General features: G+C 31.0%; 9 protein-coding genes across 11 annotated transcripts; 5 read left to right on the forward strand and 4 right to left on the reverse strand.

Annotated features, from left to right (window-relative positions):
• Window positions 1–846: 846 nt before the first annotated feature.
• LOC106414648 (pectinesterase inhibitor 4-like) lies at window positions 847–8,956 on the reverse strand. The gene has a single exon (XM_048754427.1). It carries the CDS (start codon window positions 3,695–3,697, stop codon window positions 3,020–3,022), a length of 678 nt encoding a protein of 225 aa, XP_048610384.1. The 5' UTR covers window positions 3,698–8,956; the 3' UTR covers window positions 847–3,019.
• A 3,435-nt stretch (window positions 8,957–12,391) lies between these two features.
• LOC106413139 (probable pectinesterase/pectinesterase inhibitor 59) lies at window positions 12,392–14,464 on the forward strand. The gene is made up of 2 exons (XM_013853969.3): window positions 12,392–13,388; window positions 13,713–14,464. Exons 1-2 carry the CDS (start codon window positions 12,455–12,457, stop codon window positions 14,408–14,410), a joined length of 1,632 nt encoding a protein of 543 aa, XP_013709423.2. The 5' UTR covers window positions 12,392–12,454; the 3' UTR covers window positions 14,411–14,464.
• A 167-nt stretch (window positions 14,465–14,631) lies between these two features.
• On the reverse strand, window positions 14,632–17,992 carry LOC106414350 (monocopper oxidase-like protein SKS2). Its single transcript, XM_013855019.3, has 9 exons — window positions 17,425–17,992; window positions 16,894–17,003; window positions 16,532–16,802; window positions 16,304–16,439; window positions 15,867–16,233; window positions 15,414–15,782; window positions 15,246–15,324; window positions 14,952–15,151; window positions 14,632–14,860 (listed from the first exon to the last, which is right to left on the reverse strand). Exons 1-9 carry the CDS (start codon window positions 17,578–17,580, stop codon window positions 14,755–14,757), a joined length of 1,794 nt encoding a protein of 597 aa, XP_013710473.2. The 5' UTR covers window positions 17,581–17,992; the 3' UTR covers window positions 14,632–14,754.
• Window positions 17,993–20,450: 2,458 nt separating this feature from the next.
• Window positions 20,451–25,535, reverse strand: LOC125585416 (4-substituted benzoates-glutamate ligase GH3.12). The gene is made up of 4 exons (XM_048754431.1): window positions 23,472–25,535; window positions 23,262–23,363; window positions 22,394–23,175; window positions 20,451–22,310 (listed from the first exon to the last, which is right to left on the reverse strand). Exons 1-4 carry the CDS (start codon window positions 23,756–23,758, stop codon window positions 21,748–21,750), a joined length of 1,734 nt encoding a protein of 577 aa, XP_048610388.1. The 5' UTR covers window positions 23,759–25,535; the 3' UTR covers window positions 20,451–21,747.
• A 2,497-nt stretch (window positions 25,536–28,032) lies between these two features.
• Window positions 28,033–31,898, reverse strand: LOC106415615 (trehalose-phosphate phosphatase A). 2 transcript variants are annotated; one of them, XM_048754433.1, is made up of 12 exons: window positions 31,573–31,898; window positions 30,138–30,526; window positions 29,917–30,060; window positions 29,748–29,819; window positions 29,551–29,676; window positions 29,414–29,470; window positions 29,205–29,306; window positions 29,044–29,121; window positions 28,878–28,947; window positions 28,728–28,798; window positions 28,541–28,636; window positions 28,033–28,457 (listed from the first exon to the last, which is right to left on the reverse strand). In XM_048754433.1, the coding sequence occupies exons 2-12, from the start codon at window positions 30,411–30,413 to the stop codon at window positions 28,407–28,409; spliced, it is 1,143 nt and encodes a 380-aa protein (XP_048610390.1). In that variant the 5' UTR covers window positions 30,414–30,526; window positions 31,573–31,898; the 3' UTR covers window positions 28,033–28,406. The 2 variants fall into 2 exon arrangements, with proteins under 2 accessions (XP_048610390.1, XP_013711823.2); XM_013856369.3 differs by having other exon boundaries at window positions 29,917–30,057; window positions 31,573–31,892.
• A 13,900-nt stretch (window positions 31,899–45,798) lies between these two features.
• LOC106415527 (conserved oligomeric Golgi complex subunit 7) lies at window positions 45,799–51,200 on the forward strand. 2 transcript variants are annotated; one of them, XR_002658189.2, is made up of 11 exons: window positions 45,799–46,226; window positions 46,319–46,408; window positions 46,693–46,812; window positions 46,892–46,993; window positions 47,067–47,350; window positions 47,498–47,643; window positions 48,027–48,225; window positions 48,355–49,009; window positions 49,095–49,430; window positions 49,507–49,839; window positions 50,461–51,200. XR_002658189.2 is itself a non-coding variant. In XM_022701590.2 (10 exons), exons 1-10 carry the CDS (start codon window positions 45,945–45,947, stop codon window positions 49,783–49,785), a joined length of 2,493 nt encoding a protein of 830 aa, XP_022557311.1. In that variant the 5' UTR covers window positions 45,799–45,944; the 3' UTR covers window positions 49,786–50,046. The 2 variants fall into 2 exon arrangements, 1 of the variants encoding a protein (XP_022557311.1); XM_022701590.2 differs by lacking the exon at window positions 50,461–51,200 and having other exon boundaries at window positions 49,507–50,046.
• Window positions 51,201–51,625: 425 nt separating this feature from the next.
• On the forward strand, window positions 51,626–53,634 carry LOC106414768 (cell number regulator 6-like). The gene is made up of 5 exons (XM_013855354.3): window positions 51,626–52,233; window positions 52,309–52,423; window positions 52,680–52,794; window positions 52,898–53,166; window positions 53,247–53,634. Exons 2-5 carry the CDS (start codon window positions 52,316–52,318, stop codon window positions 53,469–53,471), a joined length of 717 nt encoding a protein of 238 aa, XP_013710808.2. The 5' UTR covers window positions 51,626–52,233; window positions 52,309–52,315; the 3' UTR covers window positions 53,472–53,634.
• A 160-nt stretch (window positions 53,635–53,794) lies between these two features.
• LOC106413138 lies at window positions 53,795–56,394 on the forward strand. Its single transcript, XM_048754452.1, has one exon. It carries the CDS (start codon window positions 53,920–53,922, stop codon window positions 54,241–54,243), a length of 324 nt encoding a protein of 107 aa, XP_048610409.1. The 5' UTR covers window positions 53,795–53,919; the 3' UTR covers window positions 54,244–56,394.
• Window positions 56,395–58,422: 2,028 nt separating this feature from the next.
• On the forward strand, window positions 58,423–61,640 carry LOC106411916 (protein DYAD). The gene is made up of 8 exons (XM_013852777.3): window positions 58,423–58,547; window positions 58,632–58,668; window positions 58,949–59,119; window positions 59,204–59,889; window positions 59,962–60,345; window positions 60,422–60,539; window positions 60,610–60,693; window positions 60,946–61,640. The coding sequence occupies exons 2-8, from the start codon at window positions 58,663–58,665 to the stop codon at window positions 61,321–61,323; spliced, it is 1,827 nt and encodes a 608-aa protein (XP_013708231.2). The 5' UTR covers window positions 58,423–58,547; window positions 58,632–58,662; the 3' UTR covers window positions 61,324–61,640.
• The last annotated feature ends 8,807 nt before the right edge of the window (window positions 61,641–70,447 follow it).

Raw genomic sequence — 70,447 nt, forward strand, 5'->3', positions numbered from 1 at the left:
AAAGAAAAAGATGAAGATAGTAATTTAATATCCATGAGAATTCCAAAAAACTCCACCAAATATGACTTCGAGTTTATAGCTCTAGCGAGCTCTTGTGAGTATGTTCCGTTGAGGAGGGAGATCTATATATACCTAGTAGGGGTGGGCACTTTACCCGATATCCGAAGTGGCACTCGAACCCGATTCGAAAAACCCAAACCGAAATCCGAACCGAAGTAGCAAAATACCCGAACGGATATTGAATAAGAAGAGATTGGATACCCGAACCCGAACGGGTAATACCCGAACCCGAATGGATATCCGAAGATAACCGAACATATGTATAATTAACCTTATATTTCTATTTTACATCTCTTATTTTATATAAAATATTTATATTGATAGTACACATACTTTAAGTTCATATGATGTACATACAATTACGGAAAAAAATGATTTGCTACTCACTTAAAAAATGCATGTCAAGTGTTTTATTTCAAAAATTAACAAAAAGTTACATCTAAAATTTTAAAAAAAATAACTAAATTAATGTCTTTTTAGTTTTAAAATGTTATGTCCAAATCTATTAACCCTTCAATCTATTATAAATAAAAACTTAGTTAACTGAAAGTTATATTTTTAAATACAAGAAATTTGAGAAATAAAAATTTTAATTTTTTTTTTCAAAATCTAAATATCCGAACCCGATCCGAAATAACCGAATCCGAACTAAAAATACCCGAACCCGACCCGAAATACAGAAATACCCGAACGGGTTCTACACCTCTTTACCGAAATACCCGAAAATCCGAAATATCCGATCCGAACCCGAACGGGTACCCGAACGCCCACCCCTAATACCTACCAAGTGCTTTCTTGCACTATGCACATAAATAAAAATATTAAAATTTAAATTATATTTAAAAAATAAAAATGTATTAATTTTTAGATTTTATTATTTTCTAACAATATTTTAATTTTAAAATTTAATTTAATTATATGTAAAAAATAAAATAAAATAAATATTTTTATTATAATTTTTATTTAATATATATATATAACGGCGCTCCTAGCCGTCCTACACGTAAGAAAAGTAAGATACGTGTAGGAAAGATGACAAAATCTGAATATCGAGAATTTAATTCGAGTTCGTCCTACACGTAAATCGAAATCCTTCGAGCATAACAATAACATCCTATAAGAAAGGAGAGAAAATCTCCAAAAAGGCCCCAAAAAAAACCAAGGCTGGAAAATATCTACTATGGGGCATCTACAATGGGGCATCCCCTCCACGATTCTCTCGTCTTGCCTCCAGGTCAAACATTCCTTCTCACATGATAGGAAGAAAAGGTTCTCATGCTAATTCTGGGAGATATTTGACAACCATATTAAAACTCTATGCCTATTATAGCACTATATGAGTTATCTACTGGCTCAGGCACGACCTCCCGTTCATAGGCAGGAAGACATCTTGCTAATGAAAGCATATCGAGACTTCTATTATCTGATCTGACTACACGCTCTTTAGATCAGATAATTCTACGGCTACGCAACCATAAGACCATGTGCCACTAAGGCTCTGAGCCAAAATACATATATATCGTAAATCTCATTGCAATGCAAATCCAGGTTCACGAATCCACTGAGATCACATGATCACGTATGGCTCCATGCCAGAACGGCACAAAAGATGATATTTTTCCCAAATCCTCGCAATGAGGCACCCACTACTGGGTCTTCACACGTCCATGCTAGGATGACCCTGGAAAATCTTCAAGAAACGATATCGGGACTCATACTACAACTTAAACTTATAACTATATGTTACTAATCAGAGCCATTTTTTTTTAACTCAAAACTGAATATTTATAACTAAAGATGATATTCACTACAAGAAAACATGTTTGTTTCCAATGAGAGAGAGAGAGAGAGAGAGGGAGAGAGAGAGAGAGAGAGAGAGAGAGAGAGAGAGAGAGAGAGAGAGAGAGACCTGTCACTGTCAGTTTTGCATAGTGAAAGAAAATTTTAATTTTATCAATTAAAAACTTAATTTCCGACGAATTAAAACCGTCATAAATTTGCCTGTCGTCGAAAAATTAAGAGGTAATACTTTGCATCTCAAAAGTTATAGTTTCATCAAAAAATTGACGAATTACCGACGATGAAAATTATTATAAATATAGATGGATTATCTTCCAATATTTGTTAAAAGAAAATTGACAAATTTTTTATGACAAAAGTCATTACCAATATTGATAAAATGTTGTCGAATTAGCGCTAAAAATTTCTGATTAATTTTCAATGATAAAATGATTATTAATACCGATGGACTGTCATCAGAACAGATTTCCCATTGACGGACTTTAATACCACTGTCAAGGGAATATCGTCGAATTTCCATTGAAAATTTTTGACGAAATTCTAACAAATACCATTTTTATTGGAATTTATGAAAAATCGGTCAGAAATTCTGTTGGAGTCCAACAATCCGATTAAAAGGGAGACACTAAAAACATGAAGGAAAAGATATATCAAGTATTAGGGCTAATTTTTTTTTTTTGTATTAGGGTTAATTAACTTCATAAAATAGTATTAGACTATTAGGTTTAATATGTTGAATAATTAAATTGTGGATGCAATAGCATGCTCATCTTTTTTTTTTACTTTTAATCACCGGATATCCATTTAAAACCTGCAGTGGATGTCCAATTGTAAACGTGGCTTGTTCTCTATGTTCAAATGCTGTTTAGGAAGGGTATTGAGCTGCTCGTCCGATCCGTACATGTTGTGGATATGTATATTTTTAAAAAATATATTGTGGGGGAATTTCTTTCGTAAATTTCTTTCGTAATATTTTTAAAAAGCTATGTATACATATAGTTTGGCACAATCAAATCAACTCTAACATCTTACAATTTTATATGGTAAATACAAGAAATTTATCGCATCCATTTTCGCGTGAAGAAAACAGAAGCAACATGCACATGGAAAGGGTCTTAATAATTCATTAACAATAATCTTAATATATTCCAGTTATACGCTAGTAACTTAAATTAGTAATAAGCGCCAAAGTATTACTAGTCGTTGTTGCAAGTTCCTGGACAACCTTCGTCACCGTCTTCTTAGTTTCTTTATTTACTTTCACCTCTTCGAATCCGTCCGTACAAGTCCCTTCATCTGTCAACGCCGAGCTCACCCAAGTCCTAACGTTCGTTATATGCTCAGCTATAGAGTCACCGGCTCGTAGAGTCTTCATCTCTGTAATCGCTTGCTTGAGCTCAACAATTGTGTCCTCCATCTCCTCAAGGCAGTCCTTGAGGATCAGCGTTTCCGGTACCATTCTACTCTTTCGCCCGGCCGCGTATTTCTGGGACTTTTTAAGAAGCTTAGCGACGACAGAAGTCGCTTCTTTTGCGGATTTCACGTTGAGTTTAAGCGCTGTAGTACATAGCTTGATCGGGTCGGATTTGATGGCCGTGGAGTATGTGGATAAAGACTTGTAGCATTTGTCAGGGTATGTTGTCGAATTGCATGCCGTTTTCACGAACATTTTGTGGTTTTGGGAGTAGGATGATGGAGTGGCTGCTGTCGTTTGGATGTTTGTTGACGTGAGGAAAACGAAGACGAGCGTTAGAGAATAGAGGAACTGCGACATGTTACCTTTCGTCTTTCGAGTGTGGACAAATTTATATGGACGAATTGTGCAGCTATGTTGCATCTCGTGTCTTCTATATATACAACAGAAGACAGGCACCTTAGGTTTTTATATTGAAGGAAGGAACTGAATATATCTTCTTTTTAAGGCGTAAAGATATGGTTAGCTTGACTATATCGTTATACGTATCATGTATGTACATTACTGTTGGTTTCTTAATATAACAACAAAATTGTATTATGTATCCATTTATGTGTATACACAAGTCTGAACGTAACTTAATTTCGTGAAAGATGGTCAAGAGATCGTATATTAATATATCATGGTCAACTCTCAACCTTTTGAATTACGTAGTCCCAATACCTGTCGATTAATGGTTCTTTTGATTTTTCTTTTCGTAAAACGGTAAAGATGATTCCGTATGATCATGTTTTTTCTTCTCTAGTTATGGTTATTATAATTGGTGTAAGTAGTTTGTACTCAACCGGTCAGTTGTAATATATATCCGCAACGGCATTCATTGATTATATTTGACTGAACCATTTTGAGTATGCTAGAGGGTAACGATCTCATTAACTTCTCTCATTATCACCTAATTGTTAATTAAGTTTTAATAGAGAAGATATCAAAAATTTATTAATTTGAAAGCCTATATATATATTTTACTTAAACAATGTTTCAATTAGCACTCACAACCTTGAATGATGACAACATCCAATTTTTTTACATCTATAAATCTACAGCAACATTTGTTGCCAATTGGTCCCATCATCATTATGATTGTTCTATTTGTTCAATGAAATTGTTTTGGGAAAAAGAAAAAAAATACAGATAGAAATAATTGTAGGATGTCTTAAATTGTCTGCAAAATAAACTTACTCCAGAAGATCATTAGAAGCTTACTCCGGTATTTATGCCTAAGAAAATGTGAGGTACGTACGTGGCACGTTACTTGATGAACATGGATTAGATCTCCTCTTTCGGAGGAAAATTAACTCGGTTCCAATCGATCCTCTTAATTATTCAAAGAATTGATCATTTGCATATTGGGCTGCAGAGCCGTGCTTAGAAGCTTTTGAAAAAGGCATTCGTCTAGGGCCCCCAAATTTTTTAGAAATTTTAGGGCTCTAAATTATAAAAAAAAAATTTTTTACATAGTAGTTAACATATTCTATTAGTTAGATTTTTATTTTTATTTGAATTTAAATTGGACTTCTGTTTAAAGTAACTAGGTTGGTAATCATTTTTGCTACATTTTAAATAAAACAATAAAGATTCTACTTCTAAAAAACTGTAAATATTTGATCACATTGGTCTTTTCTTTTATATGCTATGAGTTAGATTTATTTTACATATTTATGAGAATTTGATAAAGAAAATATAATATTTTCAATATATAGTTTATTATAGTTAATTTAAATGCTAAGATTTACATTTTTGACAGCTACCAACATTTCAATCAAAAATTTATATCTTTGTATTTATATTACAAATTCATACTTTTTGTTCATGATTTAAAAATTTTATTTTATAAAATTTTGGTGAAAAAAATTTAAAAAACGTTTATGTAATAATTCAAAAATTTTGAGTGTTATATATATATATATATTATTAAAAATATATCATGTAAAATATATTTTTGAACTCGCCTCGGGTCTCCGAAAACCTTCGCACGGCACTGTTGGGCTGGTAAGCATAACCTACACATTATCTTTGTATTAGTTGGTATTTTACAAATAGTTTAACTATTCTTGGAAGCTATAATAGCCATATTGTAATATCACGAGTCTTTGATAAACCTACTTGGGACAGTGAATTTTAAGATCAATCTTTCTCATTTGACAATATCTAACAATATTGAAATATGAAAAACGGATACAGGATAACAAAAAGAATGAAACATTATACTTAAATATAAACACAATCCACTGTTATTCGAATATTCGAATATGATTATATATTCTATTTTAAAATCTAGGTGTTATTCAATGAATGATTTAAATTCACTTTTTTAAATTTAGTGTTATTCAACATTTACGGATTTTAAATTTTTTTTGTATTTTAGATTGATTTCAAATAATTTCTTACAGAGTCTCATAAATAAATGACTCTACAGTAAAATTTAGAATCCATCAATTTAACTATCTTAAAATTTTAAAATTTTATAGATTACAAAACATTAATAATTGATTTTAAATCACTAATTGAATTAGGGGTGGTTATCGATCGAATATCCGAGTTTTTGGAGGTATTCGTGATCTCCATTTCGTGAATAATTAATTAACCGATTTGATTTGAATTTAGCCACACAGGTATACGGTGTCCCATGTATTCAGAATTTTTTTAGTTTTTAAATTAGATACCCGATTTGATCCATACGAGTAAAATTAAACTAAAAATTAAATAAAAAAAACAAATAATATAAAATGATTATTAGTATTACAAAAAATAAAAATAATTATTTACCTTTTTAAATTCTAATAACTAATATCATAAATTTAATAAATAAAAATATTTAAAAACTTATATAAAATATAATATTTATATAATTTATATATTTTTTTAAAAATATAAGTATATATATTGCATATAACAGATCATATCAAATATTCGTCCGTAACAACATTAGTATTTATAATTTGTTTCATTTCTTGAAGATATTTCATATTAGTATTTGATTTGCTTCGTAACTCTACGGATATCGGATTTTTATTTTGAATTGAAATGGATAACGAATCCAATAAAAATTTACAGATATTTTGTCTAGCCCTAGTTTAAATACAGCAACATGGATTTGTAATGTGATCTGAAATTCAAGAATGAGAAAATAATTTTGAAAAGAAAGAATATGTGACAGCTCTAACTATCAGAAAATGTAAAATAATATTCTATCATTTAATTAATCAATTATAGACTGTCACATCGCATAGTAACGGAAGAACATGTAATATAGTACGGCTTCCACATAGGATTATCGATAGTATGAATATGTGGGAACTGGTAAGAGAACATTAACATGGGTCTTTTGGTGTTCTTGGCTGGAAAAAATCATGACCATGAGTTTCATACAAGACTCGGGAATTATTTTACGATGATTATTTAATGGTAAGACGTTGACATGGACCATTGACTTTTATGATGATTTTTACCAGATCTTCCGTTATCCATTTTAAATATTCAAAGGATGTTGTGCCTAAGAGGCTGCTCGGATAACAGCACAAGAGATTTCTCAACAGATTGTTCGATCGCAAGGCCTAGCAAACACCACTCAGCTGGTTCATGGCACGAGGGAGCAGAGCCGGACCTAAAATTTAAGGAGCTTTATTATAAATTTTATGATTGAAATTATTATCTAAAAATTAATATTTTATGATATAACATTTATTTATATCTAAAGCATAATAATCAAAATTTTGATAAGAATTTTTATCAATTAATTATGGTTTGCCTTAACCAATAGATACATATTATTGCCAATTTAACCATGTAATTAAACATCAGCACATCTTTCTTTCAAAATGGGAGCATTAGTAAAAAAAAAAGGTTCATGTAAAAACAAGGTGAGCAAATCGGTAGAAAATGCTCACGACCATACTGGAATTCTTTAGGCCAAATTTTTTTTTAAGAATTAAAGGCCCCATTCAAATGTTTCAACATACTGTTCTCAAGTCCGGTTTTGCCAGGGAGTACAAATTGGCTTTCAGTTGACTCCGTAAATTTTCTGGAAAGGTTATGAATGAAGAGGATCTGACGTAGAGGTTCTGATGGATAAGGCTACTACTCAGGAAGCATGCCTAGCTGAGGAGTATATGCTCAGCAAGGTAAAATAACCTAAGTCTGGAAAGAATTATGAGCCAATTATGAGAAATTTGGATCAGTCAGGCCCCCTAAGTTGCATATATTGCCATCATTCCCATTTCAGAGAGTGCGTCAAGTTTCACTCTCGTGGGCGATCAGACCATATTGTGAGGAATTGTCGGATCAAGCCAGTGGATGCGTCTAATGTAAGACATATTGCATAACCAGCAGCGCCAACAACACCAGCACTAGCATCTACGAACTATTTCAGTTGTGGCAACCTAAGTCATATATTCAGGGATTCTCTAACGAGGATTTTCCTTTTCAATTAAGAAATAATATTAGCATATACTAGTATACTATTACTACATCTTTGGTATGTAGATATTTTTTCGTGATGAACCGTTGTGTCTCATAATTGAATTAAAAATGATATTTCGTCATAAAATAAGGAAGAAAGCATGAGGATGGATGTACAAGAAATGTGGTAATAACGTGATAGTGTGTGCATGGATAATCAAGGGCTCACATGGATCAGTTTTTATAAAACAAAGAGGACGAACATGCTATCTTTCTCGACAAGTTAAGTGTTCACAATAATTAAATTATATAATTAGTCGAACTGCATATGTCAAAAAAAATAATAGTCGAACTGCATATGTCAAAAACAAATTAGTCAAACTGCATAGAGTAAAATTATATATAGTGAAGCACTAGTTTATGTTTAATAGATAAAATTAAACCATATTTAATTAGTTGTGTCTTGCGTGACAAATGATAAGAATTTGCAGCGTATTAAATTTTACAAATGTCGCCATCCGATGCAATTCAACTCGAAATTATATGTGAATAATAAAGTTAGAAAAAATTGTATGTGAATAGTGTCTGCAAATTATGAGACAAATCATTTTTTTTTTGTGGAGTAGACAGAAAAGAAAAATATTTCTTTCTCATCAATAATTAAAAAAAAAAGATTTACGAATTGTTCATCACATAAATCTAGGCATATGTAACTCATATACATGTAAATCATGAATTGATGTGGCCACATCTCATCTCGAGTTTTTTTCCGGGGTGTCTGTAGCCACATCTTTATATCATTTTAGTTGTAACTCATATACAACTCAAACACTAACTCAAAAAAATTAAAAGTAAATCATGAATGGTAACATTTTTGAATTATACCCCTAACTCAAACTTAAACAATTAGTCTATATTTTCAGTACCTCTTTATGTATTTGACATTTAAGAGCATGATTAACCTTGATCTTTTAGTGGGGTTTTTAACTTATGATTTAATTTTTTTTTTGTTTTTTTGTTTTTTTTACACTTTTCCGGTTAAGAGGCGGGTTTTTAGAGCATGTTTAATGGATATTTTTAGGGTGAGATTTTTATCGGAATATAAAAACTCGTCTTTTAACTTTTAACTAAAAAAAGGTAAGAACCGTTTCTTAAATTATCTTTTTAACTGAAAAAGCTAATATCTCTCCTTTTACCATCGAAAATATAACACACGATTGAAAACACTGGACTTTCATCGAGGATTAATAACTAGCCACGATTACTAAAAAGAAAAAAGAGAATATTCTGGTAGTTATTAATTAGCATATCCTGAAAGTTCCTCCTAAAATAATATCTCTCCTATTACAGCTAACAGTGATAGAAGCGTTCAAGCAATGGCAAAACAGCCGTCGAACAAAACAGTATAGACGCTAAACAAAATCTGATTCATGACTTCCAAAAAAAAGTTGTTTGCTTGTTTTGCTTTAATGTTAACTAGATTCTGACCCGCCCTTATTAAAGGGCGGGTATATTTTTTGTTTTAAATTTTTTGAAAAAATAATTTTTATATTTGTGTTTTTTAAATTATATTTGCGTTTATATTAATTTAATTTAATTTAATATAATTTTGGTAACTATATTAAATATGTCACGTTTCATAATTATATACTTATGTCATATACATTTCAGAAATTATTTTTAAACTTTATTTCTAAAGGTTGCAACATATATATTTTCTTAATATTTACCTAATATAATTAGTTAAGAATATTTGTACCCGAAAAATCCAATTCGGAATTGACCCGAAAATCAAAATCTCATACTCTATTATACATGATTTATATATTCGAACGGTTCTTTAAGTGTTACATCCGAAAACCAATATCAAACTCAACCCGCACCGAAAATCAAACAATTTTTTTCTGAAAAATGTTTGAAAATTTTAATTTTTAGTAGTTATTCTAATATATATATATATATATATATATATATATGTAAATGGGTTAATATGAACTTCATTAACTTTAAGTAAAATCACATTTAATAAATATTTTAATCAAATAACCTATTTATAACCTTTTAAATTAAATGAATTGATATGAATATTTCTTTCTATTATAAATCCAATTAAACCCCATTAAACCCTATTTTTAGCATCACTTGCTTTGTTGATTTGAATAAATTAATATTAAACACATAATTTCTCTTCACTGATTACTAAAAATTATATTAAATTAAATTACTATTAAACACATACATGATTACAAAAAACACAAATATAATTTTTTTAAAGATTAAATCAAAAATATATCCTCCCTTGTTAAAAATCAACTTAAAACCCGTTAAAAACCATTTTAACATCATGTGCTTTGTTAATTGATAAACTTAATGTTTGTGTAAATCATTTAGAATTTAAAATAATTAATATATGGTTGAATAAATCCTAATTTCATGGGCTGAGATGTAAGTTATGTGGTTGTAGTGTGATAATGATTTTTTTATGAAATATATCAAAGTTGATTAAGTCCAAGATTATACTGTAATAGTTTGTGAAAATAGTATTACTTTAAAAGTAATATTAGGGGTGACAATAAAAAGTGAAACTACTATAAGTATTTTATTTTGTATTTCTTAACAAATATTAAGTGACTACAATAATAATCACATTTTATACTTCTTTGCCAATACTATTAGGAGTAATTAACATATCTTTTTAGAAGATATGTCAATAATGTAAATGTATACATAAATCTATTTTATAAAGTAACGTGTTATATTAGTCAAATAAAAAGTTGAATTTCTCTCAAAACATGGTTGAAATTACTCAATACCATAAATAATTAATTTGGGTGAAATACTGACAAAAAGCCAATGTAACTGATTACATGCTAATATCATAGTGACATTCGTGTATATAGTGTAATAGATTTTAATTATAATTTTACTATAATAAAGTAACATAGATTACCAATCACAATTTGGTATAAACCCAAAAGGAAAGAATTGTTATTATATATATAATTGTCGGAAGTGGTGCCGAAAATATTGGAGTGGAGGTTATAAAATAGGCATCGATTAATAAAAGATAATTATAGTTGTACAGTTTGTTTAATTTGGTTTATATTTGTTGGACTAAACATATATCAATAGGACATGTTCCTGTTTTAATAGTATTGACTAGATTCTGACCCACCCTTTAAAAGGGCGTGTATATTTTTTATTTAAAATTACATAATTTATCAATTTATTATTTGAGATTTTGTACGTATATTCTTATTTCACATTTTATAATTTATCATTTTATATTTCTTATTCATTTTATAAGAATTAAATTTGTTCAATTGATGAGATATAAGATTTACTCGGTATATTTTAGACTAAATCAATAATATATATTTGGAGGGGTTTTCATAGTTTTTACCAATGTTTTTGTATTTGATCTAGATCCGCGGTCGAACCGGTAAATTCGGTGACCCATATATATTATGGTTCAGATTTAGTTAAAATTCAATATTTAAAAACCAGATAAATCCGTAAAAATCATAAAGTCTGTTACTAACTCGCAATCGACACTGGTTGACCAGATAAAAATCCATATAAATCTGATTATATTTGTTTTAAAATGATTCAACTTTTGATATATTTTTAATGGTACATAATTTAAATAAAATATATGATTTGTAATTTTTTTAATTTTGATAATGCTTTTACTATATCGTTTAATTTTAATGAAGAAAATGGTGATCAAAACTAAAAATTATATATTGTTTTTTTCTTGGAAAAATTATTATATATATTTTCTCATTTAACTGTATCCATTTATAATTCTGATCTTTGTTTTGTTTTATAAACATATTTGTGGTTTAGCTCCATGTCCCCATCATTTTTTTGTATACGTATGTAAGTCTTTAGTAAATCAAATATAAATAGTACATTATTATTATATTTTTATTGGGGCCTCGAGATTGTTTTTAACAATTGTAACTCATAAAATGTAGTATTTATATTTATTAGCAAAAGAAAGAATGAAGTTTCGTAGTGATACGTAGTTATAAAATATGGACTACGTATATATATATTTTTTTGTAAGCTAAACTACGTATATTGATGTTTCGTAGTCATAAAAAAACCCAATAATATTATGGTTGAAGACGCCGTAATATTAACTTTCACGTGAGTGAGTATGATTTCATATTCAATTTGTAATCAAATATGAACATGTCCATGTTGACCTATTGTTACAAAAAGAACCAGTTATAATGTTATATTATGGTTGATGTTACTATTGAGCACGTAAACGCATAGTTATCAATGTCATATTGGGTTTAACACATTTAAAAAATGCGGGTAGCTTTATAGTTATCAATGTGTGTTATGGGGGTATTAACCGTGATAAAAATATAGTTATGGATACGTTATTAGTTATCCCGCATCTTTACCAAATTTCTGTTTTTGTTTGATTAAATAAAATATATGGGTGCAGTTATAAAAAAGTAGCAGCCGATAATTAGGGAAGATAAGTGGTGGTTACATCCACAATATATATGCAGTTACATTAAAAAGCATGTATCATTAAAATTTTAAATTGGACTCAACTAATATCAATTGGGCATGTTCCTGCTTTAATAGTATTGATACCACCACGATATATAATATATATAGGTTAAGAGTCATGTGCCCACTCTCGTGTCCCTAACAATATACTTCGAAGTTAGAATCCTCACACTATCAAAAGAAAGCATGACGCACAAAATCTATCTTTTATCATTACATTTACTATTGTTATTACTACTCTGCTTCAATCCTCTCACCATCTTAGCCGACGACAATTCCACCACGGGGGGCATTGACGGGTGGTGCGACCAAACTCCCTACCCTGATCCATGCAAATGCTACTTCAAAAACCACAATGGTTTCCGGCTACCGACACAGCTATCCGAGTTCCGAATAATGCTGGTGGAAGCAACCATGGATCGGGCTATATCCGCCCGGGACGAGCTGGCTCAGTCCAGCCGCAACTGCACGGATTGCCGGAAGCAAGCCGTTTTAGCTGATTGCATTGACCTATATGGAGACACGATCGTGCAGCTGAACCGGACGCTGGAAGGAGTATCTCCAAAAGCCGGTACCGGAAAAGGGTGCACCGACTTTGACGCACAGACGTGGCTGAGCACCGCACTTACAAATACCGAGACGTGTCGACGCGGCTCTTCCGATCTCAACGTCTCAGATTTCATCACACCAATCGTCTCAAACACCAAAATCTCCAACCTCATAAGCAACTGCTTAGCCGTCAACGGAGCCCTCTTGCCAACCGGAAACAACGGCACCACCACTGCTGATGGGAAGGGTTTTCCAACGTGGGTTTCCAGTAAAGAGAGGAGACTTCTACGATTGCAATCCGCGCGTGCTGTCCGAGCTAACCTCGTGGTGGCCAAAGATGGATCGGGACACGTCAATACGGTGCAAGCGGCTATTGAAGTGGCTGGACGGAGAAAAGTGACGTCAGGGAGGTACATTATATACGTTAAGAAAGGAATATATCAAGAAAACATAAACGTACGTCTCAATAACGATAACATAATGTTGGTCGGAGATGGAATGAGGTCCACCATTATCACCGGTGGTCGTAGTGTCAAAGGTGGTTACACCACTTACAATTCCGCCACAGCCGGTAAACTAAATATTTAATTATTCTGTCTTTTATTTATTTATTGATTAGTTAATGCATATGGATTGGATCTAAACAAGCTTCTATTATGACACTAATAAAAAATATTTAAAATTTCCGTACGAATTGAGTTTTCCAATCCGTAAGATTTATGGTGGAGACGTCAAGTTACATCATACATTGAGCACTAGCTAATAGTATAATAGAAATAAAACGTAACCAGTGCTTTTGCTCTGTTTCCCGCGAAATAAGTAAGCGTTACCATTGAAATTTTTTTACAATTGGTCACTGGCTATGTAACAATTGGTTCAATTGCGTGTGATCCAGGTATAGAGGGACTTCACTTCATAGCCAAAGGCCTAACATTCCGGAACACAGCTGGTCCGGCCAAAGGCCAGGCCGTGGCACTCAGGTCATCCTCAGACCTCTCAATCTTCTATAAATGCTCTATTGAAGGATACCAAGACACACTGATGGTTCATTCCCAACGCCAATTTTACCGTGGCTGCTACATTTATGGAACCGTAGATTTCATATTTGGAAACGCAGCCGTTGTTTTCCAAAACTGTCTCATCCTCCCTCGCCGCCCGCTCAAGGGTCAGGCCAATGTAATAACCGCACAAGGTCGTGCTGATCCGTTTCAGAACACAGGGATCTCTATCCATAACTCAAGAATCCAACCCGCCCCTGATCTAAAACCGGTGATCCGTACTGTTAAGACGTACATGGGCCGGCCTTGGATGAAGTACTCTCGTACCGTGGTTCTTAAGACGCATTTGGATAGTGCTGTGAGTCCATTGGGTTGGTCATCGTGGACCGAAGGTTCGGTTTTCGGTTTAGACACGCTGTTCTATGCTGAATATAAGAATACCGGACCAGGTTCGTCCACTAAGTGGCGTGTTCGTTGGAAAGGGTTTCATGTGTTGAATAGAGATTCTGATGCATCTGCTTTCACTGTTGGAAGATTCATCGCAGGTACCGTATGGCTGCCACACACAGGCGTACCCTTCACTTCCGGGCTCTAAGGCCGGCCATTGTTTTATTTTTATTTGTTTTGTGCTTAAATTAAAATTATATAACTTTTTCGACTCCGAATATAATTTCATTATGCTTATTATGAATAAAGTATATACTCATACCGAACAGGACGAGACTTTTGTTTTGTCCATCTCTACTTTTAAGCATTGCTTAGTAATTGTAGAAATAATGTAGAAGACACAAACTACAATGCTTTAGACACAAAGCAAGCCAATCTGAAGTTATTTCGGATAATGAGAAGTACATAAACAAACAATCAATGAAATCAAAGAAGAAGAAAAAAGAAGCCCAACAGTTTGTATCATACAATTTCACCAATGAGAGATCAGATCTAACAGAAAAATACTGGAACCAAGGCGAGCAGAACCATCACCAAGCTGAAAACTAGATTCCACTTTCCATTTAATATTGATGTTGCAGAGCTATGGATCTGGTCCCTGCAGGAGATAACCAAAGAGAAGAGTGCTTAGGATATTCAGATCATCATCAAAGGTGATATGAGAGGAAATGAGAGGTCAGTGTGCTTACTTCTGCATGCTCTTGAGAGCACCACAGTAAAGAGCATTTCCAGGCTGATCCATTTCTGTGCTACCGTTCTCCTCGGGGTTTATGATTCGCATGTATGTTTCTTGGCCAAGATACCATCTGTCAAGATTCTGAACTCTGATGTTCCAAACTCCGGCATTATCGAGGGAAAGAAGTACTGCAGTCCATGCCCCTGGGTAAACCTGAAGCAAAACATTAAAACAAAAACAAAACATGTAAGTAAACCTCCTGACAAAATTTACCATACAGAGAGACAGATTGCAAATGTGAATCAACCTCAACCGTGCTTCTTGATGCTGCATCCCAATTATTATAAGAGCCTTTTTTGTCTTCAGTCCAGTTACCAAAGTCCATCCTGGAACACCAGATTTTAAAAAGTCAAGTCAGAGCAACTAAAACTGTTAAAAAAATGTAAATAAAGAAAGTATGTCATGATTTTCTTACGCAACAACGTAAAACGAGTATCCATCAATATGGAAGCTCTGGACTTTGGTGTCATTGTTCTGGAAGATAATTTGAATAAAGCCTTTGTATGTCGCGTTGATGATAGAACTCTCCAAACGTGGAGGTATATTGTCAGCAGGTCTCTCTGGGAAATCCAGTTTATAAACTCCGTTCACTTTATGCTTATCCGCAAGCCTCATGGGCGTGATTGGGTTCAGAAATGAAATCCCATTAAGCGTAGCATGAACTGACCCATTGATTTTGGTTGGAGGCATACTCCTCAAGATGTATGTGTCTGTGATGTTTATCTCTCCGTAGTGATATGATCCCTGCGGATTTGGACGAGCACCACTTGCAGTTGTGTTTTGCCTGCACATGAAAAAAAGATCAAGTTTACATGTAAACGTCTAAGTTTAAAATATCCATTTGCTTGAAGGGGTGTTGTAGACATACCTTATGGCTCTTTGTTGGTTCATTACAGACCAAGGTTGAGAAACATCAGTCGCTGGAACTGGAAGAGGACCAGAAGCCTGTCCTTTGGAATTGGAATAATGGAGAACGCCAACACCTGTGACTCTTTGCCACGCTGTTTCATTGACAAACCTTGCACTCGCCACAATGTAGTAGTCACTTGAGGCGTTTTGGTCCATGGTGACCAAGAATGAATAAGACTGTCCCACATGGATATCGAAATCGGTGAAGTTTGTTTGCAAGTTGTAGTGACCCTCAGTTTCAACTAAGAGCATTTTGTGGTTCTGAATCCTGAAGTTCAAGCTTGTCGAGGTACCAACATTGTGAACACGGATCCTGTATGTTTTCCCTGCAACAATGTAACACGGATGAATAAAAAAAAACTACTCAGACAATAGAGAACTCTCAAAGATATTAACCTGGATCAACATTAATGGTTTCATACTGGATTCCATCAGGTACACTGCTAGTGTACTTGTAAGGACCTTTCCCATTGATGAGGACTCCATCAGGCATCCCAAGTTCTTCACCAGAGTCAAGTACACCCCTTAAAGCCTATGAAGCAACAAAGTTTTCACCGATGTAATAAAACCGTTGGAACATATAATAAAAAGTGAATAAACACCACACCAATTGGGTGGACTTACTGTATGGTTCTGAGTATACCAATCGCCAATCATAAAGCTGATTTCGCCATCTGGCTCATTGAACGGGATAGGAATACGATCCCGGTTATTGATTATGATTGGTCCAAAACCACCAGAAGCTCTCTGAAGGTTAAGTGAGGGGAAATAGAAAAAACTTCCGATTTGATCTTTCACTTGAAAGCTGTAAGTGAAGTTCCAGTTCGGAGGGATGGGACAGTTTGTGCCAAGAACACCGTCTTGCCACGATTCACCCCGCATCTCGATCCCATTCCTTAACAGAATTGTTCAAGCAAGACACAATGTTAGTAAACTCTGTTGCACTGAATCAGAGAAGAAGAGATAAGAATGTTAATAATGATCACCAGGTGAATAGAAAAGGCTCATCCAAACGATTGAAAACATTAACATCAACATTGTAGTTTGTGGTCACATTAATCACAGGGCCTGGAAATTTCCCATTGATAGCTATAACCTGCAAGGAACAATATCTATTAACACTGTGGATGTAATTACATTTTTTTTTTTTTTTCTGAATGACTAAGACGTTCAGGCTCATAGGCTCCTACCATCCCCTAGAGCCAATTACATATTCATCATAAAAATCAACCAACATTCAATGATTGTTGCCTTTGATCGAATATCAAAGATAAAATAGTGATTCTGTAACATAATCTGATACGATAAACTGAAAACGAAGCAAATCATCTTTCCTTATGAAAACGCGTAAGAGGAAGAAATTACAATGAAATTAAAAGTTTTTTTTGTGGAACTAATTTGTCGCAGTAAAATAAATGTGACTGATATGACAAGAGCCATATAGTTTTTAACAAGTTTAATAGTGAAAAGCTGCACTAGAGAGAACGAAAACCCGTATATAATAAGCTAAACGAAACCTGTTGAGGAACGCCGAGAGGAGAAGCAGTGATGTACGAGACTTCAAACACGTAGGAGACGGAAGGATCGCCGGCTAGAGAAAATCCACAGAGAAGAGCCAAGGAAAAGAGGAAAGGGAATGTAGTAAACCGCGAGAAGAAATAAGCAGCCGCCATTTTTATGATGTGGCTTAGGTAAGGAGGATAGGTTTCGCTTATGCTTCGTTGATCTTCTTCCTCTACGAAGAGAACATTACCGAGAAGAAAAAGAAGATGAAGAGTGTGCACTTTGTGAAACTGCTTCTCTGGCAAATGATGATTTTATTTTCTTCTTTCTGTATTAGTCCATAAACGCGTTTTTAATCTTACTGGTTAACCGGTCCGTATAACTTGTCAATTATTCATATCTTGTCTATATAGAAGTGGTTGTGAAATTGGATAACTTACTCAAAACGTAATGATTCTCTTAGATTTTTGTTTACCTTTTCTTTATTTTTTTTGATTATATACCATATGTGTTACCATCTTGTTAATTGTTGTTGGTTGAGTAAAGCATTCATTTCTTTAACTATGTGATCTATCTATACTATTATTTAACAAATAATTTTGCTTATCTATCGTGGTTTCTATAATTTTAGGCTATGTTGTTAGTTTTAATAAACAACTAGATCTTGATTCGCACAACCGTTGTGCGGATCTTTTTTAATACTAAAATATTTCAGGTTATGCAATAAAATATATCAATAAATTATATAATTTGGTGTTATATATTATCTAATTTTATAATAATATTTGTGCGGCTAATAATATTGTTACTATAAAGTTTATAATTTTTGTAATTTTGTAACAATATTTAATTTAATTAATCACTATATACCAAATTCTCTATTATGTAGGTTTAACTTAATTTAATTTCCAAATATATTTCAAATTTAGAAATAAAAAAAATTTATGTAAATTAGTATTGTTACATAATAATGTTTTCAAAATAAAACAAAAATTATTTAAATCAGTATTGTTACATAATAGAGAATTTGATATATAGTGATTAATTAAACTAATTTAGTATAGTTGTTTAGATAATAAACCGAATTGGTTAATAACAGTTGACCAAAGTCTTATATATAAGATATGAATAAAAATCAAATGTTTCATCTATGAAGAGATGTGTAAATTAATTGTATTACATGGTAAAAGCATTTAAAGGTTTGATTTCTAAGCGGTCTAAATTAAAAAAAAAAATCACATATGAAAATAAGTCATAATTTATGTGCTAAATAGATAAGATATTTTTTATTTTAAATCAGAAATCAGAAATAGAAATGAATATTTATTTTTAAAAGCATCTTTTAAAATATTTCTTAAATTTAACTTTGAAAAATAAATCAATTTAATTTTTTTATTATCATTAAAATATTATTAAAAGTATTTTATATAACTATTAATTTTTGTTTACAATTAAAACTAAACTAAAATTTAGTTTCTAATTATAGTTTGTGATAACTAAAATTGTAGTTAACTAATTTAGAAAATATTTTTAAAAATATATTTAAAATATTTTGTTAGACATTTACTTAAGATATTTTATTAGTATTTCAAATAAAAATAAAAATATTAAAAGATATTATAATGAAGTTATGTAAAAGTTAATAATTTTTGTAAAGATGGTCCAAATAAAAAAATCACGCATAAAAGAAGTCATAACTTCTATTTTAATAGTATAGATTTCAGCATTTTATTTATACTCGAAATAATTTACTTTGAAGTCACTGGTTTTAATAAACATTTTATTGATTTATTTAGTGATTTTTCATTATATTTGAAATAATTTATCTGTTTAAGAAGTGATTTTTTTTTCTGATTTTAAATGTTTTTCATGACTTTAGGCGGAGTCATTAGTTCAATAAACAATTTTAATGATTTATTTGATGATTTTTTCATTATATTTGAAATAATTAATAAAGAGATATTAAAAAATTTATACGACTATTTAAAATATGATTTTGATGTTTTGTCATGTTCTCGATGATTTTAGGTTGAGTCATTAGTTTTAATAAACAATTTTAGTGATTTATTTGATGATTTTTCATTATATTCAAAATATTTAATAAAGGGATATTAAGAAACTATAGCGATAATATAATAATTATTTTTTCTTAAATTATATTTATATACATAATTGTCATTATATTATCTATGAACAATACATGTTTACTCTTTTTGTTTTATGTGCCATAATTTCAAAAATCTAAATTATTGATAATATACGATGTTTATTGGTTACTGTTATTTTATTGATATTTTATGAGTTTTAACTATTTCTAATTTCTAATGCTTTCAGTGCCAATGAGATTATTTTCAATCCACAACTCTGAGAAGTCTTTTATTTTAACTCCAGTTTGTTTAATGATTGGTTTGGTTGTTACTAGAGAAAATTTTGGTTTAGATCCAAACATATATCTCTTAAATAAAAAGATAAAGAACATCAATTAATACATTAATTAGATAGTGAAGTTAGATAATTTACATTATCATTTTAAAATATTTATAAAATTATGAACTTAGATTGGTTTGATTATTACAAGAGAATTTATTAAATAAAAAATATAGGAAAAGTTGAATACATCCCCTAGTCCCTAAACATCATTTGAGAAGTGATCATTTGTCATCACCATAATTTTGAAAAAAATGATGACGCGGCATACTAATAATGAAGACATGTCTTGAAATTAATTATGACATTGACATTTAAATTTAGTGTTGATTTATATTTTTGGTAAGTTTTTATATGGTAATAAATCATAGATTATCATTGATATATAGGAAATAATATAATAAAAGAAATAAAATATAATAACATTTACAATTTTCGAAATATTATTTAATTCTATTTTTATAATTATATAATTTTTATTACTAAAACAATTTTTCTAAATGAAAATCGAAAATTATGTTTCAAACTATTTTATAATTTTTTAATATTTTTTAATATTTATTTATATATTTATTAGAATCCTGAATTTCACATTCCAAAAACCCTATCTCACCCTCAACTCTAAACCATAAGTCTATATTAGTTAATCCTATAGATATAAATATATTTTATCCTTCGTTAAAAGTAAGGATAAAAGTGGTTAATGTAAATATGAAAAGTAATACTATGAATATTGTATTTATGGCAGTTTCCCAAAGAAAAATCATGTTATAGCAACCCAAAAATATATATTTATTTATATATCACATATTACGTCTTATCCACTCATAAGTATTTTAAAACATAAAAATAATATTATCATTGGTTATCTAGTTTTTGTTCCTCTTTATTTTCACCCAATAATTTAAACTTAATTGATTTATAATAAAATAATTTAAAATAAAAATGATACTAACACTTAGTATTTTTAATGATCTATAAATAAATACTAGTTTCATTTCATTTGGATATAGAATATTAAAAATGTCAATTTTTTCCTATAATTTCTATTTTACTAATATTAATTATGAACTTAATTATGTCATTTCATATTTGTTTAAAAAATATTATGTAAATATTATTTTCTGAAAATAGTAAAGAATAAAAATATAAAATAAAAATTATTAAAACTATGTCATTTTAAAATATTTACTTTAATTACAGTCCATTTTGAATTAATATATAGCTATTAAGTTACATAAATAAGAATATAGGTTGTAGTGTTGAATTTTCTTAAACAAAACCATTGTAGAGACAAAATTTGTATATGTGTTGAATTAATAGGTGGAAGAAAGAGAAGATGATGTGGATTGTGAAAAAATGTAAATTAGAATGTTGAATTTATACAACTATTGTACATAGCCTTAGTGACGGTGATTGTAGAGATGACAAGCAAAATTTGAAAAATTATTTCTTAAATTATATGTCTAGGTGATTTTTGGTTGTCTTAAGTAAATTCTTGAAAATACATTGAAACATGATGAGCACACGCATTCTATTTCAACATCTCGTGTGATGTCAGGATATTTTCGATATTGTTTTCACTCACTCACTCACTCCATTTTCTTCATGCTCAATAACAGAAGTGTGTGTGTGGCAAATTTAATCTTTCAAAATGGAATATATATCAAAGCGCTACATTTTATATCTTTTTCTCTTTTGTGTTTCTTAAAGTTTTGCACTTTGTGTAATCTCTATGAAAAACTATATGACATCAGTCATTGTGATCGGGTTTTATTAATAAAATACTAGTTATATGAAAAGTATACTTCAAAATAAGATTGAAAAGCATGAGTTTTGTCTCCTCTCATGGTATTTTCCACAAACTTTATTTCAACGCATGCAAAATGATAAAAATCATGACGAAAAGTCTAAAGAAAGGGAACCTTATCGGTAAAGAACCTAGATCGAACTTTTTCTTCTAAGATCGCTAATGCCTCGGAAGATTTGATGCAAATGGGTGTCTTGTATTGAGTTGAAGAAGCACCTTGGGTAATGAAAAACTCCATAAGAGAATCGAAAGTTCCTTGTTGCACCACCCTTATCTCTAGAGCTCCAATTGATCCGTCTTTGCTCCTAAATTCTTTGTAAAAATTGTTCAAGGACTCTTCCACCACGTAACAACATTCTACTAAAACCTTGTTATCAATTTCAGCAATGTCATTGTTGTATTTTCCTTTGAGTTCCCAGTACAGAACATAATGACCGGGAGTAGTAGATACATCAGCATAGCTTGTAAAGTCAATCAACATCAAATTTGATGATTCAAGAACCATCTTTGCATGTGTCACCGCATTTAAAAGATCTTCATCTGTAGTTATCTCCAAATGAACGCTCAGAACCAAATTTCCTCTCCGCACAAACCTAAACTGAGGTGCACTATTGTAAAATCCAGTCACTTGTAAAACATCACCCATCTTATGTCTGTGTAGGCCTAGCAAAAAAGAAACAATATTAATATCTTAGTTGAGATGATAATATATATATACATTTTCTCCACGTAAACATTTGACTAACCAGAATGATTTGTGACCAACGGCTCGTAATGGCTCCCTAACTTGACATCCACAAGATCAACAATTTCTACTTTGTCACCCGCGTCAACAAGTAAGAACTCGAAATATGAGAAGTTAGGCATAAATGTGTATGACACGTCTTGTGGTTTGCACAAAGGATTCATGTTAATCCCAAACATAGTTTCCGAAGAAACATAACTTGAAGAAATCAAAGGCAGATTGTTAGAGTAAAACTTTAATGTTGGGATGTGCTGAGCCATTTGGCCTGTCGCAATGCTTTCGATGAATTTGGTTTTAGGCCAAAGTCTTGGAATTATACCTTCCCATGATTTTTGGTTGCATTCATTTTCGATGAGATCAGCCAATTCAGGATTAGGTTCTCCAAGGATCTTTGATACAGAATCCCTACAGCTAATATCAGTGATCCATTCGCTAAGATGACCACAACGGATATTAGTGCAAATTTCTTTCCAAAATTTTTCAAGAAAAGTAATTGCACGGACCAAGATAGAAACAAAGGCGGCACCAACCTTCACAACCTCGTCTCTTTGAACTATACCACACAGGAGATGACAATACAAACTCTGTTTGTTGTCTGAACACAATATGACTTCGTCAGGACTTGTGAATGACCAATGCCAATATGATGGTCGGTTCTTGAAGTAATCACTCTTGAAGAAGCTCGTCGTCGCAGACGAAGCTGGCAAACCAGAGGGAGTATTCTGCTCTGGTGTACAAAAGTTAAACACCATTCCCTTTCCATGCTCAAGACCATCGATATGCCTATGAATCCAAAAGAATAATTTATCATATAATTTACAAATACATTATTGTTTACTAAAACAAGACACACATGTTTCCATTATTACTTGGTTATAACGAGCGAGCGGTAAAAATAGATGAATTTCAAGTTTTCCAAGTATTTGTTGTTACGAGGAAACATCTTCCGTTTTCCTCCAGAAGTTCCGGAACTACAATAAAAAAAACTAGAGAATTAAGACTCTCAAACATAAGTTTGATCACATAAATAATTAATCAGTTGCCAGTGGGTAAAGTTGCTTTATACAACAAGAGACTACCTTAGTAGGAAACCGGTAATGGGTTTCCCAGAAATAACATCAAAGGGCTCTCCATTTGCAACACGGTCGATATAAAGCTTTACATCTTCGTATGTCGTCACGGGAACGTTTTTTTTAAAAAGCTCCTTATCAGAACTCCCATGGAGAAAACGCCTAAGATACTCAGTTCCAGCATTAAGTGTGAGTATCTCCTCCAATACATTGTCTTGTACTTGCTTCACATTGGACGCCAACTCTTCCAAAACATTCTCGTCTAATTTGTCGCAGAGATCAGAGCACAAACTCATATTTGGTTCTCTTAGCTTAGCTCACCTGAAACCAAAAAGTTGCACACTCGGCTCACAATATTATTGAGTTGTACGTACAAGTTGGTAGTTAGTGAAACCGCTCAGCATAATAGGGAATGCCATAAATATTGATATAGTGCTAATTTATGTGAGTAAAAAAACAAACAAACCTTCTATTTGTATGGCGTTTTCAGCCAATTTGATATTTGGCTGTGCCGTAACTCTCTGATTTGAGTCACGTCAATGGCAATATCCAAACATGGCTTGGCCTTCTTATATAGTGATTATTAACTATTATTTTAAAATTTTGAATCTCTCAACTTTAACACATGACACTGACCACATGTCGACTAATAAGCTCTTACTAATGAATCGTTAGAAAAATAATAGTTATGTATATTCAAATCTTAATTTTCAGACAAAATCATATAAATAAATATGTACAATCACATAGCTTGTGAAGAACGTTCAATGTTTATTAAAATATTTCAACGATAAAAAGGCTGAAGCCGGAAACACTATTTTATTTGTGTAACTAGATTATACTAAAAGTTAGTTACTCTTTGCCTTCTTCTCAACTAATTTTTTTATATATTATTCACACATATTAAAAATATAATAAATATTTATAATTAGTTTTTTTATCATGTGTTTTTAATAAATATTAACCAATAGTATTCAATTAATTTAAATATTTTCAATTAATGTTCTTAAAAATATATACAAAAATGTAAATAAAATTGAAACAAAATAAAAATCTAAAAATCCTATTTTATGAATGGAGGAAGCTGAGGGAATACATTTTAGGAAAACGTGTGAAATGATACGGAAGATATGGTAAGCTAACAAAATATGCTTTTTGTTTGTACGGGACTAAAGTGATTTGTGTGAGCGTGAGAGAAGACCATCATTAACTCCAATCTCTTAATTGGAGTTCTTAATTTCGGATAAGAGATATCTCTTAATTTTTTTTAGATTTGAACTAAGAAAAGTTAAGAACCGTCTCTTAAATAAGAAATATAAGAGTTGTCTTTTAGTCGAAAAGTGTAAAAAGAAAAACAAAAAAATATCAAATCATGAGTTAAGAAATCCGGCTAAGAGACCGGGTTAATCATGCCGTAGATCAAGTCCCCAAGCACCAACCTATGACCTATCTTTACGTAAGGCGCACGTTTGAACGAATGCACGTGTCTCCACTCTGGCTCACATTTCACATTTGTAAATATACTTAGTAATCTGAAATATATGCAGTTTCCCATGAAGAAAAGTCTCGTAATCTTTTGAAAAATGGAGCTACACCTCGTTAATCCGGATTATTATGCTTAATCAGTTATATACTGTCTAATGGTGTCGCCTAGTATTAACTTACAGAATCAAATTCTCATAATTGTGCATGTGGGACTTTCAGGTGTTGACGGGTTTCAGATATGGCCCGGGTTTTATTGAACAAATTGCAATTGTATAATTGTATCTTCATACCAAAGCATGTCTAGTAAAAGTTATAAAATACTTTTATGTACCATCTTTTTGATAAAGGTTATTTATTCAAATGCATGAAAAAAATACAAAGCAATGACCTTTTGTAACTTTAAAGCAATGAGTTTTTGGATCATATACAAAGTTTGGAAAATTAGTATAGATGAAGAAGGGAACATAACATTTTAAACCATGAATTTGGTTAAAATTAGCACTTTAAACATTTCATTTGGACATTTAAAACTTCAAACAGTAAAACTAATTTTAGTAACAGATTAAACCTTGAAACTAAGTTGTTTATTCATCACATCAATAGTATGATCGATTATGTTCATTTCCTGGTAAAAAAGAATGATTTACTTTTACAAAATTATTAGTAATTAATCAACAAAATTAGTAAAATAAAATTAAAATAATTTAAAATCAACTATAATAAAAAGAATTCAAATAAAAAATAATAATTCAAATAAATTAAAAACTTAAAAATGAAGGTTACTGTAATTTTAAACAAACCAGAAATTCAAATTTTTTAAAATTAATTAAATTTTGTATTTTAAACCTGTTGGCAAAAGTTTTCTTTTTGACAACGAAAGACCACTCTATTACTCAAACTTTGAAGTGACACATGTAACTATATCGGAATAGAAACCAACAAATAACAGTTTCTTATGGGATAATCTTGCAATTCTAGCTAAAGAATCCACAATTACATTATGAGATCAATGAATATAGATAAGCTTGAAATGATGAAATATCCTTTGCAAAACTGTTATCTCTTTTAGCTCCGTAGAAAAATTTGGCCACACTAGACGCTTCCCAATCTTTGTTAACAATGTTTTCAATATGGTTCAAAACCTGGTAGGCAGAGAGTGACAAAGCATGTTTTACATTGCACAGCTTAGAGTTTCTAGCTCTGAATGCAACGTTGATTCTCTCGTTCTTTGATTTATGGTACCCATAAGTTGGATTTTTCCGGATGTATCCTTCAAGACCCATCAACAACTAATTGCGATGTAGGGTTCCAAAAACCATCCACCAGACATATATTATGTAAGCATATGACTTGTGAATAAATAGTATATGGGATTTGTTCAGAAACTGAAACTGATGAATTTGCCTCACACCATGCTAAGCATTCTTTTTCCGCATGTCTGATAAGTTATGTGGATATCTGTCGATTCTTCTGAATAACTTATCATTTCTGGCTTTCCATAAGTACCATATTTTACCCAAAGATAAGGATTTCCATCAATGTCAGGGTCTTCAATACTAATTTTTCGCCAGCAAAAAAATAGTAAATATTGGCATAGACACTTAGACTAGGAAAATATTCAGATGCGAATGTGTTTTTGATAATGCTCATGCCTACACAGCAGGTGGCACTCAAAAATAGCATGATTCATCAGGTTCGATCCACATGTATTTAGTCCAACAGAATTCAGGTTCCGTTAATCGTAATTACACTCTCATGTCTCTTGATTGTCCTATGATCCTCGGTTCTAGTTAATTACTTTAGATCCTAATATTACAAGTCCTCTTATTACAAGCCATCTTGGTGTAGAAATCGTGAATACCATGAGTCTGACATTATCAGTTTGACATTAAGTTTATGAATCTAAAAAATCTAGGTTCTATTTAATTACTTTAGATTTTAATATTACAAGCCATCCTGATATACCATGAGTTTTACATTAAGTTCATGAAATCCCTAAAACTAACAAGCCATTTAGGAGAAAAATCTAAAGAGCCTCGCTATCATCTTTGACTTCCAGTTCCCACTACATTTGTCTAGTTAGTAATGTACTCACTGTTATTGAGATTCAAGAGTGCCTACGTCTCCATTATCTTAAAAATTGTTAGCTTCTTTATTGTCTCCGTGAATCACTTCTTCAGAAAAGCATATGCTCAACACTTTTGACACAGAAAGTTATGTGATCCAATAAAAGTTAAAACTAATTATGTTTACGTCTTAAATGAGAGAGGAGCCTCATATATCAAAATTAGAAAATGAGATTTCAATATACAGAATATGCATGCCCCATATAGATTAACTCGTTTGACATCATGTCATTCACCCCATAAGCTCTTGTAGATAATACGGGTACTTCTGATTGTAGCTAACTTCTAACGATTAACAAACCCCACAATCTACTAAATAAATTCTATATATATGGAGAATTAAAACATCAGAATAAAGCTGCCAATTATAATTAAACATACGAAGAAAAACCTTGTATTATTTTTTATAACTACAAATTGTCAACTGTACTTTCTGGAAATTCTAATTGCTTTGTTAGAAAATCATTTAGTATTTTTGAATCATGATTTAAACGTTACCATCCAAGAGGACTGACATCTACTAAGTTAGACCATCTCCAATGTATATTGCTATTTTTTTCCTCTAGAATAGAGATGGAGTGTGCTCCCATCTATTCCCCTATAATAGCATCACTTTAAATGTCTATTGCTATTTCTTATCTAAATATAGAGGAAAGATAGCAATCTTCATTGTTTTTAAAAAATAGCAATCTTTATTTCTGAGGAAAAAATAACAATGAGTTGGACTAAATTACCTTTAAATGCTATTATAAAGTTAAAGTAGATCGAAGTTGCATGCCACAAGACTATAAGACTTTAAACTTGACAAATATCTCAATCAATCAACAAGTTATAACTTCTTTTATTTTCTCTGCAAAACTAAATCTGCTTAATTTTGATTGAGTGAGAACATTATGTGGCAATTTATCCTACAACTACATAACTCATTGTTTCACATAAATTAAATAAAAATGTTAAAACAGAATGAAACAAATTATTTGATTTAAGCCGGGATTTAGTAAATATGATAAACTGTTGCCAGAACTGAAAGAAGAATTTACAGTTTCAGAGGAAAATGATGATGAGAGATTGATAGGGAAAAGGATCTCCGGCATGTTTTAAGCCTTCATGTGATCTCTCCTTCCTACGCCGCCCTTACATTAAAATCTCAACTGTAGTTAAGCAACTTCAAGAAAAAACCAACCAAGAAAGAATACTAAATGCTTTACTTTTGCATCATCTCTTTCTCCATTCCCTCTGTATAACAACAATAATTTTCTAACTTCCATATATATATATAAATATATATTATATAGTCAGCCATTTTCTTCTACTTCATCTTCTTGTTCTTCTATTAAACCATTGATCTCTTCCATGTCACTAATGATTTCAGAAACTCCATCACCTGATAGATAAATTGAATGTTGCAGCAAAATCAAACTCATAACCTTAGGCTCAAGTATTCAGTAAAGAGATTTATTAGTTTACCTCGGATGGGTCACGAAGAGAGTAAAAGGCATTGGTGTCTTTAGGCACAGCAGAGACTAATACACCATACCCGTGGTTTGGTCCATCTCGTAACACCTAACATTACTTGCACTTTAAGTCAAAACTATTTCTTTTTATATGGAACTGTTTTTAACAAAAAAAATGGGTTATATATTTAAGAATAAACCTTAAATGCATCTTCATCTGTTCGATCATCCCCGACATAGATTGGAAGAACATCATCACAGTTGTTTAGGCCTGAAGAATGTTTTGGTGTCAATGGCTAAACCAAGTTTCAGTTCAGAAGAAGCAGAGAAGAGAATATATTTTAACATACCAAGAGATTCGAGTAAAAATGTCACAGCTTTTCCTTTGTTCCAGTCAATAACTGGACGGATCTCTAAAACCTTTTTAACCCATAAGATACAAATCAGAACTTTTGAAATTTATTCGAACTTGTTTTGTTGAAATATACACTAGAGAGGTTCAGATGTTGTTTTTACCTTCCGGCCATGTGTTAGACGTAGCTTTGGATATGTTCTAATGACATACTCAACGCGTTGTGCAACCAATGTCCAGTTCTGTAAACAGAAGAGATATTAAAGAAAAGCGTATCCGTTTAAGAGAACCAAGGCTATTGAACTGTGAAAAAAAAAAAAAAAACCTTTTCTTCTACATTGCGGTAATGCACAGAGATGCAGAACTTGTTGTCTTCTACTTTCACCCCTTTGATATCTTTTGTAATCTCCACAAGCGAACAAAGCACCTGAGAGTATAAACAATCAAGTATGATAGTGTTTTTTACCACAAAAAAAAAGGTATGATTTTGTTATTACTTAAAACTATACATTAGAAAATGCATTGTGAATATACCTTATCAATCATCGGTAGAAACTCGCTAGCAGGCTGGAATAGATTGACATCTTTCCCCTGAAATTTTGCCACATTTCTAAGAATCTGATGTAATAAACCGACATTGCAGAAAACAAACAAAGCAAGAAAACAAAAACCTGTTCGTTAACTGATACAGTACGGCTGAGATGTTCATGGTTTAAAGATTCTCCTGCAGGACTCATGATGTCCATTCCGTGGCTTCCGGCGTAATAAAGTTCACTCAATCCAACAAACTCACACACCTTAACCAAAAATAAAATTATTGACTATTACATTCTTGGTGAAGAAAATTGAAGGATAAGTAGAGATTTACCTTATCACGGCTTCTTCCACTAATGATCGCGGTTGGGAAGTACTTGGCAACGTTTTGCACCGCAGTACGCATCTAAACAGGATGATTCATTAGGCTAATGATGATGGCACAGATTTTGATTTTTTTTAGCATTTAAATTGAAACAAAGAGAAGTTAAAACACAACTTACAGCACTAGACATGTAAGCGCAGTCAGGTTCCTCAACTATAGGCGAAAGTGTGCCATCATAATCAAGAAACAATGCTATTCTTTTCCCTTTTGCAAAACTCATGATTTTCTCAAAACTAGTAAGAGCTGATGGATACTTGAGCTGCTAAATAAGATAAAAAAGATCAGGGAAGCTGTGTTTACTGTTTAGTAATAAAAGTGAAACTGTAAGGGGACACAGACCGTCCATTCGCGGTAACTGGCATCGCTGCTAATGCTATCTTTGTTAAGTATTGCTGGGGGAGGAGAAGAAGATTTCATTGCATCGAGCCAACCACAAGACTTGACATCATCAAGAATCCCAGTTTTCTTTCTGGGAACGGTTAGCAAAAGATTGTTGTTCTGTGAGAGCGCTGCTGATGAGCATAGTAGTCTATTCTGACGAATGGTTAATCTTGAGTTGCTTATCGGTGGAGTATCAGTCATTACAGGAGACGAGTGACCAGATTTTATCTCCATAAAAAGACCAGATGTTGACAATATATATCCCCGAGTTCCTTCAACGGACAGTGGATATAAAAGAAGCTCTAGTCGATTTTCAACTCAGTTAAGAATCCACTTCCTCAAGGACCCTGAAATAATGTAAGATGCCAAGAAGAAATAGAACCAGTTTAGACTTGAAAAATACTTAGAGAAATTATCCTGCTGACTCAAGAAATTAAATATTTTGAAAGCATTCTCTTAAGCTAGGACAGGAGAACATTGTATACCACAGAGTAACATATTGGCCTCAAGCTTATTAATCAAAAATGAGAAACAAACAAAAAGATTCCTGTTTTTGTATTTTGCTGACAGTTGTTATGAAAGGTTAACCAAGATAACAACATGATTCATGGAAAGACTTGACTTTGTTATAGAATTTTGCAAAGAGTTAACTTTTAACAAAAATAAAGAAATTTTTTTTTGCAAAGAGTTAACACCAGAGAAAGAGAGATTTGTAATAGAACTTCTTCTATGATTGTTGCTACCAAAGGCATACAATTTGGGAATATTTGTCCTAGAATTTCTTCTGAGTTAATGAGATAAAAATAAATAAATCTCAAATCCTTCACCATTTGACCATTATTGAAGCTCAAGGACAGAGCCAAAAAATTTAAAACCTCACATATCAAGAATCAGGCACACACACATAATGGTTCTGCAAATACATACACACGCTTGGAGAGAAACTAGTGTTGTGAAAATTACATTCCAGAAAAAGGCAAAACACACATTGAAAGAAGACAGATACATATATACATATATATATTGAAAACAGTATTGCCAACTAATATACATATTTGTATTGTTTCGAAGGAAACAATTTACACACTTGCAAGGATATAGACAATTAAGAAAACATGTTAAGACCCACCAGGCCACCACCACTATTGCGCGTGAAAGCTTTGACAAATCATTGTCATTCTCAACCAAAATCCACCCACAGAACAAAGTACCCATTCCAAAAGAAAAACCAGAAGAATTTTTTTAAAAAAATCAAGTTTTTAAAACTGGGTCAGTCATTTTATCATATTACAAACTTCTACGTAACTTCATATAAACGAGTCCAAGCTCATAACAAAGAACAGAGAGAGGATAAATTGTTAAATGTGTAATTTTTACAAGTGAAAACACGAACCTTTAAGCTACGCAAATTCCTGAGAAAAATGCTTCGAAGCTGAAAGCAGAAACAACGGGAAGAAGAAGAAATATCTTTAAAAGAGATGGGTTTTTTTTCTCTGGCGGTTTCTCAGCAATCAAATAAGGGACACAGAAAATAAATGGGGGAGGAGAGAAAATATTTTTTAAGATTTGCAAAGAACAAAGAACTGTGAAAGGTCTTTATAAGTTCCCGAGAAAATCGCAGAAACTATCCCAAGAAAATGTCCATATTTTTACTTTTTCTGATTTAGCATAAGAGTTCGAGATTTTGGTAATATAAATGATGCATAATAAAAATACAGTAATATTTAGTTATGGTTAATTTTATGTGAGATAAATAAAAGTCTTGATAGAAAAAGTATTTCAGCTTTTTACAAAAAAAAAAAAAAGTATTGCAGTTTTGATTAAGGGAAATTGTCAATAATAGCACCTTTTGAAGTTTATGTCTCAAAAATAGCACTAGAAGGAGAAAGTCACAAAAATAACATTCATTAAAGGATAAAATATCCCTAATACCCTTAATTTAAAATTAAATAAACAAACAAAAATAAATAAAATAAAAATTAAAAAAATGAAAAAAAGATTTTTTTTTTATAGTTTCAGATTATATGTTTTCAGATTCGAAATTTTTACAATTTTTTTTTCGAAATTTTTTTCTTTTTTTTTTATTTTTTTTTTCAAATTTTCTTTTTATAATTTAAAAATACTTTTTAAAACTGTTTTTAAAATTTTTATTTTTTATTTTAATAAAATTTTAAACCCTAATTCCAAAACCCCACCCCTTAACTCTAAACCCTAAGGTTTTGATTAATTAACCCAAGGGGTATAAGTGTATATTTACCTCTTTAATGAAACCTATTTTTGTGACTTTGAACCTTGAGTGCTACTTTGGGAACATAAACTTGGTTTGATGCTATCCTAGTCTTTTTCTCTTTGATTAACTGATAAAATATACTCCCTCCGTTTTTTTATATAAGTCGTTTTACAGTTACGCACGTAGATTAAAAAAATCATTAATTTTTTATATTTTCTAAGTAAAAACATCATTAATTATTTACCTAACCACAATTCAACCAATAGAAAAATAAAAGATATACTACCATTGGTCATACAACATTAATTACTAATAAATTTTACATAGAAAACCGAAAACGACATATAATTTGGAACAAAAAAATTTCTCTACAACGATTTATATTAAAAAACGGAGAGAGTATAATGCAAAATACATTATTTATGAAAACTATTAATAAAAATCTGAAGGCAGAAAAAAGAAATTACACTTTTCATATTTTAAAACAATAACCTTTTCGTATTCAAAAGCTCTCTCCCGACGGTTTGTTTAACAACTAGGTGTCGTACGCGTGTTCTCTACACATCAAATGATACTAAAGCGTGGGATAAAAGGAACACTTGTAGCGCGTGTAGAAACGCCGTGATTAAAGAGTTTCACGGTGGGTGTTTGATACAACAGTTAACTGATTAATTTAGTGTCGGCTATTTATAGCTCCAAAAAAAACCGCCGATCATTTTGGCGGCCCACGTTGTGAATCCAAACTACGGCGCTGGCAGCTGATTTCAAAACTTGACGAGTAGATTAGTCGAGTCAGGTCTGACGTGGATAAGTCGGATGGTGGATCCCACTACCATGAGATGGTTGCCTGGTGCGGTCGCTCTCGGACGCAGCTGGTGAGTAATGAGTGATGAGGTCGGTGACGGTTTTTTTAATCTCTCTTTTAATTAATGCTAATAATAAAGTCGTTTTCCCGGCTCAGTTCCAAAAACCAGGAGGGACCTCTCGTGGAGTCGGCATGGGCTCCATGTGACCAATATTAAACTAATATAGCGATTGCTGCACACAATTGTCTAACTTGTCTTGTTTACAGATTATCCCATTATTTTACTTCGTTTTTTTCGTTCTTGTGGTTTTAACTGTTGTGCTTCCTTCTCAACAAGAAGCAGAAATGATTATGAGCATTTAAAAAAGACTTATTCTTGGGTTCACTCCCTAGGGTGAATCTCTAGGTTCACCAACCAATAGAATTTCATTATTTCAGATTCAATATCTTTTAAAAAAAGAAACAAAATATTGTCAAGTTATATTATGTTTTTAAAATAAAAAGATAAAAAATAAAAAATAAAAATAGTAGTAATTACAAAAAAAATATTTTTAACTGTCGTCAGGAAAAAAGTAAACCTAAATCCTAATCCCTAAACCCTAAATCTGAAACCCTAAACCCTTGGATAAATCATAAACTCTAAATCAAAAACACTAAACACTAAAACACTCAAGGGTTTAGGATTTTAGTGTTTAGTGTTTTTGATTTAGAATTTATGATTTATCCAAGGATTTAGGGTTTACCCAAGGGTTTAGGGTTTACCCAAAGGTTTAGGGTTTCAGATTTAGGGTTTAGGGATTAGGATTTAGAGTTTAGTGTTTTGCTGGCGACGTTAACAATATTTTTTTAAAAAACTTCTTTTTTTGTAACTATTTTTTTTTTTACCTTTTTATTTTAAAAGCATAATATAACTTGACAATATTTTATTTCCTTTTCTAAAAAATATCGAATTTGAAATAATAAAATTTTATTGATTGGTGAACCTAGAAGTTCACCCTAGAGGGTGAACCCAAGAATAACTCTTTAAAAAAAACATATTCGCATTGTTAATTTCCAGATTTGGTTTAGGACAGCTAACACTATAAGCTTCTTAATATTTTTATTTTCCAAGCCTATTTAATAAAGGGTTTCCCACCAATTTCTAGCTAACTAATGTTGTGTTACATGTTATGTTATCAACTTTTTAGTAGGGGGAACAATACTTTGAAATTCAAAACAAAAACTAATAATAATGATATTATTGGTATGCAGACCCTATGTCAATGTCAAATATAAACAGGCAGCTAGTCCGAATCAAATGGAGTAATTGTATAATTTGGCCATACAACATTTTCGTAAATTTATCAAATGTAAATCAGTTTAGCAAGTTAAAAATGGCTATTGTTATTTGTTACTATATATCCTTCAGTTGACCAAATTGGATTACGGTGTATGTAAAGTTCATATACATGTGGAGGTATTACTTTTGTTGAACACTATTTTATATTCAACGTAAGATGTATATATAAAATCCAAAGGTAAGAAGTTAAAGGAGAAAAGTCGGGTCAGACTGGTTACAAAAAAAAAGTCGGGTCAAACTAAGTTTTGACGAGAGCTGTAGTTTGACAAAGACAGCCAAAGATTCTGACAAGAAGACGACAAAGTAGAAAAACCATTTTGGAAATGGAAAATGTAACTGTAAAAGAAAGAAGAAGAAGAGATTTGGGTTTTCGAGGAGATGCAAGGTTCGACTAGGTACCAAATGAGGGAAGATTGCGGGACCACGTCACAGTTGGATACTTGGATCCTCAATTTCTAATTACCTATTTTAATCACTACATGTAGAATTATATGAATTAAGTTAAGTAATTGTTTTATAATGAAGGGAAACACTAGCAGAACTTTTTTTGTCAACAACAGATTATTATTTAACTTTAATAGTAATAGAGTATAAAAATAGGAAGATCTTTTGGAAATTTAAATTGAGCAGTCAGAATCTTCTCGTTTAACGCCGCTGTTTCTGCTTCTCCCTTTGACCATCCGTCAGGCCTCAACAACTATTTTTAAAAATAAAATATCAGAAACTCAAATATTTAAAGGGAAACACCTTAGGATGATCCTCAATTTTGTTTATCACAAATATAGCTCTCAATAATTAAAATAACCAAAATATTTTATTAAAAAGATAAGTGAACACTTAGAATTTAAAAAAATAATTAAATACTAAAAATTAAAAATAAGAATTAAAAATAAGAATTTTAAAATAGTTCCAGCAAAAAATTTCAGATTTCAAAATAAACTTCTGGAAAAAGATTTGAAAAAATTAGAATTCAAAAACGTATTATTAGAAAATAATAGTAAACTTCTTTTATTATTTATTTAAATAACTATGTATATTTTAATCTATTAATAATATCAATCTCAATTAATGTAAAAGGTTATGAATTTTAATTAAGTTGAAAATTTGTGTCTTTGTAAAATTATTTGTTCAAGAGTTTTGTATTAGAGCATCTCCAAAAGGACTCTCCATTTTAGAGTTTGCAAAATTCTATATTTTAATTTTCAAGATGTTTCTCTCCAAAAATAAAATTCAAAATTAACTTCAAAATTATTATTAATTTATACTATGGTCGTTATATTTGTCATAATTAATATAAATATATACAACTTTTATAAATAACTAAAATATTACAGTAATATTAATTAATAAAATATTATACTAAAATATAAAATTATAAATAGAAGTACATAATTAAATATCAAACTACAAGCAAAATACCATGTTATTCCATAAAATTATTTCTGCAATGTTATATCTTAGGTTACACAAAATTTGTTTGGACAATATTTTAGAGGTTCCGAAGAAAATTTACTAGATTATTAGTGTTGTTGTAATATTTAAATTTGTATAATAATTATGTCTTCATGTATCTTTTTATAAAGGTTTTTTGTTAAGTTTATTTTGTAATATTTTGTTGTCTAATTCTAGTTTTAAATATTATAAATTTCATTAAAAAATTATTTAATTTTATGTGTAAATTTTGAATCTATTAAAATAAATTCGAAATATTTATGATATACAAAAGTTTTAAAGAATAAAACGATAAATGTGAAAAACTTAAAAATCATAAATGTGATGTGTAATTAATTATAAGGACCAAAATGCAAATAAAAAGATGAAACTTCAAATTTAAAGTTTTGAGTAGTGAAACTGTAAATATGAAGTTTCACTCCTTAAAACTCTAAATTTGAAGTTTTAAAGTTCTTTTTTTAGAGCAAAAAACTATATATTTGAAGTTATAGAGTTTTTTTTTGGAGATGCTTTTAGTTAGTGTAAAAAAAGTTGTGTCTTTCCATTGTAAAGGAAAAATTAGTTTTTTTTAAATAGTTAATGTGTTTTTATATAATAAAATTATTCTTTGAAATGATGTGTATATTTGAATTTTAGTATTTTAAAATAGTTAAGGTGTTTTTCAATAATGAAAGTGTTTTTTAACTAATATGTCTATTCAAAATATATTTTGTAATAGTTTTATTTTAAAATAACTACCAATAAATTGAAAATATGTGACTATTCATATAGATATTTGATTTTTTTTTATAAATAGTTAAAGTGTTTTTCTATAAAAAAATGTGTGATTTATGTTAAGAATTGTGGATTTTCATAAAAACTTAAGGAATCTTATTGGGTTGACTGCCCAAATCGTCTTCTACTTAACGAACCCGCACTGATCACCTCCAAACTACTGAACTCATCGAAAAAACCACCCAAATTATTTTAGAATACAAAAACGCAAACCCGACCTGCTAAACAATACACTAAAGAAAAAAAATTCTTTCACTTGAAATCTGGAAAGCATCGTCTTCTTCATCTGTCTCACCTTTTATTTGTTATTTTCTCCAAACTTCTGACCTTCTCGCATTTCTAAATGTATTTCCTGAGACTCATTTTCATGCTCTGTTAGTTTCTGTCTTGATTTCCATTGGATTATTAGTTTTTTTAGTTGCTTATTTACTTCTAAAATGTGTTGTGTTAGTGGAGGATGGTTCTTCGCTTTCCACTATTTAATAGGATGATATCATGATGATGACGAAGCATTATAAGAATGATTTTGCTGTTGTTGATTAATATATATATATATATATATATGTATATTTTTATTAGAAGAAGATTTCACATGATGAAATGATCATTACACGGTTCTTGATGGCGGATTTGGACTAGGTCCTGATGGCGGAATAGGAACATTTTTTGGTAACATTCCAAAAACTAGGCGTTGTGATGGTGACCATGGCTTTACGCCGACTATGGCTGCCTTATGTGGACCTCGTGGTGGTGGATCAGCTGGTCCTCTAAGCAGTTTTCTAGGCCAGAGTAAATGGTTGGTCTCATCTTGAAAGTTCTTCTCAGTAGCTTCAATGACACAAGCAAAGAGGAGACCAAATGAAACCACCACAAGAAGAAAAGTTGATTTCGCCATCGATCACAATTTTACTTTGCAGATGACAATATCAGTTGATATAATTGATTAATTGGGAGAGTTTGCATAAAGAGGCACTTATATAAGGCATGGATATTGATTGTTTTCAACTTTCCATAAATGCTATGCTAACTAAAATCCAATTCAATTCATTTCCATTCAATACATGGACTTTTTTAATTCATTTGCTTTAATACTTTTTTCAAAAATATCTATGATTTATTTAGTTTGGTTAGGATACATTCAATCCATATATATTAAAATAAATCTATCTTATATATTAAAAGAGAAGTCATGACTTCTTTCATGTGTAATTTTTTTAGTTTGGACCATTTCTAGAAAATATCATATTTAACATAAGTTCATTATTATATTTTTTAATATCTTTATCTTTTTATTTGAAATACAAATGAATGTATTTAAAATATTCTAACAAAATCTTTTTAAAATCTTCTTAGAATCTTTTTAAATTTACTTTAAAAAATTAGTTAGTTTTAATTTAAATTATCATAAAATATAATTAGAAATTAAAATTGAATATAGTTTTGGTTTATAAACGAAAATTTAAATAAAATGAAATTAATTAATTTCACAAATACATTTACTAATAATTTTTAAAGATTTTGTTAGAAATAAGTATTTATTTTTATTTTATTTTTTTCAAATTTGTTTTTTAATAAAATAAAAATCATGATTTTTTAATGAATGATATTTTATTTGGACCATCATTTAAATTTTATATTAAATGTATATCACTAATGCTAATATACGTAATATTTTTAACTACTTTAATCATAATATCTTTTATTTCTTTTAATTTTAAAAAAAAATCTAACAAATCTCTTGAAAAAAGTTATAATATGATCTTAATTGTCATAAATTGAATATAAATATTTTCAACTAATTTTGCAATTAGTAATGAAATGTTACTAAAAGAATAAGATTATATCCTATTTTATCAATTTATAATAATATCTATCATTTTAAAATAAAAATGTTATATTGAACAAAATATGATAAAATTATTTTAAATTGATAAGTTAACATATTTTATTTTCATTAATATAAAATATTTATGCTAAAAATATAATATGTTGGTAGAATGGGTTAATATTAGTAAACAATATAATACATGTATAAAAATTTAACTTATCTTAAACTTTTTAATATACAGTAATTTATTATATAAAATTAATAAACATTACTTAAAAATATTACGATTTTAATTACGGATCATGATTATAATAAATTAAATACAAAATTGTTTTCATATATGTTGTTTCATGCATTAAAAAATTTAATTTAGTAATCAAACGCAAATTCAATAAGACAAATATATAATAAGCAACATATATATGTGATGATTTTAATTTACAGCATGAAAACTATAAAATTATTATATTTGGCATAATTATACAAACATTTAAATATGTGAGTAACATTAAAAATATATAATAATTATGTAAAACAAATATCTATATATATAAATGTGAAAATATATACCCGCACGGTTGTGCGGGTGGAAATCTAGTATATATTAAAATAAACCATCCATTTTAATACATCTATCTATATATACTATCTATTTATGAAGTGATTTTGCTTACTTGTCATGATTTCCTTGATTTTAGGTAATTTTGTTTATTTGTCATGTTTTCCATAATTTTAGTTTGTATATAGTTTTGCTTATTTGTCATATCTATATTATTAAAACTGAAGTACAAATTAGGTTTGTTTGGAAACATGGATGACAATGTTATATGAGAATTGTTTGGAAACTTGGATAGCAGTATATGTATTTTCTTTTATTTACACATTTAGTCATTGCATTTATAATAAATTACATATTTCTTTTTGTATTTCTTTTTATTTACAGATTCTACCACTACATTTAAAATCAATTTAAATTAATTAATTACAGTTCTAAAACTTATCTAAACAAATCAATATTCATATATTGATCATTATTGATATTGTACAAATATTACTAAATAAAAAAATTTCTATTTCATTTAATTTAGCCAAACACATTAAAATAATTTTTTTATTTGTTTACGGAATCAGTTAGGAATAGATATTCGGGTGTACCCATTTAAGTACGGGTTGTTTCTTTCGGGTAAAGATTTTTTGGGGTTTGAAATATCTTTTTAGGTACTTCCTTTTTGTATTTCTTTTTATTTATGGATTCTACCACTGCATTTAAATTTAATTTAAATTAACTAATTACAATTCCAAAACTTATCTAAACAAAGCGATATTCATATATTGATTATTATTATTAATATTGTAAAAATATTACTAAATAAATTTTTTTCTATTTCACTTAATTTAGCCAAACACATAAATATATATCTATACATATATTTATTTGTTTACGGAATCTGTTAGGCATAGACATTCGGGTACCCATTTAGGTACGGATCATTTTTTAGGGTATAGATTTTTTGGGTTTTAAAATTAGGCCATGTTTGGATATAAATTTATGTGTGAGTTTCAAGTTGGATCTCCCGGATCTGTATGAATTTGGTTATGATGCACAGAAAAGTAAAAATATTCAAATAACGAATGTATTTGAAAATGATTTGGATATTTGAACCAAAAATAATCATATTATCCGATTCGATCTGGATCTTTTGAATACAATTAGTTATATGGAGACATATCTAAAATATATTGCACTAATCATGAAAAACAAATATCAATGTATAAATACGTAAAAAATAATACCTGCGCGGGTGCACGGGTCAAGCTCTAGTTTATAATTAAGTCATTATTTTATAAAGTGATTTGATTTTGCTGATTTGTCATGTTCTTCATGATTTTAGGTAATTTTGCTTATTTATCATGTTCTACCTCCATAATCTTAGTTAGTATATAGTTTTGTTTGTTTGTCGTATTTTTGATTAAGTCATTATTTTGAATAATCCATAATTTTAGTTGATATATAGTTTTGCTTATTTGTCATATTTTTAATTAAGTCATTATTTTATAAAGTTATTTTGATGATTTGTCATGTTCTCTATGATTTTAGGTAATTTTACCTATTTATCATTTTCTTCATAATTTTAGTTAGTATATAGTTTTTCTTATTTGTCATATTTTTAATTAAGTAATTATTTTGAATCATCTCTATAATATAATTTATATTTTTTTATTTAGTTACATAAGTTTAATATAAATTTTTAGTAAAAAAATTTCCCTTTATTTCTGTGCCAACTCATGAATTAGGTGAGAAGGTGAAAAAAATATAACAATTAACCTCTTGTGTTTATTAAGGTAGGTATATGCTAATAATTAATAATAAAATTGTATTTAAAGATGATCACTATGTTTTTGAACAATATAATACACAAAACATTGCTTTCTAAAGTAGATGTTACTTCCCTTGAACTGAAGAGTACATAGACAATCTTATATTACAGTTATAATTTTCTATATATAGTAAGTAGTTATCGGTATAATTATATTTGATTAAGTTTAAACCTTAAATAGAGACATATCTAAAGTAAACCTACTATAATTATATTTGATTAAGTTTAAACCTTAAATCCAGATATATCTAAAGTAAACCTACTATAATACACTGTGAGAAATTATATTTATAAAAGAGAAATTGCCACAAATACCACATTCATAGTACCATTTTTCATGTTTACACTAATCACTTTTACCATCATTTTTAATGAAGGGTAAAATACAATTATACCCTTAGGGTTAACTAATCTAGACTTAGGGTTTAGAGTTGAGGGGTGGGATATGGTTTTTGGAATGTGAAATTTATGATTCTAATAAATATATAAATACTTAAAAAATATATAAAAAATAGTTTCAAACATAATTTTAATTTTTCAAAAAGAAATTTGAAAAAAATAAAAAAAATAATTCGTAAAAGAAATTTTGAATTTTTTTTATCAAAAGTTCGAATTTGAAAAAGCATATTTCGAAAACATAAAAAAAAATTTTACAGTTTTTTTTATTTTATTTTATTTTTATTTTTTATTTTTGATTTTTGATTTTTTTTTAATTTTAATTTTTTTTTATTTAAATAATGATTTATTATATATATAAATAACAAGGGCATAAGAGTTTTTTGCCACTTAATGAAGAAGGTATTTTTGAAAATGTCTCATTAGTGGTGGTAAAAATGAAAAGTGGTAGCATGAAAGTGGTAAACATGTAATTTCCCCTTTATAAAAGATATATTTGTTTATTATTTTATTTAGGAATCAAAGGGGTGTATTTTCTGTATTGGTTGGGATTAAGAATCATGATACCCTTAATAAAAAAAATAGATATAATTATTTGATATCCAATTATAAATTAATATCATCAAATTTGGCTAACAAATAAATAAAATGTATTTAGAGTATAAATATAATTCCTACATATATTGTGTTGTTATGGTAAAAGAATATTGTTTCAATCATAAAAGTTAAAAAATAATTATCTTTAGATTTACCTTAATTTTTACTATTATTGATTATTAAAATCAATAGAATTCACTTTATATACACCCCAAATCATTAAAAATCAACTTTAAAATTTTACTATTTTTATAAATTATTGAAACATTTAAATTAATCAAAATTTTATATATTTAAGTTTAATACTGGCAAAAAAGGGCAAATATTTTTGGGGAAATTACATGTTTACCACTTTCATGGTACAACTTTTCATTTTTACCACCGTTAAAGAGACATTTTTAAAAATACATTCTTTATTAAGTGGCAAAAGACTCTTATGCCCTTGTTATTATATATATAATAAATCATTATTTAAATGAAAAAAAATTAAAAATTAAAAATTAAAAAATAAAAAATAAAATAAAAATAAAAAAATTAAAAAGTAAAAAAAATTAAAAAATTAAATTTATGTTTTTGAATTATACTTTTTCAAATTCGAACTTTCTTTTTCGAATTTTTTTATTTTTTTTCAAATTTCTTTTTGAAAAACGAAAATTATGTTTGAAACTATTTTTTAAAATATATTATATATTTTTTAAGTATTTATTTATATATTTATTAGAATCCTAAATTTTACATTCCAAAAACCCTATCCCATCTCTCAATTCTAAACCATAAGTCTAGATTAGTTAACCCTTAGAGTATAATTGTCTTTTACCTTTCATTAAAAGTGAGAGTAAAAGTGGTTAGTGTAAACATGAAAAGTGGTAATATGAATGTGCTATTTGTGGCAATTTCTCAATATATTTTTATTCGGAGAACTTTTTATTTTTAGGCCAGATTTTTTCTTTCTTATTTCAGATGACATACACGTAATTGTTGTCTATGTTTTCTGATGAATATTAATGAAATCTAATGTTACATGTTATGAAAAGTTGGATTATTTTCTGAAAACAAAAATGAAACTGAAGATCTTGATAACTGATGAATAAAAAAAAAATAGGTATGTATATGCGGGCAAAACACCTAGTATCTATAAAATAAGGGTAAAATAATTTTACCTTTTTAATGAAATCTTCTTTTGATTATTTTCTTTTTTTTTCTGGACTTTTTTGGTAAAAAAAACCTATTTTAGGATCATTTGAAACAATTGTTCATATTAAAATTATAATATATTGATACATCGACTAGAGTTGGTTTGATCAAGAGAGAGGTCATGGACATAAATCAGTTCCAACTTCAACTATAAAAAAATGTAAAAAGTGGAATTTGTCAGTCAGTAGCGGCTCTTGAGGGGGTGCCCAAAGTGTACATGCACAACAACCGGGATATAAGCTCTCATTTTGCCATTTTAAAAATATATTTTAAAATGTAAGGTTGTAATTTGTTAACAAGTATGGAACAAATCCACTAAATTAGTAGGCGGAGGTTGGGTGATTTGTAACAAAAAAAGGTGTGGTCCTTTGTCACAGTATAAGAGTTTTTAGCAATATTCATTCACTTGATGAGGCTAGCCTGGTGGTGATAATTTGGGCTTTGGAGAGTATGAGAAGCCAGAGAATGTCTAACATTATTGTAGCGGGTGAGTTTATGGAAATGTTTGGAGCTGTCGAAAGCCCTCAAGTATGGCCTTCCTTCCTTCATCAAGCTGGAAAGATCGAGTTGGGACTATCCAAAATAGATGGCTGTCAGTTGTTGGCGGTGGCTAGTGAAGCAAACAAAGTGGCTACTTTTATTGCAAAAAGTGTGACTAAACAGGGTCTCGTGAGATCCTATGTTTAAAATGGTCATCTTCTTTGGGCTTTTGAATTCTTCGTCAACGAAAACTGCAAACTCTGATTGTTGTTCTAATTTTTTGGGATTATGGGCGGGTATGGATGTTGGTTTATCATGCTTTGTCTGATTTTTTGGTGCAAGTATAGGCGATAATCAGTTGTAGGTTTTCTCTTAATCTTGTATGCTGCAGTTTTAGAGCTGGTATGAATTGGTTGGATTCTCAATTTTCAATGGAAATTCAATGAATTTTTTTTTGTTAAACATTATGTAGACTAGGGTCCTAATTTATAAATTAAAAACATATATAATTATCTTTTAGGGGAAAAATATGTGAGCACAAGGTCTATCTAATCTATTAATTTAGGATTATATTTTTATCTACATAACAACTTAAAGAATTTGCTAATATGACATATTTGATTATTTAAATTAATAACAAGCCAACTAAAAATTTAATTTGTATTTTTTTAAGTATAACCAAATCTGTTGAGAAAAAATCTAACAAAATCTTAGTTAAAAATTTAAATATTTTTATAAATAACACATTAATAAATTCATAATTAGTAATAAAATATTATTATAAATCTGTTTTAACTAAAATTTTATTATAAAACAAGAAAATAAAATTCTATATTATTTTTTTATAAATTCTATAATTCTATTCTGTATTATATATAAATAGCAGTGCTATATGACTTAGTTATGAATTTGTTTATTAAATAGGTAAATAAAAAAAATAAAAAAAAAATATATATATATATATATATATATATATTAAATTTTTCATTTAAATAAATTATCAGTCATCAGTTCATCAATTTTTAGAATATATATATACTTATAATAACCTTTAGTTCATATATTAATTTTTAGAAATAGTTATTAGTAAACTATAAAATTTTAGTAATTCTCTTAAAATATTAATGACAAAATAAAATTCAAATTATAAATTTATTTTTATTTTAATGATAAAAAAATCTGTTGACAATTTTTTTAAAAATATTTCCAAAAATAAACAGTTTTTATAAATTAATATATTAATGTAGTAACAAAAACAAATTAAAAATTCATGTATTGTTTCGAACTCAAAAAAGTTGTGTAATTTAAAAAAGTTTTCTTGACAAAATATAAAATTTTGAAAATAAATATTCAACTTAAAATGATAATATTTCAAATTTTACAAAAGATAAAATCATAGATAATAAACTAATTTTATTATATATGCTGTAAAAGTTAAAGATAAAATCATAGATAATAAACTAATATTAATATATATTAATGTAGTAACAAAAACAAATTAACTATATATATGTTGTAAAAGTTAAAGAAATCTAATATTTTGAAATCTCGATTTAAAAAAAAAAACTTAATATCATAACATCCAAAAAATATCTTATATCAATAAAATTTACTAAACTAATAGATACTACTATGTATAAAATTTTCTAAAATAATATAGTTATATTATTTAAGCAAAATATGGTTTTACTTATAAATTTCTTAAAATACTAAAACGATATATGTTAAAGTATATTTTCTTAAACACAGCATGTAAATATAAATTATCTTAAACATATTTATTTTCTATAATATAAATTAATAAATTTTAAAAATGTATTATTTGCAAAATGTATAAATTTAAAAAAAAAACAGATTTGAAAGATATTATCTATTTAATTATTTTATATTATTATTTTATTGTATCTGACTCGAATATATAACACTAAAATATAAATTATATATTTAAACATTTGTAATGATATCAAATGTAAAAATATCTGCACAGACCAAAATCTAGTAATTTATTTAAAACGGGGTTGATGCCACTAGATTAGTTAGAAAACACATTGTATAGTGTGCTTGCTTACACATTAGCAACGGATCCATTGTATCAACATAATCATGACATATAAATAACGTTTTAAGCGAAGATTCTCTTCGGTTCAGTTTTCGTGTAGAGTTCTACCGATTGAATTAGAATCGGTTTAAATTGATTTGGTTCAGTTCCTCACTCGACTGAAGATTTCATAGGATCTTCTTTCCAACATAATCGAATTAAAGAACGTAGTCGAATCTGGGTGATCGGGTACAATGCTGGATCTGGGTCCGTTCTCAGACGAGAAGTTCGATGCGAAGCGGTGGGTGAACTCGTCGTGCAAAGCGCGCCACCCTCAGGACTCGCTCGAGAGACACCTCGTGGATCTGGAAATGAAGCTCCAGATCGCCTCCGAGGAGATCGGAGCGTCTCTCGAAGAGCAGAGCGGAGGCGCCCTCCTCCGTGTCCCTCGCGCCACTCGCGACGTCTTGCGACTGCGTGATGACGCGGTGTCTCTCCGTAGCTCAGTCGCCGGAATCCTCCAGAAACTCAAGAAGGTTCTTCGCACTATATATATCTGAGCATTCGTTTTAGGTCTCCTGTAGTGATCATAAGATGATGATGAGTTGTTTGAAAATGATGGTTGCAGGCGGAGGGATCTTCCGCGGAGTGTATAGCTACACTTGCTAGAGTGGACTGTGTCAAACAGAGAATGGAGGCTGCCTACAAAACTTTGCAGGTCTGTAATTCGAAATCAGGCGGCCTGAGGTTCGTGGTCATGGCCGCCCTGGAACCTCCAGGACGGCCCTGGAACCGCCCCTGGAAGTCCCAGGACGGCACTGGAAGTCCCATAGCGGCCCTGGAGGTTCCAGTGGTCCCAGGGCCGCCCATAGAATTACTTCTAGGCTATTTATTAAAGATTTGAATAAAAAAATTTTAAATAAATTTGGAGGCTTATATCTGTGTCCTGTCATAATGTAGACAGTTTGAAGTTTGAGTCTGTTCTCTCTGGTATATGGACAGGATGCTGCTGGGTTGACTCAGTTAAGCTCGACGGTCGAGGATGTTTTTGCTAGTGGAGATCTTCCCCGTGCTGCGGAAACTCTTGCCAGCATGAGAAATTGCTTGTCTGCTGTTGGAGAGGTAGTTAAATATACCAAAGTGTAACGGGCTATTTTAGTCATTTGTCGTCACTCAGTCAACTCTCATTTTTGATTAATAGGTTGCAGAATTTGCCAATGTTAGAAAGCAACTAGAAGTGTTGGAGGATAGGTTGGAGGCAATGGTGCAGCCACGTCTTACTGATGCATTGACTTATCACAAGGTTTTGAATCCCGAAAACCCGAATAGTTTAGGTTGCTATTCTAGCACTGAAAGGCTTTCTCCAAATTTGATAGGTTGATGTTGCCCAAGACTTGCGAGGGATTCTCATCCGGATTGGGAGATTCAAGTCTCTGGAGTTGCAATATTCAAAAGTGCGTTTAAAGCCAATAAAACAACTCTGGGATGATTTCGACACTAAGCAAAGAGCTAACAAGCTTGCCAGTGAGAGAAGTGAAACCCAAAGGTTGTCTAGTGGCGATGAGGTTCAGTTGACATCATCAACTCAGACATCCTTCGCTAGTTGGCTACCAACCTTTTACGACGAGTTGCTACTCTATCTTGAGCAGGAGTGGAAATGGTAACTGTGTACTCTTTTTTGCTTACTGTTACTAGATATATTTACCCAATTAGGAAAGTGTGTCAGACAGACCTTCATGCCTAGTTATGTGATTGGCTCCTAAGTATCAAGTCACTGTAGTTCGTTATTGTTTTCATGATTGTTCAGGTGTATGGTTGCCTTCCCTGATGATTATATGACTCTCGTCCCAAAGCTGTTGGTTGAGACCATGGGAGTACTTGGGGCTAGTTTTGCTTCTCGTCTCAACCTTGCAACAGGAGATGCTGTTCCTGAAACTAAAACACTCGCCAAAGGTTGGATATGATGTCACTGCATTTAGATTACAGATTTTCCTTCTTAGTCTAGTATTTTTACCCGGATGGATTTGGGGTACTTGCTAGCTAGGTGGTTGTACTCTACTTTCCTAATTCTTTGCTAGATTGGTCAACGAGGATCAGTTTCTTCTGCCTTGACATGAACTACTGTTTTTGGTTATTCTTGTCTGGTTTTTATTTTTGTGCATAATAGCCAACGTGATTAATCTGTCAATTTGCTAGAGAGGTTTGAAGAAAACTGAATTTTTATCTAATCAAGTTATTGAACCATTTCATATAGCGATTGTAAATTTACCTAACAGTTAAGCATTATTTGTGAAATGAGAAGAGTACCGACACTTCTGATGTTTTTTCTTGAACAGGTGTGATGGATCTATTATCCGGAGACTTACCCAAGGGTATTAACATACAGACCAAGCATCTTGAGGCCCTTATTGACTTGCACAACGTAACTGGGTCCTTTGCAAGAAATGTTCAGCACCTGTTTGCCGAATCGGAAGTTAGAGTCTTAATAGATACGCTAAAGGCCGTGTACTCACCCTTTGAATCGTTTAAGCAAAAGTAAGTTTTGATGTTATGTAGTTCTCTAGTTTTCCCACGTCTGTCCATTTCTAGCTTTTTTGAATTTTCTCATGTTTAGACGATGGCTCTTTAAGGCTGCTTGTGACATTAGAATTGATCATGCTTTAGGTATGGGAAAATGGAACGTGCTATTTTGTCCTCTGAGATCGCAGTTGTAGATCTGAGAGGGGCTGTTACACGTGGTGTTGGGGCTCAAGGAATAGAACTCAGCGAGACAGTGCGTAGGATGGAAGAGTCTATCCCCCAAGTTGTTGTTCTTCTTGAAGCTGCGGTTGAGAGGTGTATTGGCTTCACTGGCGGCTCAGAGGCAGACGAGCTGATACTTGCACTAGATGACATAATGCTGCAGTACATCTCCATGCTTCAGGAAACACTCAAATCTTTGAGAGCTGTGTTTGGAGTAGATGGCACAGGCGATGGAGTTAGCTCAGAGAAAAGGGAGAGCTCTCGCAAGATGGACCTGTCTTCAAATGAAGAATGGTCCATTGTCCAGGGAGCTCTACAGATACTTACTGTATCGGATTGTCTTACGAGCAGGTCTTCTGTATTTGAAGCTTCCTTGAGAGCCACTCTAGCTAGACTGAACTCCAGCTTGTCTATTTCATTATTTGGCACAAATTTGGATCAGAACCTATCACATTTGACAAGTGAACAAACAGCTGGAGATTTGTCTATGGCTGGACGAGCTTCCCTGGAGGTAGCAGCTATTCGATTGGTTGATGTTCCGGAGAAGGCTCGCAAACTCCTAAACCTGTTGGAGCAGGTACTTGAAAAGCAGAACATAGATTCTCAGTTTACCGTACAATATTCACGAGTAATCGTTTCTTGTTCCCTTTGTTTTGTTGCAGTCCAAAGATCCAAGGTTCCATGCACTGCCTTTGGCATCTCAGAGAGTCGCCGCATTTGCCGATACAGTCAACGAGCTTGTGTATGACATCCTCATATCAAAAGTCAGGCAACGACTTGGGGAAGTATCTCGCCTACCAATTTGGTCTTCATCTGAGGAACAGAGCGCTTTTCCGTTACCAAGCTTTAGCTCATATCCTCAGTCTTATGTTACAAGCGTTGGAGAATATCTCCTCACTTTGCCTCAGCAGCTTGAGCCTCTAGCTGAAGGAATCTCAACCTATGGCGATTCGAACAACGAGGACGCACAGTTCTTTGCAACCGAGTGGATGTTCAAGGTCAGTCTAATTTTGTTTTTGTTTTGGTCGCAACCTTGAATCGCAATAGACTAACCATTGAAATAAAAATAAACAGGTAGCAGAAGGTGCGACGGCTCTGTATGTGGAGCAGCTGAGAGGAATCCAATACATTACAGACCGAGGAGCACAACAACTGTCTGTAGATATAGAGTACTTGAGCAATGTGCTTTTGGCTTTGTCCATGCCGATTCCGCCTGTGCTGGCAACTTTCCAGACGTGTTTGGCTACACCAAGAGATGAGCTCAAAGATGTGATGAAATCAGAAGCTGGTAGTGAACTTGATTTCCCTACGGCCAATCTTGTCTGTAAGATGCGTCGTATCAGTTTCGATTAGTCTCACAATTGGAGGTCCATCCATACCCATTATGGTGGTGTCTACGAGACTAAGGGCCTGACTGGTTCAAACGCAGCGGTTGCGGTTGCGGCTGCGGGCGTTTGCGGATGCGGGTGGTTGCGGTTTCTAGCGGTTTTAAGAGATTTGTACGACTGGTTCTGCGGTTAAAAATTGGTGCGTTTGCGGGATAATTATGACTGGTTAACTACCAAATACAGCAGCGGTTAAATAATAAATTAACAATATTTACATTTTATATAATTATAAAAATATCAAAAATCATAATATTATAATAAATATGTAAATTATATTTTCAAAGTTATAGTTTTAAATTTTTAAAATTATAGAAAATATTTTTATTTTAAAATTTTATAATATTAATTAAAATATAATAGATATATTTTAGTATTTTTATAATTCCATTTTAAAAAATTTATTGAATATTTTTATTTTTGTATTTATATGGTTTTTAAAGAAAAAGAAAAAAAAATTATCCTCCCGCAACCGCCCGCAACCGCAAACGCTAGCTGGAACCAGCTTTTGATTTTAAGAGGTTCGGAGCGGTTTGAAGCGATTTGTAACGGTTTGGATGATTGTTTCGAAACGCTGTCAACCGCTACCAACCGCAAAAGCTGCGTTTGCGGGTGGTAACGGGGAAACCAATCAAGCTCTAAGTTAACAAATCGGTTCGGCCGTATTGAAAGTTTTGATGCTATATAAAAGGATAAGTTTGGCAGTAGTAAAAAGGTTCAAATTAATGTTATCAAGATATAAATACTTTTTAATGTATGGAATATTTCTCTTAATTACTTGTCAAAAAAAAAAAAAAAAAAAATTACTTTATTTAAAACTCAATTCTTCTTTTTATATATTTAAAACAAGTTATTTTATGGAATAAAATGCAATGTCTATCATGAAACGTTCGTAAATCTCCAACAGTGTGATTTAAACGGTTTGTTTGTAAATAAAATCTCATATGTATATAAACAAAATCTTGAAGTTTACGTTTATCAAAATTTCAATATAACTAATTAAACATTTAACTACCAGGCGTTTTGGCCGCGTTAATTATTTTGTGAATATTTATTAATATGTGCATTATCAATTTAAACACTACCATGACAAAAAACAAACTGAGCATCATATTTATATAAAATAGATACCTTTTTATTGCGTAAAATTAAAAATTCTGAAATAAAGTTATATTATGGAAAATCTCTATTTAATATATTTACTTTTTTTTAATCATTTTATCATCATTCATCAAGATATTCAATCATGTCCGCAACTTCACTCTGATTACATAATTATACAATTAATCATGTGAAAACACATACCTAATAAAACAATCCAACTTTCTGTAATGTAATTAACAGAAACATTAAACTGTTGAAACCTTTACAATGATCTTCTTTTTTTTTTTGAAAAAAAGACCATTTATAATGGCATATTGAATAAAAACATTAAACTGTTGAAACCTTTACAATGACAATTTGGAAAAAGAAAATATAATGTGAATTTAATCTTGTTGAAAAGATTCAAAGGTTTGAATGCGCAAAAAATAAAGACATATATTTTATTGGTCAAGTTTGTTAGTGTTTTTTTTTCACCCAAATTATTTGTGATAAATTATTTCATAGAAATTATAATTATAACTAATAATTTTTAATACCAAAATACATAATTTTATAAATAAAAATTTTGTTATTTAATTTGGACACTAAATTTTTCGTTTTTTTGTTAAAAGAATTTTAACAATAATCCTTTTAAACTCAAAATCTTAGTATCTATTATTCGAATATATAAATTAGAAAGAAAATAATTTGTATTGTTATTATATTTTGATTTTACTAATTATCATTGTAAATTATCATTAACATTTTATATAAAATAAAATAAAACTATGAAATGAAAATGTTTGGATAGGTTTGAATTTTATTAAACAAATTATTATAAGTGGCAAAATTAAATGAATGTTGATTTAATAGGTAAAAGAGATAGAAGATGATGTGAAATGTTAAAATAGGTTGTTTAAAAATTTATCTATTGTATATAGTCTTATATTTGTTTTTCTTACAGCCACCTCAGCACTTGCAAACATGTTTTCTTGTATCCCATCAATACTCATGCCGTACTGATCGATGGAGAACGTTGCTTAAGACTCGTTCTCTTATATATTAACATGTGGGAACAGAGAAACTTCGGAGACTTCTTCTAACTCTTCAAATATTTCGGTTTATGTGAGCCTTCTCGTTATTGCCACCTCAGCATATGTACAAGTGTATTCTTGCATCCTATCAAAAGAAGGCCAATCTTTAACTCGTTTGACAACACTTTGCTTAAGCTCTATTCAATGTGATTAGAAAAAAACAAAAACAAATTCACAGAGATCCGACCACTGGAGCAAGAAGAAGAACCTTTAGGATTGCTTGCTCTTTTGTTTCTCGGGTTCGTATCTTTTTGTCTTCCTTTTCTTTCCCAATTCCATTTTGTTGATTTGTTTTATCACCGTTAAAAATTTAGGATTCAGATGTCGGACGGAGGAGCACCGTCGAGGTACGTGAAGTTGACAAAGGAACAAGCTCCGGTCGATGAGGTTAATCCCGGCGAACTCAACCAACCGATTCAGGTTCCTCAAGTATGCGACTCTCTCTTTCTCTACTGATCTGATTTTACATTTACGCATCTCAAGGGGACTATCACCCGATCACGGTTATTTCTTTCTTGTATTCATTGTTTTACGATATTGAACGTATATATGGTGACAGTGACAAAAAAAAAGAATGTATATATGGTGATGCGTGTTCATCAAGTAACCTATTAGTGTTTACGTGCTTGACTCTTACATAAATTTATAATTCCCTAAAACCAATCCGGTCGGTTTGAATCTGCAGCTAGCAGTTTACAAATGCAACGAATGTGGCCAAACATTGCCTGAAAATTTTGAAGCTCCTTCAGATGAGCCATGGACCACCGGAATATTCGGGTGCACTGAGGACATGGATAGCTGTAAGTTTTTTCATTTGCTTCTTTTCATCTTTATAAAACCATCATCAAGTGAGTGATCTCACAAGAACTAATAAGAGCTCCTTACTTACATGTCTTAATACAGTTTGGCAAGGATTCTTTTGCCCAAGTGTTCTGTTCGGACGTGTCTATGAAACTCTGAGTGAGGAGGAAACCTCATGGAAGAGAGCATGTGTTTGCCATTCGATTGTAGTAGAAGGCGGTCTTACGGCCGCATCCTTGCTTCTTTGTATTCCCGGTATAGATCCACATACCACGTTTCTTTTTTGGGAAGGCTTGTTTTTTGTTTGGTGGATGTGTGGGATTTACACTGGAGACGTCAGGCAAACTCTCCAGCGCAAATATCATCTCCAGGTACAAACCACAAAGTTTCGTGACATAATATCTGGAGGTTGATGCTTTGAAAACGTGTTGTTTTTGTGATGATTAAACAGAACTCTCCTTGCGACCCATGTATGGTGCATTGTTTCCTCCATTTCTGTGCTGTTTGTCAAGCACACCGGGAGATGAAGAACCGTCTTTCGGACAACTTTGTGATGCCAATGACTGTGGTTAACCCGCCACCGGTTCAAGAGATGAGTTCCTCTAACGACGGACACCACCATGAGTCTGTCCCGGTATCACACCACAGCTCTGACCTTGTGATGCGGCCATTGTAGTGCAAAAAGATTCAAGGTATTGTTTTGTACATGGACCTGAAGATGCATGGTTTAATAAGGATGATATATAGTATATACACCCACTTGGTTTGTTTAAAACTCATAAATAATAGAGAGATCCTTATCACAAGATTTAAAAAAAAAAAATATATAAGAAAAAAGTTTATTAGTTTTGATTTGAAATATTCTACTTACGTAGCGTGCAATCTCCTTATTTTGATAAAATATTGTTTTGGATAAATACAAACAAATTTTAAAAAATCTTTAAAGAATCGTTAAACGTTTTATATCCTTGTTTCTTTGAGATTTCCTAGTCTTATTAAAATAATAAAAATGCCAAATCTTTTCGTATAAGTAACGATAGGTACGAAATTAGGTACGTAAAGCCTTTAGAGTTGAGTTTTTTGCTAGATACGAGAGGATCAAAAACATAGCTATATCCAAAAAGATGATCGGAAGAGATGCTGCTTCGATTCCCAACGTTGACTTACCATCTACAACGGCGGGATCACGAGTTTCAGCATCGTTGCCATACCGACGGAAAGGTCTTGTTAACGCCCGACAGGGAGATGTTTTCTACGGCGAAGATGACGTGGCAGATTTGATGTTTAGAGAAGACGAAGTGGAACAAGACTCGGTGATGAGAGCTTACAGAAGTGACGAAGCTATGAGATCTATTCAAGATACGAGAAGACGAGAAAGAAGAAGAAGCTTCTTTTGCTTTGAATGTTTCGACTTTCTCATGCTTGTTTTCTCTAGAAATAGGAACTAATTAACATACATCTTGTAAATTCTACTAGTCTTTTCTTGTTAGCTTTTTAATTCATCCAAATTTAATTAAAAACCAAAAAAAGTTCTTTTAAATTGATTGATAATTTGATGATATGAACGACAAGAGTTTTTGTTACTGTTATTTTATAACAACAGAACATTGCAAATACATATGTGCGTTCAACGTTGACTAGAAATTTGAAACCAGAGGTAGATTTTACAACAGGTTACAAATACCTTAAGTGGTTCTCTTTGGCGTCGACTTGTGAGCTTCGTTTGTTTTATTTGCTTACTTCTTTCTTTCATACCTTCTCTTGATCATGTTGGTTTATCTCTTCGTTTTATTTTTCGTCCTCTGGTTTGTATTGATTTCATTATGTGGGTTTGTGCTTTTCTCTTGTTTTGGAGGATTTGGTCTTGCCGGTATCCAAAAACGAATTACCCAAAATTACATGAATTGCCAAAAATATCCATGATTGTCCGAATTTTATTATCAGAGATTATCCGTATATTTTCATTTGGTATATCCAAAACTACCTGTGTTACTTGATATTTTCATCCGAGGAGAATTTTAATCTGAAATAATCGGAAGTGCTCTATATTCTTACACGAACTATCTACAATACATGAGGAAGAGATTTTTTATCTTAAATAGTCAGAATTACTTTATATTTTCTTCCGAACATCCGAAGTTCCGAACAATCCAAAAAGGAAGGGGAGTGTCTTTCCAAGAAGGTGATTTTGATGTCTACATGACATCTTTGAATAATCTCGACTTTTTCCTACGCGAAATACCATTATAAAACTTTTACCATGCGACTTTTCCTAACGAGCTCTATTGTTTTATAGGTCTATCTTCATCATCGTCTACTTCATCTATTGAACTTCCAGATGTGCTAGCCCCATCAATATAGGTTATCGCATCTATATATTTGAATGGATTTGTTTTTAAAGAATATTTTTCATGATTTTTTTTAGAATGATGCATTCATTGATTCCATGATGGTATTGATGTGAATGTACGATATATTATTTACTGAAAAACGATAAGCATTTGTGTTTTATACATATCCAATTAAGATACAATTCATGGTTTTAGATACAATTCTGAGGTATTTATTCAAGAGTACAATAGTTTTTCAAATCTCATATGGTATATACTGTCTGTTAGCTTGAGTGGTAGTTTGTATAGGATATATTTTGTGGTAAGCAGTGGTGAGTAGTGCTTTCCCAGTCACCCCTTCCTATATTCCGATCAATCCTAATTTATCCAAAAAAAATTCCCAATAAAACATCAATCTTATAAGAATCAGCTGGTCAAATTCAAAATTAATTACAAATTTATAGTTACTCATTAGAGTACCAAGTATCATATTCTTGTTCCTGTTTGAAGTCATCTTCAACATGATTTTTCCAATACATTCACCCTTAGATTGTGACAAGTTTCCCATATCTTTAGTTGATCACATTTCTTGCACTTCTAATATGTATGAAAATTTCTTTTCAGTGCAAATGTATGTAGTGGCAATGTGGCATGTATTGTACCACCACTCTTTAGGGGTTTTCTTCAACCATATTAGTTTATGTGACTATAACACATAACTCAGCTTCAATCGGATTTGCTTGATTTTCATTCATAGTCTTCTTATGACATTCTAAAAGATTTATGATCCGACTTGCCACAACTTTTATACTTTCCAGTTGATTTATTCTTCATGGAAACTCAGCGCCAGTCCAACTATATTGGAGCTCTCATTCTGTGTGATTAAATATACTTAGTTTTAAAAAAATTGGACAAGGCTTGGACTAGGCGGCGGCTTCTAATGACTTCATAGCGGACCGGTCCTGTGGAAACAAACTTAAATTTAGTGAAACCTTGATGAACAAATTTAATAGGTCCAACTTTATTAGGTCTTGCCTTTCTTTTTCCCTTATTTTAGTACTCAACCACATTCACATTATGAATGTGAATTGATCCTTCTTTCTCGAGTTTCAGTGACTCATTTTATAGCCTGATGATCATGTTTACCAAAGGCTTGTAAGAAACATGGTTTTGAAGTATGCTAAACTTGCTAAACGTAGTTTCATGTTTCAGTTGTTGCTAAAAAAAGAAGTTTCCATGTTTCAATTGAAGAAGGTAATCAATTCATATATTTTTCTTCAATTTCAATAGCTATGCTTTAATCTACTAATTATTGTTTTGATTACAGCCCAATGCTGATGTTTCATGTAGTATTTGGTTTACTTTTTTTCAATTTTATATTCGCAGAACCAGGCCTCAAACTATTGGGGTGAAACATTTGAATGGGTTCCATTTATATAACGGATTCCAATATTAAAAAACTGTTTTTAAATATTAATTTATAGAAATTCAATGTTTTGACATAATACATATGAAAATATATAAATTTTTATATATTACTTAAAGATAGATAAACTGTTTCCTTAAATAATTTTATCTTGTTTGTATATAAGTTTATTGGGGGGCCCAATAATACCAGTCCCGACTCTGTATATTCGTGGACCATTTCCATGTCTTTGTTAATCTTCCATGTGATTTTATTTGTATCTTAAAACTCAATTAAAATTATTTTTATATATGAATTTGAGGGTGAAGATATGTTGATTATTGAATATGATGAAGATACAATCGTGATGAAAAGGAATGTTTGATTAAAAATAAATTGGATTACAAAACAGTATAGTATTGGTGCAAGAGGTCAAAATCCCCTCCTTTATAGCTGATTTTCGTCTGTGTATATATGCACGGGGTAACGCACTTCGGTCGATATAATTCTTTAGTTTAAAAGAAAATAAGTATATATTGCTTAAAATAGCATTAGTTAATTTCTTAAAAGTAATATTTTTTGAAAGAATTCTTTATCTAAGATTCTGAACAGAAATCACAACAAATAGTTATACAAGAAATTGATTAGTATGTACATCACTACATCTGATGTAAGAAAACATTGATTAGTACACCTCCTAGACGAGGTCATAGCTAATATATATCTGGACATTTGTTTCTTCTGATCACTTCTTTAAAAAGCAATAGTGGAATTAAAGAATTTGTTTTTGGGAGCAATCGAAGTATTTAGGCTTTAGTCTAATGTTCAATTGGATCAAATACATCTTGAACCATTATATTAAATATACCATATTTTCATGCAAATTGAATTATGATAAACGAATTTGTGTGAATGAAAAAAAATTCATTTTGACAAAAATATATATGAATAAAGCTAGGTTTGTAATTTTGTTTTGACAAAAACATATATGAATAAAGCTAGGTTTGTAATTTTGTTTTGACGAAAAAATGAAACTTACTTGTTTCGTCAATAAAAAAAAGAAACTTACATAAAACAATATTTTCCCTTTATTGAATATAAATCAATGATTATGACATGTATCAAATCAGATACAGTACGAAAATCTGATTTCAGCTCTAGACCTCTAGGAGTAGGCAATAACGGAATGATAATCGCACGCGCGCGTGGGATTAAGTTGAGCCCAGAAAAAAAATATTGAAGCTAGAAAATAAGTTTTATATCATTTCAACAAATTAATGATAAAGAATTTAGTGTTGTTTTTTTTGCTTAACGAATTTAGTGTTGTATCGAAAAAACGAATTTGTCATATCAACAAAATATACGTGAATAAAGTTAGGTCTGTAATTTGGATTTGCCAAAACAAAACTTATATAAATCTACAATATTTCTTTTGCGAAATAGTAAATCAATGATTATGGATACATATGTACGAAATCAAATAGAAAGATTTTGAAATTCTCAAGTGTAGTTAGTCGGTCCTCGCTGTAGACTCTAGTAGTAGGCTCAGTAGGCAAATAACGGAATGAGAACCGCAGGCGCGTGCGTAACACCTCAAAACCACACGGAAACACAAAGTTATTATCAGGTACAGTCGAGTCCACATTCCCTCATGTTTTACCACCGTCAAATATCTCACAAATTCCAAAAGTAACACGTGGCACCAATCCGTCGCCTCACTGCACATGCCAATATTTTCTCTACCTTGTGAACGAGCACAGACAAATAAATCGCCGCGAAGGAGCACAGTTACATAGTAACAGGCGGTTTGAGGGTAAAAATGTCAATTAAGCTCAACTTGCAGCGCAGGCAAAAGACTCACGTGACATGCCACACGCATATCAGGCACACACACCACACTCTCCCTTTCTCTCTCTATATATGTAGATTTTAACGAAAGCGACATTTCGAAGCTTTTTTTCTTTTCTTTTCCGTTTTCGTCCTTCCTCAGCAGAGAAAAAGCTCTATTTTTTTTCCGGTGAGAAAAATAAAATTATTCGTTTGTTTCCGATTCTCTCTACCAACTCGTTCATGTTCACTGAATCAGATTTACATTTTCCAGGGAAATCGAACGGAAGAAGGAGCAGAAGATCATGATTGTAAGCTTTCTCTCTCTTTATTTAATGAACCCAAACAAATAAAAAATTGTCTCTTTCTCATGACGATCGAAATAAAATCATCATCATCGTCGTTGGTCTAGTGACGTTGACAGTGTTTCCTTACTGTCTCCCACGCGCGCACCTGATAGCGCGTGTGTGTTTATTGTTATTAGTCAGCTTTATTATATTCTCCAGGCATCATCAACTGATTTTCCTCGGCAATTAAAAAAAAAAAAAGTTAAACCTCTGAGTGTGTGTTTGTACGTACACTCGTGTGCAGGAAACGATGTTCGTGAAAAGGTATCCGATCAGAGGAGCCTCCGCCGCTAAAAACCCTTCGCCGCCACCGCCATCGCATATAAGAGTGGGATCTTACTACGAAATCGATTCCTCCGTCCTCCCACTGAGATCATCGACGCCGGAGCAGCTCAAATCCATCAGAATCGTCATGGTAGTAAAACCTCACGTTGTTTCCTTCTCTCCTCACGTTTTCTCAAAGACTGATTTATTTATTTTATTTTTTATTTTTGCTCAGGTGAATAAAGTCACGGGACGTCACGTGACTCTCCGTTACCCGAGCATGTACTCTCTCAGATCGTATTTCGATTTCGCCGGACTAAACCGGACTAAACCGGAGAATAAGAATAAGAATAATAAGAGTGGTGGTGGTAGTCTTCTTCCGGTTCTGGACGAGGGGTATGTGACGACGGCGGATCTAGCCGGAGACTTGCTCTACAGAAGAATCCCACCTCACGAGGTTTCTCTGAGTAGAAAGTCCTGGAGTTTCTGGGTTTCCGACGATTCTCATCCGGCGAAGGCTAGACTCTACCGCGCGATTTCGCCTGAGGGAAAGTGCTGGTCTGAGCTGAGATCGAGAGGGATGATCAAGTGGGGGAAGAGGTTGCGCGTCCGTTACCAGAGCCGCCATATTGACTATAACAACAACAACAAGAGTTGTAGTAGACTCAAGGAGGAAGATGATGTCACTGGTAAGAGGAAGGTGAGTGAATCCAAGGCTGAGACTCTCGCTAAGAGGGCTAAGGTGTTTGATCAGAAGATGGAAAACCAAATCGTGGTTTATAAGAGGGATGAGATTGAAAGCAGTGATCTTCGAGCTGAGAAGAGAAGATTCAACGTATCTGAGCAGAAGAAGGAGAATCAGATTGTGGTTTATACGAGGAGATCAGAGAAGAGCTTTATTGACAGATGGTCTGTTGAGAGGTAAAGAAAAGAGCATATCTTTAATCATCTTTGAGTTGTTGGATTCGTCTGATTTTTTTTTTAATGTTGAAGGTACAAACTTGCTGAGAAGAACATGTTGAAAGTGATGAAGGAGAAGAACGCAGTGTTTGGTAACTCCATGCTCAGGGCAGAGTTGAGGGCAGAAGCAAGGAAGCTGATTGGGGACACGGGTCTTTTAGATCATCTGCTTAAGCACATGGCGGGGAAGGTGGCTCCTGGAGGTCAAGACCGGTTTAGGAGAAAACACAATGCAGATGGAGCTATGGAGTATTGGTTGGAGAGTTCTGATTTGGTTAACTTAAGGAAAGAAGCTGGAGTCGAAGATCCTTATTGGACACCTCCACTTGGTTGGAAGATTGGTGATAGTCCTACTCAAGATCCTGTCTGCGCTGGTGAAATCCGTGACATCAGAGAAGAATTAGCTTCCCTGAAAAGGTACAAGTCCAACTTATTGGCTTGGTTATATATGATTATAGCAACTGTCGCTTATGTCTGTCTTGTTGTTGAACAGAGAGATGGAGAAACTCGCGTCAAAGAAAGAGGAGGAGGAGCTTGCTATCATGACTACACCTAAATCTTGTGTTACTAGTCAGAACGTGGACCATGATAGCATGATGACTCCAGCAAAGGTAAAGAACTCAATTCATTTCTATCTTGTGATACTACTGTCTTTTGAACATTTCTGCTGCTTCGTCTCAGGAAATGTACGCTGATCTGCTGAAGAAGAAATCCAAAATTGAGGACCAGCTAGTGGTAATTGCAGAAACCTTGCGCAAAATGGAGGTAAATATATCCCAAGATTGAGTTTCCAAACACAAACACTCTTCTGGCTAGTTGTATATGAACTTACTCAAAAGTGAAACCTTCTATATTTGCTATGATGTAGTAACTATTAAGTTGTCAAAACAAACATACGCCTAATATGTAGCAATAAACCTAATTTAAAAAAGGGTCCATTTGGTGTATGTACGTGATCAAAGATATGCCACTTTGCTGATGAAACATTTGTGTGTTTGATGGATGCAAATATTGCAGGAAGACATGGGATGGCTTAAGAAAACAGTGGACGAGAACTGTCCTAGGATGCCAGACTCAACGGAGATGCCTTTTCTACTAGAGGATTCACCAATGTTTAAGACACAAGAAGGAGAAGTGAAGGAAAATCAAATCACGGAGTCACCTCAAAAAGCTAGGAAAGATAGTCGACAAGGAGAACCATCACTTATACACAACACTGGTTTCAGAATCTGCAGGCCTGTGGCGAGTTTCTCCTGGCCTAAACTGCCTGCCCTTGTTGCTGCAACTGATACTGATGAGTTTGCTTCTTCGCCGAGTCACCGACCATCTCCCGTCCTGCCTTTTCCATTCACCCTTCGTTCCCCAGAAACTCCAACAAATCTCTTTGACCTTTAAAGCTGTCATCAGTCTTGCGATCTTACTTGCCCTACAAGTAAGCTCTCAATGGTAAACCACAAGCGAGCAGGTTTTTACAACTATCAGTTATTATAGAATTTAAGGTACGGATAATAAGAGAAGGGACCCTTATTCTTATGGGAGCAATAATTGGGGATTTTGATTTATTTTTCCTCTTTACTTTATGTCTCATAGAGGGATGTCTTGAATGGACTTATATATCATAGGAAAATATTTTGAAGATTGAAACACTGGGACCAAATGATTCTGTCTTACTGAACCATTTCTATTATTGATACGGTTATATACTTATTCAATTCGCAAGGCTTTTTATTTTAAAACTCATTTCTTGCAAAATTGATTTTGATAATCTACCACGCAGATTAGTTATGTCCCCATTGAACTGTAGAAATAATAGTTTGAGAATGTTGTACTGATCCGGTCCGATTCTGTTCTTTGGGTCAACGATAATACGGACCTCTTAGATTCAGCCGTGGTAGCTGTTTAACTTACAGTTTAAAATTTTGGTATTTCGGATGGGTTCTCCGGTTATAATTTTCGGTTCACAAAGTTCAATTTTTTTTTATAATAATAGAAGTTGGAAAAAAATTAGAAATGTGTTATGCTTCCAAAAGGTAAATTTGTTCTAACAGAGGAATATCGTAGAAGAATATAGAAAAATACTGAAAAGAAGCCTCAAAATAAACATTATATATCTCAAATTAAGAGGCACATTTTATGTGTGTTTGCTAAGAGCCTTGCTTAGAGCTTTTACTCCCATAGGCACAACAAAATAATTAAATGTTTCAATATGTTAAAATATAGAAATAAATTTTTTTAAAGAAATTAATTTATTAATTATTATTTTTTGACAAAGGGTTCACTGTTTACAAAAGCAAATAGAGAAAAAGAACTAATATAAAAATATTATGTATAATTAAAATATTTAAGTACATAAAAGGAATAAAAATCGACTGCCAAATAAAAATTTACGAAAAATAAATTTCAATGCAATTAGTTAAATATAAACAAATGTGTAAGTGTTGACCAAAAAAAAAAAATTTAAATGTGTAAGTAAATACAGAGAAATAAAATTTAATGTTGTTAGAAGAGCATATATGTTAGTTTTGATTTTTGTGACAATAATTGTAAGGAAAAGAACTTTAGAACATATGAGAAAGCATTTGTAAACATGTCCTTAAGTTTTGTTTGTGATCAAATAATTAAGTGCCCTAAAATCACTCTTGTCGCTTGTGTTACCGTGTACATGAAATTTGCAAGCACTTTACTTGTATAAGGAACCATAAAGTATTGATTCAGTGCCATTTTCTTTGTCTGATTCAATCTTTGGACTGAAAAGACCATCTTGAAATTGTCAAAATCACATTGTAGTTAGTACAACAATATTTTGAGCAAGGGTTAGAGTGTGCATGTACCAAACTTCATGTCCAAATAAGCTTTGTATCACATTTTTAATATCAGATATGAATACAACCTTTTAAGCCAAAGTTCCTAAACATTTTTCTTAATGCCCTCAGAGTCGATCCTGAGATTTATAAAGTAAGATGCGGTAAAAAAAAATTTGGCCCTATATAATTTTATAAACAATTTTATCGAAAAATTTTTAATTTTAATTTTAATTGTAAAATTAATGTTAAAACAAAAATTTAATAAACAGAAATATAATTGAAAAAACCAAAAAATAAAATAAAATGGATATTTTTTCGTGTTATCAAAAGGGGAGGTTTAATTGTTTTATTTTGAATGACTTTTGTTAATCAATATTGATTGTTGCTTTTCCCTTCTTATAATATTACAAAATATGGAAAGTGTGATTTGCTTCTATGATTCTGTAATTTCTATTGCTTTTTCTAGTAATTTGATTTTAAAAAATAACGAAAAACAATGAAAATTTGCACTTTGATCTCAGGTGCCTAAGCCAATATTCAATAACTTTAAACCAACTTAACCAGCTAATCTTTTTGTTAATTGCATTCTGAAATGATTACAAATTTATTGGCCCTGAACCCAATGCTCGTTGTCCGTGAATGTAGCCAAATTAGTGAATCACATTACATCACTTTCTTGTTTATTTCACAACTTTATACATCTGTTCAGCATTTATTCCTTCTAAAGTCTGTACCAACAAACTGGCATCAGAGTAAAAGTTTTTGATCTAGTGAGAAGATTATGGGATAAACACGAAGATAGACAAGTTTGATGTGACAAATAGCTTTAGTCTTTGGTAGATTAAGATTCAAGCATTGATGAAGTAAAAGAAATCTGATGTTGCTGATTTGGAGGCTATGTAAGCAAAGGCGTTCTCAATAATTTTGTTATGTCTAGCATACATCATTTTGAAGTGCCGAATGAGAAACTCAATGTTATTTTGTGGAAGAAGTTTGAAAGTTTATACCTGACAAATCTCTGACAAACAAGCTACTTCTGAAGCAACACATCTTCTCCATGCGTATGCAAGAACGTATTAAGATTCTAGACTATCTTAACAAGTTAAAATCGATATTAATAGAGCTGTGTAACATCAATGTTAAGGTGGAGGATGAAGATGTTGCACTAATCATGTCGATATATCTGCCAAACTTCTTCGAGAACATCGTGCAATTGTTCATTATTCGCAAAGATACAATGAAACTGGAAGAAGTTAGATTAGGATTCATAGTCGGGATTGCACCATAAATCATCCATGTCAGGGACATACAATCAGGCTTGATGATTGTTTGTCAGGATGTAAAAGCCAGTGGAAACCAAAGGAAGTTGAAAGACATGAAATCATTCCCAAGGGGTCCTTAGCCATGAGATATTTGCAACTATTGCAAAGAGAAGGGACATTAGAAGTCAGGCTGACTAAAGAAGAAGGAGCAGCAGTTAGGGTATATTGCAATAGCGAGGATTAGACGAAGTATGACGACATTGCTTTTGTTGCGCATGGACACAGTGATGGACTAGGAAAAGAAACCAATGGGGCAAAAATTTATATATATGAAATTAGCTAGATATTAAGGGTGTCAAACAACTGAAACTCAACCAATTAATCAAGATATATTACAAATTTATGCTTACATTTGATTAATTCTTAAAATTGATATGGGTCAATTGACCCACATGGTTGTTAGCTAGTTCCGCCAATGCATGGACACACACACTCTAATGTCTGAGTTCTAGATACAAGGGCGTCCTACCATATGACACCGAGGATAATGTGAATTTTAGAGTACGCAAAGCTACCAGACGCATAGATTGGCAAACAATTTTTTTCTGCAAGATTGTTGGGATCGGCTTAATCAAATTAAGTACACATGATGGTAATTTATGTACATTGAGGAAGGTTAGACATTTTCCATCAATGACAAAGAATTTAATATCCATGGTATCATGTTCATAACAACACCGATTTTGTTCTCTACATCATAAATATATCAATCTGAAACACATACTTATACTTGAACCTAAAATAAAGTATGGTTATGCTCATGCATTATGGTAAAGCAGTAGTTGAGTAGTTTGGACTTCCACGATTCAATATACATTATAGTGTGTGATATTGCATAGTTATAGCTATGTAGTTAGCCAAAAATAAATAAATCACAACAATTATTTATTTATTTTTGTTCTATTTACATGTTTATATGTAAGAATTAAAATAGTAAGTACTAAAACCAGTGATAAATAAATAAACACAAGGGCTAATTAATTCAATATACATAGAATGAAAGTCCCATTAAAAAGCAATGTTTTGTCAACAAACGAAACAATTGTATATATTGTTTTCCTAATTGCCACTCCTAAATTTTGTGGTGTATTTTAATTTATTATCCACTTGTAGTTTTCTGTTTCAAGTGGTAAATTATAAAGCATATCATATGTACAAAAATCAATTTGAGAGAAAAAAATTATATATATATATATATATATATATATATATATATGCCATAGTTATGAGTTTCGGCCTGATAGTCAATCACTTGTGCCCAAAGAAATTTGACGGAAAGGGTTACAAAAGTTGGCTATCACGGCAGCGTCAGCCCCTGACTTATGTTCACACATTATTTTTGAGTTGCATCAACATTTGTTTAGCCTAAATTGCATTAGAGTTACATTTGATATTATATAATGGTCATATTTCCTAAACTAATGTTAAAAAGGTTTATACTGATATGGAGAACAAAAATAGTGGCGGTTTGGGAATATGTGGTGATTTAGTTAGGAGATTTGTCAATAGATTATATGTATCTTTTTTTTTTGTTGAATTGTGTTTAGAAATCTTCAGGTATATTTATAAAAGTAAATTTCCTTTATTTTTGTTGTTTAACTATTTTTCTTACTTTTTCTCTGAATGTGATTCCTTTTTGGATTTTTCTTATTTATTAAAAGAGATTATGTGCTCTGCACAGATTAACTTTTGCATCTTTTTCATGTCACTTTATATTGTCTCAAATAAAAACGCCTAGTCAACAGATCTCCAGCCGATATACACTCGAGTTAGGGGATCTCTTGTTCTCTTAGTTACACCACTCAAATATCCATTCACACTCCTACGGTCCTACCGTACTTAGAGCATCTCCAAGAAAAACTCTATAACTTTAAATATAGAGTTTTTTAATCTGCAAAATTTCAAATATAAAAGTTTACTATTCAAAACTCCAAATTTGAAGTTTCATATTTTTTTTTTGCATTTTGGTCCTTAGAATTAATTACACATCATATTTATGATTTTTTTAAGTATTTTATCATTTACTGTTTTAATGCTTACAACTTTTTTATATCATAAAAATATCAAATTAATTTTATAAATTTAAAGTTACACATAAAATTAAATAAAAATTTAAAATAAGATTTATAATATTTTAAAACTAGAATTAGACAACCAAAAAAATTCAAAATTTTTACACATAAAATTAAATAAAACTTTTAAAATAAGATTTATAGTATTTTAAAACTAGAATTAGACAGCAAAAAGAAATTCAATATTTTACACATAAAATTAAATAAAAAATTTAAAATAATATTTTAAATATTTTTAAACTAGAATTAGACAACAAGAATATTACAAAAGAAAACGTAATAATTTTTTTTTTAAAGATACATGAAAATATAATTATTACACAAATTTAAATATTACAACAACAATAATTGTCTAATAAATTTTCTCTAGAGCCTCCAAATCTATAAAAAATTATCCAAATAATTTTGTGTAACCTAAGATAGAAGAACATTGCGGAAATAATTTTATAGAACAATATGTTATGTTCTTATAGTTTAATATTTAATTTTTTATTTTTATTTTTACATTTTACTGTAAAATATTATTAATTAATATTACTATAATATTTTTATATATGTGCTAGTTATTTTATAATTTTGTATGGAATTATATTAATTGTGACAATAATATAAGGATCATAGTGTAAAATACAAATAACTTTTGAAGTTAAATTTAAAGTTTTAATTTTGAAAAAAAATGTATTGAAACTTCAAATATAGAGTTTTGTAAACTCCAAAATAAAGGTTTTTGGAGATGCTGTTACATGTCGCTTGTTGATTTTCCTTTTGTCGTCTGTCGCTTGTTGATTAACCACAACAAAAAAAATCCTAATTCATTTATTGTATAAAATTATATTTTAACTGTAAATGTACTCCAAATCCAAATAAGTAACTTTGCTAGCTAATCTTAAGCAAATAACTAAAGAAATTTATAAAATCGAAAAATCCAATTATCTTTAAAATATTTAGAATTTAACTCGCTAATTAAATAGAATTATTTTCAATTGTTAAATTACATCTAATATTGGATAGGCTAAGAAATTTGAAATGATGAATGAAAATAATATATATATATATATTATGTTAATTGCTAGACTGTTTGAATTTATTTCATATGATCACCGGTTTTGGTTACTATTAGTATTATTAATACAAAGGCACTGGACAAAAAAAATTTAAATATCACCAGTGTATTAAATATTAATGGTTAAGCGTAGGAGTTGGTGCTCGTAGTTCGAACACTGATGAAAAAGAATGTTTTACGTCGCATCATTTGTATTAGCATGGTTTTGAGATAAGGAATGATTAGTACTTAATTCAAACTTTTCCTAGTTAATTAAAAATATAAAAGAATAATTCATTTTTTTTTCTATCCTATGTTCAATCTTAAAAATTCTAATGTAAAAAATAATCAAGATAAATATAGCTGAACTTTTATTTAGCTGAAATTTTGAGTGTAGATTGAACAGTGCAAATTTTCAATCAAAACTTATAATAATTAATGTGTTTCAATTAAAAAAGATTTGATTGTAGATTGAACCACATTATAATATAATTTATACGTACACAATCAAATTAATATACCCACACACTAAAATATACATTTTAGCATCAATTAACATAAGATAACGTAGATCGAAAATTATAATACAATTAGACAAATTAAAATGGATGGAACAATGTAATATTACTCTAGCCTTTCACCATTTGTGATGAAAAGTAAGAAAACTAACTCCACTTAAAATAAGTATTTTTTTAATTAATCTTAGAATATCTCGAATATATAGAAAGATTCAGACTAATCATAAAGAAGAAGTGCAATCCAGAGATGAACTCTCTTGTCTCTCAGAATATACAAATGAAAATATTAGATACATATATGAATGACCACATGTAAAATTTAATAACTTTTTATTAAAAGGGAAATCAATCCTTAACCTAAACTAACATGACAACTTTTTATCTAGTGGAAATCATTAAACCACCATAATGTGGCTGTAAACAAAAGTGTCCTTCGGATATTTTTGCTGGAGATGGAAAAGAAATTTGTTATATTCCTCAGTTTCATTGTTTTATTCAACTATTTATCATTTACGTATATTCTATTGATTTTTGTAGTTGTACTCTATTGCACCCACAGTTCAAACTCTACAAATGAGCTAAATTGAGCCAGTCCATATAATTAGTTTTGATACATTTCACTGTAAATTTTTAAATATAATCTAGTATATGTTTCTCCTTTATTAACCCATAAATATCGTCCGATGTGATTACAGAAAGACTTATTCTTGGGTTCACTCCCTAGGGTGAACCTCTAGGTTCACCAACCAATAGAATTGTTTTATTTCATATTCTAAATCTTTTAAAAAGGAAATAAAATATTTTATCAAGCTATAAGTTATATTATATTTTTAAAATAAAAAGGTAAAAATAAATAAATTAAAAAAGTAGTAATTAAAAAAAAAATTTTAACGTCCTCAGCAAAATACTAAACCCTAAATCCTAATCCCTAATCCCTAAACTATAAATCATAAGCCCTTGGGTAAACCTTAAATCCTTGGATAAATCCTAAACTTCAAATCAAAAACACTAAACACTCAAGGGTTTAGGGTTTAGTGTTTTAAGATTTAGTGTTTTTGATTTAGAGTATGAATTATCCAAGGGTTAAGAGTTTGCCCAAGGGTATATAGGGTTTGTGATTTAGGGTTTAGGGATTAGGATTTAGGGTTTAGTGTTTTGCTGACGACGATAAATTTTTTTTTTTAAATTCGTTTTTCTCTAACTACTAATTTTTTTAACTTTTTTATTTTAAAAGCATAATATATCTTTGACAATATTTTGTTTCCTCTTCTAAAAAATATCGAATTTAAAATAATGAAATCCTATTGGTTGGTAAACTTAGAGGTTCACCCTAAGGGGTGAACCCAAGAATAACTCAGAAAGAAATAAAAGAAACTGTAGATTGGAAATTATAATACAATTAGAGAAATAAAAATGGATGGAACAATGTTTTACTCTAGCTTTTCACCATCTGTGATGAAAAGTAAGGAAATCAGCTCCACTTAAAATAAGTAAATAAAAGTGTTCTTCTAATAGTTATATGGAGATGGTGAAGATATTTGTCATATTCCTCAATTTCATTGTTTCATTTCAACTGTTTATCATTTAATTATATATATTCTATTGATTTCTCTAGCTGTGCCCATTTGCACCCCCCCCCCCCCCCCCAATTTAAACTCATAAAAAAGAGCTGAGTTGACTCACTCCATGAAATTAGTTTTCATACATTTCACTGTAAATATATATATTTTTTAAATCTAGTATATTTTTCTCCTCTATTAACCCAAAATCTTCTGGTGTGATGAAAACTCACAAGAGGAATAGTTTACAATATAAAAGAACAAAAATTAAGTCGGCAACCTCATAAGAAACTAGAGAAAACAATTTGTTTAAGATTCTCGAGGATGAAGAGTTCCAAACTTCCGTAGAGCCGGAACGTAGCAGACCAGCTAGCTGTAAGTGTTTGACCTTCTTATTTAATAACTGTTAGAACTATATAAAAAATCATTTTTATAATTCAAATTATGTTCATGTTCTCATTAAATCCAGTTTTCAACGGGAAGACAACTGTAGTCTTTGCCTTAACCATTTTATTTCGGCTGAGTTTGTGACAATTTAAAAATGCGTTGTGTGTCAAGGGGACAAATAAACAAAGTTTCATTGCTTTAAGACTTGGTATCATATACTATAATAACTACATCTTACTTAACAATGATGATATACACAAGAAAGTATGATTAAATATTTTTGTTATGTTAAAAAACGATGTTAGTGTTCTGAAAAATAACAATATATGTCATTTAGGTGCTAGGCCACCACTCTTCTGCCTTATTTTTGTAACGAATGAACACAGCTATTTCTTTTTGTTGTTCAGTTTATAAATTAGAAGACCGATAATAATCTAGGTTTAGATTTTATGTGCATAAATATTCCATTTTCGAAATATAAATCTATGCTATTATAAAAATATTCATCATTAAATCAATTTGATTACAAAATTTATCCGCAGTAAAAGAGCATTCATTATTTATATTTTATGGTAATAACTCCCAAGACATCTACAGTTGTGGTTTTCCTCTAACTTTTTTGTAATGTGATCGTTTTAATTAGGGTTGAAAATCTAACCTAATACCTACATGTTCTACGGTGGTGATGGATTCTTATTTTCTCACGCAAGCAGTGGTGTAACTATTTTCAAAATTGTAATGTTTATTCCCCTAAATTTAGCGATAAATAACCCACTAAAATGGTCGAATAAGAATCTCACCATTCGCAATCCTCT

The sequence above is a fragment of the Brassica napus genome, chromosome A2, assembly GCF_020379485.1.
Source record: "Brassica napus cultivar Da-Ae chromosome A2, Da-Ae, whole genome shotgun sequence".
NCBI classification, from domain to species: Eukaryota; Viridiplantae; Streptophyta; class Magnoliopsida; order Brassicales; family Brassicaceae; genus Brassica; species Brassica napus.

What these genes read in the sequence shown, in the direction of transcription:
- LOC125585416 (XM_048754431.1), bottom strand. Translation starts at nt 23,758, where the DNA reads ATGAGTTTGTGCTCTGATCTCTGCGACAAATTAGACGAGAATGTTTTG. An exon ending in ATTACCGGTTTCCTACTAAG is followed by an intron (nt 23,364 to 23,471) that starts GTAGTCTCTTGT and finishes TTTTTATTGTAG; the next exon opens with TTCCGGAACTTCTGGAGGAA. An exon ending in CGCTCGCTCGTTATAACCAA is followed by an intron (nt 23,176 to 23,261) that starts GTAATAATGGAA and finishes TTGGATTCATAG; the next exon opens with GCATATCGATGGTCTTGAGC.
- LOC106411916 (XM_013852777.3), top strand. An exon ending in GACAGATGGTCTGTTGAGAG is followed by an intron (nt 59,890 to 59,961) that starts GTAAAGAAAAGA and finishes TTAATGTTGAAG; the next exon opens with GTACAAACTTGCTGAGAAGA. An exon ending in GAATTAGCTTCCCTGAAAAG is followed by an intron (nt 60,346 to 60,421) that starts GTACAAGTCCAA and finishes GTTGTTGAACAG; the next exon opens with AGAGATGGAGAAACTCGCGT.
- LOC106414648 (XM_048754427.1), bottom strand. Translation starts at nt 3,697, where the DNA reads ATGCAACATAGCTGCACAATTCGTCCATATAAATTTGTCCACACTCGA.
- LOC106414350 (XM_013855019.3), bottom strand. Translation starts at nt 17,580, where the DNA reads ATGGCGGCTGCTTATTTCTTCTCGCGGTTTACTACATTCCCTTTCCTC. An exon ending in GGTATACTCAGAACCATACA is followed by an intron (nt 16,440 to 16,531) that starts GTAAGTCCACCC and finishes GTTGCTTCATAG; the next exon opens with GCTTTAAGGGGTGTACTTGA. An exon ending in AACCAACAAAGAGCCATAAG is followed by an intron (nt 15,783 to 15,866) that starts GTATGTCTACAA and finishes TTTCATGTGCAG; the next exon opens with GCAAAACACAACTGCAAGTG.
- LOC106414768 (XM_013855354.3), top strand. Translation starts at nt 52,316, where the DNA reads ATGTCGGACGGAGGAGCACCGTCGAGGTACGTGAAGTTGACAAAGGAA. An exon ending in AACCGATTCAGGTTCCTCAA is followed by an intron (nt 52,424 to 52,679) that starts GTATGCGACTCT and finishes TTGAATCTGCAG; the next exon opens with CTAGCAGTTTACAAATGCAA. An exon ending in CACTGAGGACATGGATAGCT is followed by an intron (nt 52,795 to 52,897) that starts GTAAGTTTTTTC and finishes GTCTTAATACAG; the next exon opens with TTTGGCAAGGATTCTTTTGC.
- LOC106415615 (XM_048754433.1), bottom strand. Translation starts at nt 30,413, where the DNA reads ATGGAGATAAAATCTGGTCACTCGTCTCCTGTAATGACTGATACTCCA. An exon ending in CTGTATCAGTTAACGAACAG is followed by an intron (nt 29,471 to 29,550) that starts GTTTTTGTTTTC and finishes GCAAAATTTCAG; the next exon opens with GGGAAAGATGTCAATCTATT. An exon ending in ACCGCAATGTAGAAGAAAAG is followed by an intron (nt 29,122 to 29,204) that starts GTTTTTTTTTTT and finishes TTCTGTTTACAG; the next exon opens with AACTGGACATTGGTTGCACA.
- LOC106415527 (XM_022701590.2), top strand. Translation starts at nt 45,945, where the DNA reads ATGCTGGATCTGGGTCCGTTCTCAGACGAGAAGTTCGATGCGAAGCGG. An exon ending in GCTTGTCTGCTGTTGGAGAG is followed by an intron (nt 46,813 to 46,891) that starts GTAGTTAAATAT and finishes TTTGATTAATAG; the next exon opens with GTTGCAGAATTTGCCAATGT. An exon ending in CAACCGAGTGGATGTTCAAG is followed by an intron (nt 49,431 to 49,506) that starts GTCAGTCTAATT and finishes AAAAATAAACAG; the next exon opens with GTAGCAGAAGGTGCGACGGC.
- LOC106413139 (XM_013853969.3), top strand. Translation starts at nt 12,455, where the DNA reads ATGACGCACAAAATCTATCTTTTATCATTACATTTACTATTGTTATTA. An exon ending in TTACAATTCCGCCACAGCCG is followed by an intron (nt 13,389 to 13,712) that starts GTAAACTAAATA and finishes CGTGTGATCCAG; the next exon opens with GTATAGAGGGACTTCACTTC.
- LOC106413138 (XM_048754452.1), top strand. Translation starts at nt 53,920, where the DNA reads ATGATCGGAAGAGATGCTGCTTCGATTCCCAACGTTGACTTACCATCT.